This window comes from Sphaerodactylus townsendi, linkage group LG10, assembly GCF_021028975.2.
Source record: "Sphaerodactylus townsendi isolate TG3544 linkage group LG10, MPM_Stown_v2.3, whole genome shotgun sequence".
Taxonomy (NCBI): domain Eukaryota; kingdom Metazoa; phylum Chordata; class Lepidosauria; order Squamata; family Sphaerodactylidae; genus Sphaerodactylus; species Sphaerodactylus townsendi.
Genome location: NC_059434.1, coordinates 81,563,360 through 81,632,241, shown reverse-complemented (window position 1 = coordinate 81,632,241; position 68,882 = coordinate 81,563,360).

Genomic DNA, 68,882 nt, shown 5'->3' with positions numbered 1-68,882 from the left:
GGGAACTTCAATTATCCCGAATGTAATTTCATAAAGACAGTATTGGCTTGGGTGCTGTGTGGCTTCCGGGCTGTATGGCAGTGTTCTAGCTGTAAAGGATTCAATGGTGTTGATGGTGAAGTAACCTTGAGCGCATTCCACAGCCCGGGCGATGGGCCAGATGCATCGGCGGAGACTTTATCTTTCTTGTGAGATGAAGACTCGTTCCCATGGGAAACAGGAAGGGGATGGGGTGAATGGTGTTATAACCTGTGCTTCTGGCGGGAAGTGCCATTCCTGCCACTGCGTGTACTTGAGCTTTCTAAGATGTCTTAATAAATGGACTTTACTCCCAAAGCCTTTTATTTCTGCTTCTATGTTCCTTACATTGTGGCAGAATCCTAATTCATCTATATTCCTGTGCAGTGGACCTCTTGTCTTACGTGGAGAGGTTGAATGTTACTCACGGAAGGTGCGGTAGCCCCCAGGGCTCCGACGCCACGCCTTCTGGATCTGGAGGAACCGGCGGGAGAATGACTCGCTGAGCTCTTTCCCGTCCTGGAAATATCCTTGCGAGTCTTCCTTTACTCCGTTGGAGCGAGGGGCGTGGCGGCTGACCATGGGAGACTTCCATGAGTCGTTTGGGAAGCTGTCATGGATGGCGCCTGTGGATCCCGGATCTCTACCGGTTTCGTGTGGATTACAAACCTCAGATGCAACCTGTCATGGAGGGCAGGCTTGACCACCTTTCATCTGACAACCCAGGAATCCCATTGAACGATTCCTGGACTCGTATTTTGGTGATGCTCCCAAGGAACCACCGTGGCACAGCACTGGGGCCCGTCCAAAAGGACACCGGGACTCAACCTGGGTGGAGGGGTATCCGTGCAGCTTCCCAATCGGACCCTAATCCCGAGATTGTGACGCACCTGGGGAGTGCCTGAGGGGAGCCACCCGGTGGCCTACGGCATTTCTGATTGTCTCCGATCGCTTCCAGGCGGCGAAGAGTCGAAGAAAGCCTGCATTCCCAGCGGACGGTTTCCTCTCCCCATCGAGAGGACTGGGATGAGAAGTGCAAGGCGACGAGATGCCCAAGCGGCATGGAACGTGAGCGCCAGCTATGGGAGGAGGAGCGGGCACAGTTGCAGCAAGGCGAAACCTGCAGGGACCCGGGAACAGCAGCAAAGAAGTCCAGCTCGAGTTGGACCGTGCCAAACGGCGCTCCAGCGACAATATGCCCCGATCTGTCAGTCCACCTTGATAAGTCCTGGAACATTCCAGACTGGATTTACAAGCGGCAACATGGCGTTCGGAGCTCTCGCGCAAAGCGAGCTCACTGAAGCCCTTAGCCGGAACCCGAACTGGCCTAAGTGGAGCGAGAAAAAAGCTGCTTTGCATGCGCACCAGGATGCATTGACTGCGCCAGGAGAGGGAGCTGGCTGCGTTGGAGAGGGAACTAAGGAAGGCAGCAGACCAGGAAGCCCAAGTTGGAGTCTATGCTGTTACTGATCAGGCCGGTGCCAGGGGCCGCATTACCTGGGTCCTGCCACCCAGCATCAGCGGTAAGCGCCCCGATTACGGCCCCCGTTACAACAGCTGCCTGTCAGCACTGCTCAACCCGGCGCAACCACCTCCCAGCGAGCGCCAGAGCTGTCGAGCGGGGCTACTATGACCCCGATACCAGCCCACGTTTTGATGGGACGCTTGCAAACTTCCTACTTCATCTTGCAACTCAATGCCCACTTGAAGACTATGATGATTTATACCCGGTCGAGATGTGAAAAATACGGGACATCGGCTCAGTCCTGGATGGGGCAGCAGCCATTTGGTTAAGTGACTCTTTAGTTGCAGGATGAGGACTCTGGCACAGTGCCGCATTCCTCAAACCTTAAGAGCGCTTTCAAGATCCAGGCGCCGAGAATGCGACTATCGCACCATCAAAACCATCCAGCAAGGCAACCGCCCGTTTGCAGAATTTGCCCGTGAATTGCGATGGCGGCTGACCTTTCGACTTCACTCCTGAGTGGCCTGAGCATGAAATCACGAATACTTCTTTCGGTCTGTGAATGGCAAGCTACGTGAAGCGGTGTTTTTTAATTGGTTCCCTCATTACTGTGGGTGGATCCGGTTGGGGTCCCAAGTGGCGTCTCGTTTGGGCTCATTTCGTCAAAGGAAGCAGCCCGGCCAAAACCGCCTGTGTCCACCAAGTCAAGCCCAGCGCCTACCGGAAAAACCACCTCTGAGCGCCCGTCGCCGACTGGGATTGTGTCTTTACTGCGGAGAACCCAGGTCATCTAGCCGCCAACTGTCCCAAGAAACAAAGGCAACGCTCCAGCTCCGGCACTCCGTCTGCCAAACCACTGCGTGGAGTCAGGGCCTTATCCCCACAGCAGGCTCGTCTAAGGTTACCCGAAGGCGACCAGAGGGAGGGGAAGCAGCTGTTGCCTTTCTTCAGCCCCCCCATGGACATGGAGCCCACGACTCTAATGGCGGTGAGTGAAACTGGCCGCTCCATTACCTGTTCAAGCATTTCTGGCCAACCAGCTAAACCTTTCGCGTATAGCCCTGCGGCCCTTGGATCGGCTGCTCCTGCTTAATCATTGGGTGGCAGAGGAGCTAGGTCTGGACGAATTCCCCTGGCTAAGCCCATACCATTCACCCAAATGGACGGCGGCCCCTCCCAGGAACGAAGGACCGGCCCAGTACAAGCAGCAGTTCTTCTCGTTCGCCCGACCATTGGGAGAATTAGTTTTATTTTGAAGCCGGTGGCTAGGCACTCCATAGTTTTGGGCATGCCTTGGTTGTTGTTGTTACATGAACCAAGTTCATTTGGAAAACGGATCCTAGAATTCACTGACCCTCCTCGCGGTGAACACATGAATTGGGGAAAACCCAGCGTCTCGACACACCCCCTCCTGGCTTCCTCGGTGGTGATTGCTCGATTCTATTGGCATCCCTGCATATCATACAGTCTGGCCAAGAGTTTTTTTCAGGAGCAGGAATGCGATCAGTTGCGCCCACCACAGAGACACTGACTGTAGGTGTCATGTACAACCAGGGGCACAACTTACCCAAAGGTAGAATCCTACGCATGAGTCCCAATGAGGGAGAAGGAACCGTGCCTTCTTGGACAAGAACCTTCGGCGGGTTCATCACGGTAGACTGCAAACACACACACCTGCGCTGCTCCGTTTTGTTTGTCAAAAAGAAGATGGGTCTTCTGTTTTGCACAGATTATCGAGGTCTCAATCACGGTCTCCTGTCCAATAAATATCCTTTTACCTTTGATCAAAGGACCTTTTAGATACCTTTCGGCAAAGGGCGCATTTTACTAAATTGGACTTGAGAAGCTTACTACAGAGTCAAGAATTGCTGAAGGCTATGAACACTGACTCGTTTAACACAAAGTTTGGACGGACTTTGAATGTTTAATAGTACCATTCCGGGTTAAGTGAAATTTGGGCTTTTTATAGCCCTTATCAGAAGTTCTCCATGATTTGTACAAAGGGAGTTATTTGTAGCATACTTAGATGGCGTTTTTAATTTACTCACAAACCATAGAAGAGCGAAATATTGGTTGAGAGGTATTGGAAGCGGCTTAGCCGGCTAACTCTCTCTTTGCCAAACTCAAATGCTGTTTTTCATCAGACCTCCATTGACTATTTGGGTTACGGTTCCGCCCGAGGGGCTTAAAATGGATCCTGCTAAAATTGGCGCCCAGTCCTCAATGGCCTGCCCCACCAACCGCCGGAACAGTCGTTTCTTGGTTTTGCTAATTTCTATGATGACTTTATACCCCAATTAAGCTGAACTGACTCTCCTCTCACAGACCTCTTGCTAAAGGGTAAAGGTCACTGTCAAGCCAAACCGGGGCCCCCCCCTTTCCTGGTCTGAGGAATGTCAAACAGCCTTTCAACTGGCCAAAATCTGCGTTTACCGAACCTATCCTAAAGCACCCACATTTAGATCTCCGTTTGTGGTTCCGTGGATGCCTCGGACAAAAGCACTTGGGGCAGCCCTGTTGCAGAAAAATAAAGATGGTAGAGCTGGTTCCGTGTGCTTATTTGTCTAAAAATTCTGCAAGTGCGAACTCAACTGGACTGTGGGAGACAAAGAGACTGCGGCCATCAAAGTAGCACTCTCATAAACCACTGGCTGGAGGGTAAGCACCCTTTCAAAGTTTGGTCGATCATAAAAACCTGGCAGCTCTTTCCACCCCCCCTCCGGCGTCATAAAACAACTACCGTTGGGCGATTTCTTTTCTCGTTTCTCTTTTTTGCGATCATTTTTCCCTGGGAAAACCAACAAACTGGCTGGCGCTCGCTACCGAGGGGGGGTGGGGCGCACGGGGACATTCCACGCTGTTCTTTCCCCTCCCCGTTTGGGGTTGGCTGTCACCGATCTCGAAGCGTCCGCTTCTCCTCCACCCCGTACTGATCTGTCTCTCGCTTTCCTGCGGGAGCTGGAGGGCACCACGAGCCTCAGCGGCGGTGACTCCCAATTGCGTTTTGGAGAATGGGTTGCGGCGGAGAATGTTGAGTACGATGCCTCCCCTCGCGGCAGGTTCTTGAAACTTGCCACGATGCCGTTCGACGGACATTTGGCTTTTGAAAACTGCATTTATTGCCCGGCAGTTCTGGTGGCAGCGCCAATGCGCAGGCGATCAGGCATACATTAAAAAAGGCTGCTGGGTTTGTGCAGAAGCCAAAACCATCGGGGAAAGCCCCATGGGGCTATTAGAGCCTCGGTGGCCTCCCGCCCTTGGGAAGTCATCTCATGGATTTTATCACAGATTTGCTGAGTGGCAACCGGTTTTATGGGTGGTGGTAGACTTATTCTCTAAGCAAGCCCATTTTATTCCATGTGCTTCCATCCCCTCCGCTCTAAGTTAGCCGCGGCTGTTTATTCAACATGTTTACGTCTCCATTCGCCCCGTTAAGGTGGTCTCCGACCCGCTGACCCCAATTCATCTCAAAGTTCTGGAAAGCGTTTTTTGGGGTTGTTGGGGGCCGCCCGACTCTCGCCGCCCTACCACGCGTTCAAAGTGGCCGGCGGAAACGAACAGAACCCTAGAGCAGTATTTCACGTTGTTACGCAACTACCACCAAGACAATTAGTGCGAGCTTGTCGTTTGCGAATGCGCCTACAACTGTCGGTTCATAGTGAACAAAAGCTGCTGAAATTGTGTCTGAAAGATGGCTCCTTCCCGTACGTTGCCACAACTACCAGCGGCAGCTTTGGACCCCCCAGAATTTCAGCAATGGATTTCATCTAGCCGAGGATGGAAATTGATCGGACTTAGCGCCTTACAACAAGCAAAGGACTTAAAACTGCGGATAAACACGCTTCGGATTTTCACCTCTGAGTGTAGGCTCTTGGGTGTATTCCATCTACAAAATCTCAGGGACGTGCATAAATATTCAAACTTGGCAAGAGATTTGTGGGACCTTTGAATTACTAAAGTGATTAATGATGTCACTGCCCTAAGGAAGGAAGGAAGGAAGGAAGGAAGGAAGGAAGGAAGGAAGGAAGACAGACAGACAGACAGACAGACAGACAGACAGACAGACAAACAAACAAGCAAACAAGTCCTAATTAGAGAAGAAGAAGAGTTTGGATTTGTACCCCACTTTTCTCAGCCGTAAGGAGTCTCGCAGCATTTACAAACTCCTTTCCCTTTATCTCCCCACAACAGACACCTTGTGAGGTTGGTGGGACTGAGAGTGTTTGGAGAGAACTGTGACTAGTCCAAGGTCACCCAGCAGGCGTCAGGCAGAGGCGTGGTGAATAAAATCTTCAGATTAGAGTCTGCTGTGAATGATTGGTCCATGTCTCTGTGACCTTTAAGGCTAACACTGCTGAATCGTTCTTCCTTTCCTCCTTCCTTTCTGCTCTTGGTGTTTTCCAGATTATGTTCCATCCTCCTCCTTTCTAGTCGGATCTTCAGCAAAGGAAACAAAATCAACAGCAGCAGTGTCCTCTCTGTGCACTTCCCGAAAGGGGAACTTCAATTATCCCGAATGTAATTTCATAAAGACAGTATTGGCTTGGGTGCTGTGTGGCTTCCGGGCTGTATGGCAGTGTTCTAGCAGCATTCTCTCCTGACATTTCGCCTGCATCTGTGGCTGGCATCTTCAGAGGATCTGATGGTAGAAAAGCAAGTGGAGTATATATACCTGTTGGAGTGTCCAGGGTGGGTGAAAAAACATTGTCTGTGAGTAACAAAGAAGGCAACCAGGTCAATAGTTGAGGGTATCTGAATAGAAGTATGAGTAACAATGAAGTCTATAGCATGGGAGTAACAATGGAGACAACAAGGTCACTGGTGGGAGCATCTGAATCGAAGTATCCTGGCCTTTGTTTCCTTTGTCTATGGTAGAATTCCAAAGTTTCAGATGTTCAGAATTGTACTCTCATCAGCCCTCACCAGCACATGGGCCAATTGGCCATGCTGACAGAGGCTGATGGGAATTGTAGTTCCTGAACATCTGAGAGCCAAGAGTTCCTGCAATTCCGGCCCGCAGTCATCCTGTGTTTGTGTGGAGCTGGTTAGACACTGTCTTGACTCTAGTATTTTTCAACACTGGCAGCCAAGTTCTGTTCATTTTCATAGTTTCTTCCTTTCTGTTAAAATTGTCCATCTGCTTATGGATTTCAATGGCTTCTCTGTGTGTAGTCTGACGTAGTGGCTTTCAGAGTGGTCCAGAATTTCTGTTTTTTCAAATAATATTCTATGTCCAGGTTGGTTTATTGGAGTATTGGCTTGGCTTAATTTTCTTAATCCTTTGTAATACATTATTGATACTGGGGGATGTGTAGGGTTGGTGTTCACCTCCCCATTTCTGGAGGTTTTATTATTTTGGAGAAATAATTACTTAATTACTTCAGCGGGTGTGAAGAGCTGAAGGGATGTGCTTCTCCATCTGGTTTTTGCGAATTCCTTGAAACCACGCCATGTGGGGAAGAAGCAAAGGCTGAGAAGAAGATAAAACTGCATACAGTCTGAAGTATATTTAAGGAATATATATATTTAAGGAATATTGTGTACACTTCTGGGCACCGCAATTCAAGAAGGATATTGACAAGCTGGAATGGGTCCAGAGGAAAGCAACCAAAATGGTCAAAGGTCTGGAACCCATGCCCTATGAGAAGAGACTTAGGGAGCTGGGTATGTTTGGTTTGATGAAAAGAAGATTAAGAGGTGACATGATAGCCATGTTTACATATTTGAAAGGATGTTTTGTTGGTGAGGGAGCAAACTTGTTTTCTGCTGCTCCAGAGACTAGGACCAGGAGTAATGGCTTCAAGATGAAGGAAAAAAGATTCCACCTAAACATCAGGAAAAAAACTTCCTGGCCGTATTGGCTGTTCGACAGTGGAATGGACTTCCTCAGAGTGTGGTGGAGTCTCCTTTTTTGGAGGTTTTTACCAGAGGCGTTCCTTCCATTGGGCAAAGTGGGCAGTTGCCCAGGGCGCCACCTTGTGGGGGGCGCCAAAAATGCAGGTGGGATTTTTTGAATTTTCAGTGTTTTTCTGTTTTTGGCCTGCAGGGGGCGCAATTTTTAGGCTAGCAGCACCAAAATTTCAGGGATTTTTCGGGAGACTATCCTAATGATATTACCCAGGTTTGGTGAGGTTTGGTTTAGGGAGTCCAAAATTATGGATTCCCATAGTGAGTGTCCCCATCCCCCATTGTTTCCAATGGGAGCTAATAGGAAATGGGGGCTACACCTTTGAGGGTCCATAACTTTGGACCCCCTGAACCAAACTTCACCAAACCTGGGTGGTATCATCAGTAGGGGCTCATGAAGATACTCTGACATTTTGGTGCTGCTATCTTAATAATTGCACCCCTGACAGCAGGCACACCCTAAATTTCCCCAGATTCTCCTTTTAAATCCACCCCCTTCCTGCCAATGCTTGTTTTCTTTCTTTCTTTTATTCTTTCAATGCCTAAAAAAGGTTATTGTTGTTGTTGGGGGGGGGCATCAAACTCAGGTTTTGCCCAGGACTCCAGTTTGCCTAGGTACGCCACTGGTTTTTACAGAGAGGCTGGATGGCTATCTGACAATAGTGTTTTGATTGTGTGTTCCTGCATGGCAGGGGGTTGGACCTGATGACCTTTTGGGTATCTTTCAACTCTATGATTCTATGATTCCAAGGCATTAAAAGATAAAACACATTGATATCATTCAGTACTATACATATCTTTTATGCATTTCTGAGTTTCTGAACATTTCCTGTGTCATCTGCTGGCTTTAAAATGTTGTCTGTCACTTCCACAAAACTCCAAAAAAAATATCTCACTTAATCTGGTCTGCTGACCCGCAGTTGTGATTGGGAAAGTCACAATATGGAAGGGATAACTGTAGTTCTGTCAAAATGAAGACATAAGACAATCCTTATCTTTTCTGTGACTTATATTTCCATGGCGCTCATGTGGATTTTAATTGTATACAATTATCACACTGCCTGATTATGCATTGTGGTGTCAACCACATTGTCAACTGGGACTGATTGTGCCCAAGATTGCTCCTTTTATTTGTGATATACAAGTACAGCGAATTTTTTTTTATTTCCTTGACATTTGCACGCACCGTTGGACCTCTGACTACTAGCGCCCCAACAGCCGGTGGCTGCGACATTGACTGTGCTTGCTGACCATATACTGAGTTTGTGAACTGAAATTTACAAGCTGCCATTCTGGTGGGGGCAGAGCTGCCCTCTGTGACCCGAACCACACACGTCTGCCACAATGCCTAAAATCAATGCCCCAGCACATTTTTATCCCTGCCTTCCTCCAGGCAGCTCAAGGCTTTCCCACTTCAACTGCATCTTCGTATCGACAGCCAGCTTTATGAAAAGGCTGCAGGTGGCTTGCTGAGATGTATCCACCCCTTCTAGTGAAAACAGGAGGGTGCGGGCTTCCTGATTGTTTAGCATGTAGTCATTCCACCACTGCTGATTGTTTAGCATGGAGCAGTGGTGGGATTCAAATAATTTAACACCTGGTTCCGGTGGTGGGATTCAAACAATTTAATTTAATTTAAGGATGGGTCAACAGGACCATGGATAGCTTCCCAGTAGTACACACTTTGCTCTAAAGCAGGGGTCTCCAACCTAGGCCCCTCCAGATGTTCATGGCCATGCTGGCAGGGGCTGATTGGAATTGTAGTCCATGAAGACCTGAAGGGTCATTGATTGGAGAACCTCACCTCTAAAACAAGGATCCTCAATGTGATGTTCATGGGCAGTGTGATGCCGGCCAGTGGGTGGGTCCGGATGGGGCTTTTGCCCAGCTGATGGGCCACGAGAGAGTTGATAAGCTGTGCACATTTTGAAAGGCATTGTTTGGGCAGCAGCTGCCACCACGGCACAGAAGAGCCGGGGTGTAGTGGTTAAGAGCTGGTGGATTCTAAACTGGTGAACCAGGTTTGTTTCCCTGCTCCTCCACATGAAGTCAGCTGGTTGATCTTGGGCTAGTCACAGTTCTCTCATAACTCTCCCACTTGTCTCACACGGTGTCTGTTGTGGGAAGAGGAAGGGAAAAGAGGTTGTAAGCCGCTTTGAGACTCCTTACAGTTGAGAAAAACAGAATGTAAACCCAAACTTTTCTCCTCTTTTAAGGTTCTATTTAGCCAATCCAGCTGTCCTGGGTACCTTGCTGCCACTGCCCATCAAAAGCCATCAGTGATCATTCAAGCAAGCTTCTTCTAATTATCAGTGCCTGTTAAAGAAATGTAAACATTTCTTGAGCATATGCAATACAACAGGAGTCCTCATTTGATCCCCATAACTATATTTAGAATGGGATTCGCCATGAACATGTCAAAATGGGGAAGGGAAGCTTTTGACAGCAGGGAGGGAAAAGAACATCAATTGATGAACAACATCTCCTTCATTCTCTGTTAGTGGGCACAGAGATGGGAGGAAAGGCAGGAAACTGTAGCCTGGTCTTGTTAGATCTCAGAAGTTAACAGGGTTGGTACTCGGAAAGGAAACCATGGGGCTTTCCCCACTTACCTTCTGCTGTGCGCTACTCCGGGAAAGTAGCGCGGGGTCCAGCGGCGCTCCCCACTTGCAAGGGCGGCAACCACGCAGCCGCCCCAACGCTGCCGCTCTTGCACCACCTCAGCGCGTGTCATTCCTGGTGCTGAAGAAACGGCACCTTTTGATGACCCCGTGCAGAGCGTGGGGTCGTGGGGAACCCCGAGAGCGCGCCAGGAATGACGTGCGCTGAGGGGGCACGAGAGCGGCACACAGCAGAAGGTGAGTGGGGAAAGCCCCCATGGAAGATACTGTAGTGGAAGGCAATGACACACCATTAGCATGGACTTCAACCTGGCGAACCAGGTTTGATTCCCTACTCCTCCACATGAGTGGCGGACTCTTATCTGGTGAACTGGATTTGTTTCTCTGCTCCTACACATGCAGCCTCAGCACTGTCTCAGCCCCACTTGCCTCACAAGATGCCTGTTGTGGGGAGAGGAAGGGAAAGGAGCTTGTAAGCAGCTTTGAAACACTCTTCTTCATCATCACTGCGACTGAAGGCAAGCTGCGGTAGCCATTTTGTGGCTGGCTCCAGCACCTGCGGCTGCCATTTTGTGGCCACGCCCACCATGCTGTGTCAGCATTCCAAAATTGCCCAGAGACTCTAAAAGAGAGGGGACCTCTGCTCTGAAGCCAGGCTGAGTGCAGGTTTGTCCATATGAATCCAAAAGCCACTCTAATGCATTTTTGTAACACGATGGTAACATGTGGGCAGTTACTAAAGGGATTCATTTTTGGAAATTCAGTCAGTGTTTTCTTGGGATTTTTGCTCCTAGCTGAGTAATGGCAGAAAGTGTTTCTTCAAGATGCACGTCCACATCTATCTTCTCTATGATCTGAGTTTGCATGGGAATGTCAACTCAATGCATGGCAGCTGTGAAAAAGGCAAACTCTATGCTGGGGATCATTAGGAAAGGAATTGATAATAAAACTGCAAGGATTGTCATGCCCTTATATAAAGCAGTGGTGCGACCGCACTTGGAGTACTGTGTCCAGTTCTGGTCGCCGCATCTCAAAAAGGATATTGAGGAGATAGAAAAAGTGCAGAGAAGGGCAACAAGGATGATTGAGGGACTGGAGCACCTTCCCTATGAGGAGAGGCTGCAGCGTTTGGGACTCTTTAGTTTGGAGAGGAGGCGTCTGGGGGGGGGGGGGGGGGGGGGGGGGGGGGGGGGCCGTGGGGTAGGTCGCGGGGGGGGGGGGGGGTGGGCGGGGGGGGGGGGGGGGGGGGGGGGGGGGGGGGGGGGGGGGGGGTGGGGGGGGGGGGGGGTGGGGGGGGGGGGGGGTGGGGGGGGGGGGGGGTGGGGGGGGGGGGGGGTGGGGGGGGGGGGGGGTGGGGGGGGGGGGGGGTGGGGGGGGGGGGGGGTGGGGGGGGGGGGGGGTGGGGGGGGGGGGGGGTGGGGGGGGGGGGGGGTGGGGGGGGGGGGGGGTGGGGGGGGGGGGGGGTGGGGGGGGGGGGGGGTGGGGGGGGGGGGGGGTGGGGGGGGGGGGGGGTGGGGGGGGGGGGGGGTGGGGGGGGGGGGGGGTGGGGGGGGGGGGGGGTGGGGGGGGGGGGGGGTGGGGGGGGGGGGGGGTGGGGGGGGGGGGGGGTGGGGGGGGGGGGGGGTGGGGGGGGGGGGGGGTGGGGGGGGGGGGGGGTGGGGGGGGGGGGGGGTGGGGGGGGGGGGGGGTGGGGGGGGGGGGGGGTGGGGGGGGGGGGGGGTGGGGGGGGGGGGGGGTGGGGGGGGGGGGGGGTGGGGGGGGGGGGGGGTGGGGGGGGGGGGGGGTGGGGGGGGGGGGGGGTGGGGGGGGGGGGGGGTGGGGGGGGGGGGGGGTGGGGGGGGGGGGGGGTGGGGGGGGGGGGGGGTGGGGGGGGGGGGGGGTGGGGGGGGGGGGGGGTGGGGGGGGGGGGGGGTGGGGGGGGGGGGGGGTGGGGGGGGGGGGGGGTGGGGGGGGGGGGGGGTGGGGGGGGGGGGGGGTGGGGGGGGGGGGGGGTGGGGGGGGGGGGGGGTGGGGGGGGGGGGGGGTGGGGGGGGGGGGGGGTGGGGGGGGGGGGGGGTGGGGGGGGGGGGGGGTGGGGGGGGGGGGGGGTGGGGGGGGGGGGGGGTGGGGGGGGGGGGGGGTGGGGGGGGGGGGGGGTGGGGGGGGGGGGGGGTGGGGGGGGGGGGGGGTGGGGGGGGGGGGGGGTGGGGGGGGGGGGGGGTGGGGGGGGGGGGGGGTGGGGGGGGGGGGGGGTGGGGGGGGGGGGGGGTGGGGGGGGGGGGGGGTGGGGGGGGGGGGGGGTGGGGGGGGGGGGGGGTGGGGGGGGGGGGGGGTGGGGGGGGGGGGGGGTGGGGGGGGGGGGGGGTGGGGGGGGGGGGGGGTGGGGGGGGGGGGGGGTGGGGGGGGGGGGGGGTGGGGGGGGGGGGGGGTGGGGGGGGGGGGGGGTGGGGGGGGGGGGGGGTGGGGGGGGGGGGGGGTGGGGGGGGGGGGGGGTGGGGGGGGGGGGGGGTGGGGGGGGGGGGGGGTGGGGGGGGGGGGGGGTGGGGGGGGGGGGGGGTGGGGGGGGGGGGGGGTGGGGGGGGGGGGGGGTGGGGGGGGGGGGGGGTGGGGGGGGGGGGGGGTGGGGGGGGGGGGGGGTGGGGGGGGGGGGGGGTGGGGGGGGGGGGGGGTGGGGGGGGGGGGGGGTGGGGGGGGGGGGGGGTGGGGGGGGGGGGGGGTGGGGGGGGGGGGGGGTGGGGGGGGGGGGGGGTGGGGGGGGGGGGGGGTGGGGGGGGGGGGGGGTGGGGGGGGGGGGGGGTGGGGGGGGGGGGGGGTGGGGGGGGGGGGGGGTGGGGGGGGGGGGGGGTGGGGGGGGGGGGGGGTGGGGGGGGGGGGGGGTGGGGGGGGGGGGGGGTGGGGGGGGGGGGGGGTGGGGGGGGGGGGGGGTGGGGGGGGGGGGGGGTGGGGGGGGGGGGGGGTGGGGGGGGGGGGGGGTGGGGGGGGGGGGGGGTGGGGGGGGGGGGGGGTGGGGGGGGGGGGGGGTGGGGGGGGGGGGGGGTGGGGGGGGGGGGGGGTGGGGGGGGGGGGGGGTGGGGGGGGGGGGGGGTGGGGGGGGGGGGGGGTGGGGGGGGGGGGGGGTGGGGGGGGGGGGGGGTGGGGGGGGGGGGGGGTGGGGGGGGGGGGGGGTGGGGGGGGGGGGGGGTGGGGGGGGGGGGGGGTGGGGGGGGGGGGGGGTGGGGGGGGGGGGGGGTGGGGGGGGGGGGGGGTGGGGGGGGGGGGGGGTGGGGGGGGGGGGGGGTGGGGGGGGGGGGGGGTGGGGGGGGGGGGGGGTGGGGGGGGGGGGGGGTGGGGGGGGGGGGGGGTGGGGGGGGGGGGGGGTGGGGGGGGGGGGGGGTGGGGGGGGGGGGGGGTGGGGGGGGGGGGGGGTGGGGGGGGGGGGGGGTGGGGGGGGGGGGGGGTGGGGGGGGGGGGGGGTGGGGGGGGGGGGGGGTGGGGGGGGGGGGGGGTGGGGGGGGGGGGGGGTGGGGGGGGGGGGGGGTGGGGGGGGGGGGGGGTGGGGGGGGGGGGGGGTGGGGGGGGGGGGGGGTGGGGGGGGGGGGGGGTGGGGGGGGGGGGGGGTGGGGGGGGGGGGGGGTGGGGGGGGGGGGGGGTGGGGGGGGGGGGGGGTGGGGGGGGGGGGGGGTGGGGGGGGGGGGGGGTGGGGGGGGGGGGGGGTGGGGGGGGGGGGGGGTGGGGGGGGGGGGGGGTGGGGGGGGGGGGGGGTGGGGGGGGGGGGGGGTGGGGGGGGGGGGGGGTGGGGGGGGGGGGGGGTGGGGGGGGGGGGGGGTGGGGGGGGGGGGGGGTGGGGGGGGGGGGGGGTGGGGGGGGGGGGGGGTGGGGGGGGGGGGGGGTGGGGGGGGGGGGGGGTGGGGGGGGGGGGGGGTGGGGGGGGGGGGGGGTGGGGGGGGGGGGGGGTGGGGGGGGGGGGGGGTGGGGGGGGGGGGGGGTGGGGGGGGGGGGGGGTGGGGGGGGGGGGGGGTGGGGGGGGGGGGGGGTGGGGGGGGGGGGGGGTGGGGGGGGGGGGGGGTGGGGGGGGGGGGGGGTGGGGGGGGGGGGGGGTGGGGGGGGGGGGGGGTGGGGGGGGGGGGGGGTGGGGGGGGGGGGGGGTGGGGGGGGGGGGGGGTGGGGGGGGGGGGGGGTGGGGGGGGGGGGGGGTGGGGGGGGGGGGGGGTGGGGGGGGGGGGGGGTGGGGGGGGGGGGGGGTGGGGGGGGGGGGGGGTGGGGGGGGGGGGGGGTGGGGGGGGGGGGGGGTGGGGGGGGGGGGGGGTGGGGGGGGGGGGGGGTGGGGGGGGGGGGGGGTGGGGGGGGGGGGGGGTGGGGGGGGGGGGGGGTGGGGGGGGGGGGGGGTGGGGGGGGGGGGGGGTGGGGGGGGGGGGGGGTGGGGGGGGGGGGGGGTGGGGGGGGGGGGGGGTGGGGGGGGGGGGGGGTGGGGGGGGGGGGGGGTGGGGGGGGGGGGGGGTGGGGGGGGGGGGGGGTGGGGGGGGGGGGGGGTGGGGGGGGGGGGGGGTGGGGGGGGGGGGGGGTGGGGGGGGGGGGGGGTGGGGGGGGGGGGGGGTGGGGGGGGGGGGGGGTGGGGGGGGGGGGGGGTGGGGGGGGGGGGGGGTGGGGGGGGGGGGGGGTGGGGGGGGGGGGGGGTGGGGGGGGGGGGGGGTGGGGGGGGGGGGGGGTGGGGGGGGGGGGGGGTGGGGGGGGGGGGGGGTGGGGGGGGGGGGGGGTGGGGGGGGGGGGGGGTGGGGGGGGGGGGGGGTGGGGGGGGGGGGGGGTGGGGGGGGGGGGGGGTGGGGGGGGGGGGGGGTGGGGGGGGGGGGGGGTGGGGGGGGGGGGGGGTGGGGGGGGGGGGGGGTGGGGGGGGGGGGGGGTGGGGGGGGGGGGGGGTGGGGGGGGGGGGGGGTGGGGGGGGGGGGGGGTGGGGGGGGGGGGGGGTGGGGGGGGGGGGGGGTGGGGGGGGGGGGGGGTGGGGGGGGGGGGGGGTGGGGGGGGGGGGGGGTGGGGGGGGGGGGGGGTGGGGGGGGGGGGGGGTGGGGGGGGGGGGGGGTGGGGGGGGGGGGGGGTGGGGGGGGGGGGGGGTGGGGGGGGGGGGGGGTGGGGGGGGGGGGGGGTGGGGGGGGGGGGGGGTGGGGGGGGGGGGGGGTGGGGGGGGGGGGGGGTGGGGGGGGGGGGGGGTGGGGGGGGGGGGGGGTGGGGGGGGGGGGGGGTGGGGGGGGGGGGGGGTGGGGGGGGGGGGGGGTGGGGGGGGGGGGGGGTGGGGGGGGGGGGGGGTGGGGGGGGGGGGGGGTGGGGGGGGGGGGGGGTGGGGGGGGGGGGGGGTGGGGGGGGGGGGGGGTGGGGGGGGGGGGGGGTGGGGGGGGGGGGGGGTGGGGGGGGGGGGGGGTGGGGGGGGGGGGGGGTGGGGGGGGGGGGGGGTGGGGGGGGGGGGGGGTGGGGGGGGGGGGGGGTGGGGGGGGGGGGGGGTGGGGGGGGGGGGGGGTGGGGGGGGGGGGGGGTGGGGGGGGGGGGGGGTGGGGGGGGGGGGGGGTGGGGGGGGGGGGGGGTGGGGGGGGGGGGGGGTGGGGGGGGGGGGGGGTGGGGGGGGGGGGGGGTGGGGGGGGGGGGGGGTGGGGGGGGGGGGGGGTGGGGGGGGGGGGGGGTGGGGGGGGGGGGGGGTGGGGGGGGGGGGGGGTGGGGGGGGGGGGGGGTGGGGGGGGGGGGGGGTGGGGGGGGGGGGGGGTGGGGGGGGGGGGGGGTGGGGGGGGGGGGGGGTGGGGGGGGGGGGGGGTGGGGGGGGGGGGGGGTGGGGGGGGGGGGGGGTGGGGGGGGGGGGGGGTGGGGGGGGGGGGGGGTGGGGGGGGGGGGGGGTGGGGGGGGGGGGGGGTGGGGGGGGGGGGGGGTGGGGGGGGGGGGGGGTGGGGGGGGGGGGGGGTGGGGGGGGGGGGGGGTGGGGGGGGGGGGGGGTGGGGGGGGGGGGGGGTGGGGGGGGGGGGGGGTGGGGGGGGGGGGGGGTGGGGGGGGGGGGGGGTGGGGGGGGGGGGGGGTGGGGGGGGGGGGGGGTGGGGGGGGGGGGGGGTGGGGGGGGGGGGGGGTGGGGGGGGGGGGGGGTGGGGGGGGGGGGGGGTGGGGGGGGGGGGGGGTGGGGGGGGGGGGGGGTGGGGGGGGGGGGGGGTGGGGGGGGGGGGGGGTGGGGGGGGGGGGGGGTGGGGGGGGGGGGGGGTGGGGGGGGGGGGGGGTGGGGGGGGGGGGGGGTGGGGGGGGGGGGGGGTGGGGGGGGGGGGGGGTGGGGGGGGGGGGGGGTGGGGGGGGGGGGGGGTGGGGGGGGGGGGGGGTGGGGGGGGGGGGGGGTGGGGGGGGGGGGGGGTGGGGGGGGGGGGGGGTGGGGGGGGGGGGGGGTGGGGGGGGGGGGGGGTGGGGGGGGGGGGGGGTGGGGGGGGGGGGGGGTGGGGGGGGGGGGGGGTGGGGGGGGGGGGGGGTGGGGGGGGGGGGGGGTGGGGGGGGGGGGGGGTGGGGGGGGGGGGGGGTGGGGGGGGGGGGGGGTGGGGGGGGGGGGGGGTGGGGGGGGGGGGGGGTGGGGGGGGGGGGGGGTGGGGGGGGGGGGGGGTGGGGGGGGGGGGGGGTGGGGGGGGGGGGGGGTGGGGGGGGGGGGGGGTGGGGGGGGGGGGGGGTGGGGGGGGGGGGGGGTGGGGGGGGGGGGGGGTGGGGGGGGGGGGGGGTGGGGGGGGGGGGGGGTGGGGGGGGGGGGGGGTGGGGGGGGGGGGGGGTGGGGGGGGGGGGGGGTGGGGGGGGGGGGGGGTGGGGGGGGGGGGGGGTGGGGGGGGGGGGGGGTGGGGGGGGGGGGGGGTGGGGGGGGGGGGGGGTGGGGGGGGGGGGGGGTGGGGGGGGGGGGGGGTGGGGGGGGGGGGGGGTGGGGGGGGGGGGGGGTGGGGGGGGGGGGGGGTGGGGGGGGGGGGGGGTGGGGGGGGGGGGGGGTGGGGGGGGGGGGGGGTGGGGGGGGGGGGGGGTGGGGGGGGGGGGGGGTGGGGGGGGGGGGGGGTGGGGGGGGGGGGGGGTGGGGGGGGGGGGGGGTGGGGGGGGGGGGGGGTGGGGGGGGGGGGGGGTGGGGGGGGGGGGGGGTGGGGGGGGGGGGGGGTGGGGGGGGGGGGGGGTGGGGGGGGGGGGGGGTGGGGGGGGGGGGGGGTGGGGGGGGGGGGGGGTGGGGGGGGGGGGGGGTGGGGGGGGGGGGGGGTGGGGGGGGGGGGGGGTGGGGGGGGGGGGGGGTGGGGGGGGGGGGGGGTGGGGGGGGGGGGGGGTGGGGGGGGGGGGGGGTGGGGGGGGGGGGGGGTGGGGGGGGGGGGGGGTGGGGGGGGGGGGGGGTGGGGGGGGGGGGGGGTGGGGGGGGGGGGGGGTGGGGGGGGGGGGGGGTGGGGGGGGGGGGGGGTGGGGGGGGGGGGGGGTGGGGGGGGGGGGGGGTGGGGGGGGGGGGGGGTGGGGGGGGGGGGGGGTGGGGGGGGGGGGGGGTGGGGGGGGGGGGGGGTGGGGGGGGGGGGGGGTGGGGGGGGGGGGGGGTGGGGGGGGGGGGGGGTGGGGGGGGGGGGGGGTGGGGGGGGGGGGGGGTGGGGGGGGGGGGGGGTGGGGGGGGGGGGGGGTGGGGGGGGGGGGGGGTGGGGGGGGGGGGGGGTGGGGGGGGGGGGGGGTGGGGGGGGGGGGGGGTGGGGGGGGGGGGGGGTGGGGGGGGGGGGGGGTGGGGGGGGGGGGGGGTGGGGGGGGGGGGGGGTGGGGGGGGGGGGGGGTGGGGGGGGGGGGGGGTGGGGGGGGGGGGGGGTGGGGGGGGGGGGGGGTGGGGGGGGGGGGGGGTGGGGGGGGGGGGGGGTGGGGGGGGGGGGGGGTGGGGGGGGGGGGGGGTGGGGGGGGGGGGGGGTGGGGGGGGGGGGGGGTGGGGGGGGGGGGGGGTGGGGGGGGGGGGGGGTGGGGGGGGGGGGGGGTGGGGGGGGGGGGGGGTGGGGGGGGGGGGGGGTGGGGGGGGGGGGGGGTGGGGGGGGGGGGGGGTGGGGGGGGGGGGGGGTGGGGGGGGGGGGGGGTGGGGGGGGGGGGGGGTGGGGGGGGGGGGGGGTGGGGGGGGGGGGGGGTGGGGGGGGGGGGGGGTGGGGGGGGGGGGGGGTGGGGGGGGGGGGGGGTGGGGGGGGGGGGGGGTGGGGGGGGGGGGGGGTGGGGGGGGGGGGGGGTGGGGGGGGGGGGGGGTGGGGGGGGGGGGGGGTGGGGGGGGGGGGGGGTGGGGGGGGGGGGGGGTGGGGGGGGGGGGGGGTGGGGGGGGGGGGGGGTGGGGGGGGGGGGGGGTGGGGGGGGGGGGGGGTGGGGGGGGGGGGGGGTGGGGGGGGGGGGGGGTGGGGGGGGGGGGGGGTGGGGGGGGGGGGGGGTGGGGGGGGGGGGGGGTGGGGGGGGGGGGGGGTGGGGGGGGGGGGGGGTGGGGGGGGGGGGGGGTGGGGGGGGGGGGGGGTGGGGGGGGGGGGGGGTGGGGGGGGGGGGGGGTGGGGGGGGGGGGGGGTGGGGGGGGGGGGGGGTGGGGGGGGGGGGGGGTGGGGGGGGGGGGGGGTGGGGGGGGGGGGGGGTGGGGGGGGGGGGGGGTGGGGGGGGGGGGGGGTGGGGGGGGGGGGGGGTGGGGGGGGGGGGGGGTGGGGGGGGGGGGGGGTGGGGGGGGGGGGGGGTGGGGGGGGGGGGGGGTGGGGGGGGGGGGGGGTGGGGGGGGGGGGGGGTGGGGGGGGGGGGGGGTGGGGGGGGGGGGGGGTGGGGGGGGGGGGGGGTGGGGGGGGGGGGGGGTGGGGGGGGGGGGGGGTGGGGGGGGGGGGGGGTGGGGGGGGGGGGGGGTGGGGGGGGGGGGGGGTGGGGGGGGGGGGGGGTGGGGGGGGGGGGGGGTGGGGGGGGGGGGGGGTGGGGGGGGGGGGGGGTGGGGGGGGGGGGGGGTGGGGGGGGGGGGGGGTGGGGGGGGGGGGGGGTGGGGGGGGGGGGGGGTGGGGGGGGGGGGGGGTGGGGGGGGGGGGGGGTGGGGGGGGGGGGGGGTGGGGGGGGGGGGGGGTGGGGGGGGGGGGGGGTGGGGGGGGGGGGGGGTGGGGGGGGGGGGGGGTGGGGGGGGGGGGGGGTGGGGGGGGGGGGGGGTGGGGGGGGGGGGGGGTGGGGGGGGGGGGGGGTGGGGGGGGGGGGGGGTGGGGGGGGGGGGGGGTGGGGGGGGGGGGGGGTGGGGGGGGGGGGGGGTGGGGGGGGGGGGGGGTGGGGGGGGGGGGGGGTGGGGGGGGGGGGGGGTGGGGGGGGGGGGGGGTGGGGGGGGGGGGGGGTGGGGGGGGGGGGGGGTGGGGGGGGGGGGGGGTGGGGGGGGGGGGGGGTGGGGGGGGGGGGGGGTGGGGGGGGGGGGGGGTGGGGGGGGGGGGGGGTGGGGGGGGGGGGGGGTGGGGGGGGGGGGGGGTGGGGGGGGGGGGGGGTGGGGGGGGGGGGGGGTGGGGGGGGGGGGGGGTGGGGGGGGGGGGGGGTGGGGGGGGGGGGGGGTGGGGGGGGGGGGGGGTGGGGGGGGGGGGGGGTGGGGGGGGGGGGGGGTGGGGGGGGGGGGGGGTGGGGGGGGGGGGGGGTGGGGGGGGGGGGGGGTGGGGGGGGGGGGGGGTGGGGGGGGGGGGGGGTGGGGGGGGGGGGGGGTGGGGGGGGGGGGGGGTGGGGGGGGGGGGGGGTGGGGGGGGGGGGGGGTGGGGGGGGGGGGGGGTGGGGGGGGGGGGGGGTGGGGGGGGGGGGGGGTGGGGGGGGGGGGGGGTGGGGGGGGGGGGGGGTGGGGGGGGGGGGGGGTGGGGGGGGGGGGGGGTGGGGGGGGGGGGGGGTGGGGGGGGGGGGGGGTGGGGGGGGGGGGGGGTGGGGGGGGGGGGGGGTGGGGGGGGGGGGGGGTGGGGGGGGGGGGGGGTGGGGGGGGGGGGGGGTGGGGGGGGGGGGGGGTGGGGGGGGGGGGGGGTGGGGGGGGGGGGGGGTGGGGGGGGGGGGGGGTGGGGGGGGGGGGGGGTGGGGGGGGGGGGGGGTGGGGGGGGGGGGGGGTGGGGGGGGGGGGGGGTGGGGGGGGGGGGGGGTGGGGGGGGGGGGGGGTGGGGGGGGGGGGGGGTGGGGGGGGGGGGGGGTGGGGGGGGGGGGGGGTGGGGGGGGGGGGGGGTGGGGGGGGGGGGGGGTGGGGGGGGGGGGGGGTGGGGGGGGGGGGGGGTGGGGGGGGGGGGGGGTGGGGGGGGGGGGGGGTGGGGGGGGGGGGGGGTGGGGGGGGGGGGGGGTGGGGGGGGGGGGGGGTGGGGGGGGGGGGGGGTGGGGGGGGGGGGGGGTGGGGGGGGGGGGGGGTGGGGGGGGGGGGGGGTGGGGGGGGGGGGGGGTGGGGGGGGGGGGGGGTGGGGGGGGGGGGGGGTGGGGGGGGGGGGGGGTGGGGGGGGGGGGGGGTGGGGGGGGGGGGGGGTGGGGGGGGGGGGGGGTGGGGGGGGGGGGGGGTGGGGGGGGGGGGGGGTGGGGGGGGGGGGGGGTGGGGGGGGGGGGGGGTGGGGGGGGGGGGGGGTGGGGGGGGGGGGGGGTGGGGGGGGGGGGGGGTGGGGGGGGGGGGGGGTGGGGGGGGGGGGGGGTGGGGGGGGGGGGGGGTGGGGGGGGGGGGGGGTGGGGGGGGGGGGGGGTGGGGGGGGGGGGGGGTGGGGGGGGGGGGGGGTGGGGGGGGGGGGGGGTGGGGGGGGGGGGGGGTGGGGGGGGGGGGGGGTGGGGGGGGGGGGGGGTGGGGGGGGGGGGGGGTGGGGGGGGGGGGGGGTGGGGGGGGGGGGGGGTGGGGGGGGGGGGGGGTGGGGGGGGGGGGGGGTGGGGGGGGGGGGGGGTGGGGGGGGGGGGGGGTGGGGGGGGGGGGGGGTGGGGGGGGGGGGGGGTGGGGGGGGGGGGGGGTGGGGGGGGGGGGGGGTGGGGGGGGGGGGGGGTGGGGGGGGGGGGGGGTGGGGGGGGGGGGGGGTGGGGGGGGGGGGGGGTGGGGGGGGGGGGGGGTGGGGGGGGGGGGGGGTGGGGGGGGGGGGGGGTGGGGGGGGGGGGGGGTGGGGGGGGGGGGGGGTGGGGGGGGGGGGGGGTGGGGGGGGGGGGGGGTGGGGGGGGGGGGGGGTGGGGGGGGGGGGGGGTGGGGGGGGGGGGGGGTGGGGGGGGGGGGGGGTGGGGGGGGGGGGGGGTGGGGGGGGGGGGGGGTGGGGGGGGGGGGGGGTGGGGGGGGGGGGGGGTGGGGGGGGGGGGGGGTGGGGGGGGGGGGGGGTGGGGGGGGGGGGGGGTGGGGGGGGGGGGGGGTGGGGGGGGGGGGGGGTGGGGGGGGGGGGGGGTGGGGGGGGGGGGGGGTGGGGGGGGGGGGGGGTGGGGGGGGGGGGGGGTGGGGGGGGGGGGGGGTGGGGGGGGGGGGGGGTGGGGGGGGGGGGGGGTGGGGGGGGGGGGGGGTGGGGGGGGGGGGGGGTGGGGGGGGGGGGGGGTGGGGGGGGGGGGGGGTGGGGGGGGGGGGGGGTGGGGGGGGGGGGGGGTGGGGGGGGGGGGGGGTGGGGGGGGGGGGGGGTGGGGGGGGGGGGGGGTGGGGGGGGGGGGGGGTGGGGGGGGGGGGGGGTGGGGGGGGGGGGGGGTGGGGGGGGGGGGGGGTGGGGGGGGGGGGGGGTGGGGGGGGGGGGGGGTGGGGGGGGGGGGGGGTGGGGGGGGGGGGGGGTGGGGGGGGGGGGGGGTGGGGGGGGGGGGGGGTGGGGGGGGGGGGGGGTGGGGGGGGGGGGGGGTGGGGGGGGGGGGGGGTGGGGGGGGGGGGGGGTGGGGGGGGGGGGGGGTGGGGGGGGGGGGGGGTGGGGGGGGGGGGGGGTGGGGGGGGGGGGGGGTGGGGGGGGGGGGGGGTGGGGGGGGGGGGGGGTGGGGGGGGGGGGGGGTGGGGGGGGGGGGGGGTGGGGGGGGGGGGGGGTGGGGGGGGGGGGGGGTGGGGGGGGGGGGGGGTGGGGGGGGGGGGGGGTGGGGGGGGGGGGGGGTGGGGGGGGGGGGGGGTGGGGGGGGGGGGGGGTGGGGGGGGGGGGGGGTGGGGGGGGGGGGGGGTGGGGGGGGGGGGGGGTGGGGGGGGGGGGGGGTGGGGGGGGGGGGGGGTGGGGGGGGGGGGGGGTGGGGGGGGGGGGGGGTGGGGGGGGGGGGGGGTGGGGGGGGGGGGGGGTGGGGGGGGGGGGGGGTGGGGGGGGGGGGGGGTGGGGGGGGGGGGGGGTGGGGGGGGGGGGGGGTGGGGGGGGGGGGGGGTGGGGGGGGGGGGGGGTGGGGGGGGGGGGGGGTGGGGGGGGGGGGGGGTGGGGGGGGGGGGGGGTGGGGGGGGGGGGGGGTGGGGGGGGGGGGGGGTGGGGGGGGGGGGGGGTGGGGGGGGGGGGGGGTGGGGGGGGGGGGGGGTGGGGGGGGGGGGGGGTGGGGGGGGGGGGGGGTGGGGGGGGGGGGGGGTGGGGGGGGGGGGGGGTGGGGGGGGGGGGGGGTGGGGGGGGGGGGGGGTGGGGGGGGGGGGGGGTGGGGGGGGGGGGGGGTGGGGGGGGGGGGGGGTGGGGGGGGGGGGGGGTGGGGGGGGGGGGGGGTGGGGGGGGGGGGGGGTGGGGGGGGGGGGGGGTGGGGGGGGGGGGGGGTGGGGGGGGGGGGGGGTGGGGGGGGGGGGGGGTGGGGGGGGGGGGGGGTGGGGGGGGGGGGGGGTGGGGGGGGGGGGGGGTGGGGGGGGGGGGGGGTGGGGGGGGGGGGGGGTGGGGGGGGGGGGGGGTGGGGGGGGGGGGGGGTGGGGGGGGGGGGGGGTGGGGGGGGGGGGGGGTGGGGGGGGGGGGGGGTGGGGGGGGGGGGGGGTGGGGGGGGGGGGGGGTGGGGGGGGGGGGGGGTGGGGGGGGGGGGGGGTGGGGGGGGGGGGGGGTGGGGGGGGGGGGGGGTGGGGGGGGGGGGGGGTGGGGGGGGGGGGGGGTGGGGGGGGGGGGGGGTGGGGGGGGGGGGGGGTGGGGGGGGGGGGGGGTGGGGGGGGGGGGGGGTGGGGGGGGGGGGGGGTGGGGGGGGGGGGGGGTGGGGGGGGGGGGGGGTGGGGGGGGGGGGGGGTGGGGGGGGGGGGGGGTGGGGGGGGGGGGGGGTGGGGGGGGGGGGGGGTGGGGGGGGGGGGGGGTGGGGGGGGGGGGGGGTGGGGGGGGGGGGGGGTGGGGGGGGGGGGGGGTGGGGGGGGGGGGGGGTGGGGGGGGGGGGGGGTGGGGGGGGGGGGGGGTGGGGGGGGGGGGGGGTGGGGGGGGGGGGGGGTGGGGGGGGGGGGGGGTGGGGGGGGGGGGGGGTGGGGGGGGGGGGGGGTGGGGGGGGGGGGGGGTGGGGGGGGGGGGGGGTGGGGGGGGGGGGGGGTGGGGGGGGGGGGGGGTGGGGGGGGGGGGGGGTGGGGGGGGGGGGGGGTGGGGGGGGGGGGGGGTGGGGGGGGGGGGGGGTGGGGGGGGGGGGGGGTGGGGGGGGGGGGGGGTGGGGGGGGGGGGGGGTGGGGGGGGGGGGGGGTGGGGGGGGGGGGGGGTGGGGGGGGGGGGGGGTGGGGGGGGGGGGGGGTGGGGGGGGGGGGGGGTGGGGGGGGGGGGGGGTGGGGGGGGGGGGGGGTGGGGGGGGGGGGGGGTGGGGGGGGGGGGGGGTGGGGGGGGGGGGGGGTGGGGGGGGGGGGGGGTGGGGGGGGGGGGGGGTGGGGGGGGGGGGGGGTGGGGGGGGGGGGGGGTGGGGGGGGGGGGGGGTGGGGGGGGGGGGGGGTGGGGGGGGGGGGGGGTGGGGGGGGGGGGGGGTGGGGGGGGGGGGGGGTGGGGGGGGGGGGGGGTGGGGGGGGGGGGGGGTGGGGGGGGGGGGGGGTGGGGGGGGGGGGGGGTGGGGGGGGGGGGGGGTGGGGGGGGGGGGGGGTGGGGGGGGGGGGGGGTGGGGGGGGGGGGGGGTGGGGGGGGGGGGGGGTGGGGGGGGGGGGGGGTGGGGGGGGGGGGGGGTGGGGGGGGGGGGGGGTGGGGGGGGGGGGGGGTGGGGGGGGGGGGGGGTGGGGGGGGGGGGGGGTGGGGGGGGGGGGGGGTGGGGGGGGGGGGGGGTGGGGGGGGGGGGGGGTGGGGGGGGGGGGGGGTGGGGGGGGGGGGGGGTGGGGGGGGGGGGGGGTGGGGGGGGGGGGGGGTGGGGGGGGGGGGGGGTGGGGGGGGGGGGGGGTGGGGGGGGGGGGGGGTGGGGGGGGGGGGGGGTGGGGGGGGGGGGGGGTGGGGGGGGGGGGGGGTGGGGGGGGGGGGGGGTGGGGGGGGGGGGGGGTGGGGGGGGGGGGGGGTGGGGGGGGGGGGGGGTGGGGGGGGGGGGGGGTGGGGGGGGGGGGGGGTGGGGGGGGGGGGGGGTGGGGGGGGGGGGGGGTGGGGGGGGGGGGGGGTGGGGGGGGGGGGGGGTGGGGGGGGGGGGGGGTGGGGGGGGGGGGGGGTGGGGGGGGGGGGGGGTGGGGGGGGGGGGGGGTGGGGGGGGGGGGGGGTGGGGGGGGGGGGGGGTGGGGGGGGGGGGGGGTGGGGGGGGGGGGGGGTGGGGGGGGGGGGGGGTGGGGGGGGGGGGGGGTGGGGGGGGGGGGGGGTGGGGGGGGGGGGGGGTGGGGGGGGGGGGGGGTGGGGGGGGGGGGGGGTGGGGGGGGGGGGGGGTGGGGGGGGGGGGGGGTGGGGGGGGGGGGGGGTGGGGGGGGGGGGGGGTGGGGGGGGGGGGGGGTGGGGGGGGGGGGGGGTGGGGGGGGGGGGGGGTGGGGGGGGGGGGGGGTGGGGGGGGGGGGGGGTGGGGGGGGGGGGGGGTGGGGGGGGGGGGGGGTGGGGGGGGGGGGGGGTGGGGGGGGGGGGGGGTGGGGGGGGGGGGGGGTGGGGGGGGGGGGGGGTGGGGGGGGGGGGGGGTGGGGGGGGGGGGGGGTGGGGGGGGGGGGGGGTGGGGGGGGGGGGGGGTGGGGGGGGGGGGGGGTGGGGGGGGGGGGGGGTGGGGGGGGGGGGGGGTGGGGGGGGGGGGGGGTGGGGGGGGGGGGGGGTGGGGGGGGGGGGGGGTGGGGGGGGGGGGGGGTGGGGGGGGGGGGGGGTGGGGGGGGGGGGGGGTGGGGGGGGGGGGGGGTGGGGGGGGGGGGGGGTGGGGGGGGGGGGGGGTGGGGGGGGGGGGGGGTGGGGGGGGGGGGGGGTGGGGGGGGGGGGGGGTGGGGGGGGGGGGGGGTGGGGGGGGGGGGGGGTGGGGGGGGGGGGGGGTGGGGGGGGGGGGGGGTGGGGGGGGGGGGGGGTGGGGGGGGGGGGGGGTGGGGGGGGGGGGGGGTGGGGGGGGGGGGGGGTGGGGGGGGGGGGGGGTGGGGGGGGGGGGGGGTGGGGGGGGGGGGGGGTGGGGGGGGGGGGGGGTGGGGGGGGGGGGGGGTGGGGGGGGGGGGGGGTGGGGGGGGGGGGGGGTGGGGGGGGGGGGGGGTGGGGGGGGGGGGGGGTGGGGGGGGGGGGGGGTGGGGGGGGGGGGGGGTGGGGGGGGGGGGGGGTGGGGGGGGGGGGGGGTGGGGGGGGGGGGGGGTGGGGGGGGGGGGGGGTGGGGGGGGGGGGGGGTGGGGGGGGGGGGGGGTGGGGGGGGGGGGGGGTGGGGGGGGGGGGGGGTGGGGGGGGGGGGGGGTGGGGGGGGGGGGGGGTGGGGGGGGGGGGGGGTGGGGGGGGGGGGGGGTGGGGGGGGGGGGGGGTGGGGGGGGGGGGGGGTGGGGGGGGGGGGGGGTGGGGGGGGGGGGGGGTGGGGGGGGGGGGGGGTGGGGGGGGGGGGGGGTGGGGGGGGGGGGGGGTGGGGGGGGGGGGGGGTGGGGGGGGGGGGGGGTGGGGGGGGGGGGGGGTGGGGGGGGGGGGGGGTGGGGGGGGGGGGGGGTGGGGGGGGGGGGGGGTGGGGGGGGGGGGGGGTGGGGGGGGGGGGGGGTGGGGGGGGGGGGGGGTGGGGGGGGGGGGGGGTGGGGGGGGGGGGGGGTGGGGGGGGGGGGGGGTGGGGGGGGGGGGGGGTGGGGGGGGGGGGGGGTGGGGGGGGGGGGGGGTGGGGGGGGGGGGGGGTGGGGGGGGGGGGGGGTGGGGGGGGGGGGGGGTGGGGGGGGGGGGGGGTGGGGGGGGGGGGGGGTGGGGGGGGGGGGGGGTGGGGGGGGGGGGGGGTGGGGGGGGGGGGGGGTGGGGGGGGGGGGGGGTGGGGGGGGGGGGGGGTGGGGGGGGGGGGGGGTGGGGGGGGGGGGGGGTGGGGGGGGGGGGGGGTGGGGGGGGGGGGGGGTGGGGGGGGGGGGGGGTGGGGGGGGGGGGGGGTGGGGGGGGGGGGGGGTGGGGGGGGGGGGGGGTGGGGGGGGGGGGGGGTGGGGGGGGGGGGGGGTGGGGGGGGGGGGGGGTGGGGGGGGGGGGGGGTGGGGGGGGGGGGGGGTGGGGGGGGGGGGGGGTGGGGGGGGGGGGGGGTGGGGGGGGGGGGGGGTGGGGGGGGGGGGGGGTGGGGGGGGGGGGGGGTGGGGGGGGGGGGGGGTGGGGGGGGGGGGGGGTGGGGGGGGGGGGGGGTGGGGGGGGGGGGGGGTGGGGGGGGGGGGGGGTGGGGGGGGGGGGGGGTGGGGGGGGGGGGGGGTGGGGGGGGGGGGGGGTGGGGGGGGGGGGGGGTGGGGGGGGGGGGGGGTGGGGGGGGGGGGGGGTGGGGGGGGGGGGGGGTGGGGGGGGGGGGGGGTGGGGGGGGGGGGGGGTGGGGGGGGGGGGGGGTGGGGGGGGGGGGGGGTGGGGGGGGGGGGGGGTGGGGGGGGGGGGGGGTGGGGGGGGGGGGGGGTGGGGGGGGGGGGGGGTGGGGGGGGGGGGGGGTGGGGGGGGGGGGGGGTGGGGGGGGGGGGGGGTGGGGGGGGGGGGGGGTGGGGGGGGGGGGGGGTGGGGGGGGGGGGGGGTGGGGGGGGGGGGGGGTGGGGGGGGGGGGGGGTGGGGGGGGGGGGGGGTGGGGGGGGGGGGGGGTGGGGGGGGGGGGGGGTGGGGGGGGGGGGGGGTGGGGGGGGGGGGGGGTGGGGGGGGGGGGGGGTGGGGGGGGGGGGGGGTGGGGGGGGGGGGGGGTGGGGGGGGGGGGGGGTGGGGGGGGGGGGGGGTGGGGGGGGGGGGGGGTGGGGGGGGGGGGGGGTGGGGGGGGGGGGGGGTGGGGGGGGGGGGGGGTGGGGGGGGGGGGGGGTGGGGGGGGGGGGGGGTGGGGGGGGGGGGGGGTGGGGGGGGGGGGGGGTGGGGGGGGGGGGGGGTGGGGGGGGGGGGGGGTGGGGGGGGGGGGGGGTGGGGGGGGGGGGGGGTGGGGGGGGGGGGGGGTGGGGGGGGGGGGGGGTGGGGGGGGGGGGGGGTGGGGGGGGGGGGGGGTGGGGGGGGGGGGGGGTGGGGGGGGGGGGGGGTGGGGGGGGGGGGGGGTGGGGGGGGGGGGGGGTGGGGGGGGGGGGGGGTGGGGGGGGGGGGGGGTGGGGGGGGGGGGGGGTGGGGGGGGGGGGGGGTGGGGGGGGGGGGGGGTGGGGGGGGGGGGGGGTGGGGGGGGGGGGGGGTGGGGGGGGGGGGGGGTGGGGGGGGGGGGGGGTGGGGGGGGGGGGGGGTGGGGGGGGGGGGGGGTGGGGGGGGGGGGGGGTGGGGGGGGGGGGGGGTGGGGGGGGGGGGGGGTGGGGGGGGGGGGGGGTGGGGGGGGGGGGGGGTGGGGGGGGGGGGGGGTGGGGGGGGGGGGGGGTGGGGGGGGGGGGGGGTGGGGGGGGGGGGGGGTGGGGGGGGGGGGGGGTGGGGGGGGGGGGGGGTGGGGGGGGGGGGGGGTGGGGGGGGGGGGGGGTGGGGGGGGGGGGGGGTGGGGGGGGGGGGGGGTGGGGGGGGGGGGGGGTGGGGGGGGGGGGGGGTGGGGGGGGGGGGGGGTGGGGGGGGGGGGGGGTGGGGGGGGGGGGGGGTGGGGGGGGGGGGGGGTGGGGGGGGGGGGGGGTGGGGGGGGGGGGGGGTGGGGGGGGGGGGGGGTGGGGGGGGGGGGGGGTGGGGGGGGGGGGGGGTGGGGGGGGGGGGGGGTGGGGGGGGGGGGGGGTGGGGGGGGGGGGGGGTGGGGGGGGGGGGGGGTGGGGGGGGGGGGGGGTGGGGGGGGGGGGGGGTGGGGGGGGGGGGGGGTGGGGGGGGGGGGGGGTGGGGGGGGGGGGGGGTGGGGGGGGGGGGGGGTGGGGGGGGGGGGGGGTGGGGGGGGGGGGGGGTGGGGGGGGGGGGGGGTGGGGGGGGGGGGGGGTGGGGGGGGGGGGGGGTGGGGGGGGGGGGGGGTGGGGGGGGGGGGGGGTGGGGGGGGGGGGGGGTGGGGGGGGGGGGGGGTGGGGGGGGGGGGGGGTGGGGGGGGGGGGGGGTGGGGGGGGGGGGGGGTGGGGGGGGGGGGGGGTGGGGGGGGGGGGGGGTGGGGGGGGGGGGGGGTGGGGGGGGGGGGGGGTGGGGGGGGGGGGGGGTGGGGGGGGGGGGGGGTGGGGGGGGGGGGGGGTGGGGGGGGGGGGGGGTGGGGGGGGGGGGGGGTGGGGGGGGGGGGGGGTGGGGGGGGGGGGGGGTGGGGGGGGGGGGGGGTGGGGGGGGGGGGGGGTGGGGGGGGGGGGGGGTGGGGGGGGGGGGGGGTGGGGGGGGGGGGGGGTGGGGGGGGGGGGGGGTGGGGGGGGGGGGGGGTGGGGGGGGGGGGGGGTGGGGGGGGGGGGGGGTGGGGGGGGGGGGGGGTGGGGGGGGGGGGGGGTGGGGGGGGGGGGGGGTGGGGGGGGGGGGGGGTGGGGGGGGGGGGGGGTGGGGGGGGGGGGGGGTGGGGGGGGGGGGGGGTGGGGGGGGGGGGGGGTGGGGGGGGGGGGGGGTGGGGGGGGGGGGGGGTGGGGGGGGGGGGGGGTGGGGGGGGGGGGGGGTGGGGGGGGGGGGGGGTGGGGGGGGGGGGGGGTGGGGGGGGGGGGGGGTGGGGGGGGGGGGGGGTGGGGGGGGGGGGGGGTGGGGGGGGGGGGGGGTGGGGGGGGGGGGGGGTGGGGGGGGGGGGGGGTGGGGGGGGGGGGGGGTGGGGGGGGGGGGGGGTGGGGGGGGGGGGGGGTGGGGGGGGGGGGGGGTGGGGGGGGGGGGGGGTGGGGGGGGGGGGGGGTGGGGGGGGGGGGGGGTGGGGGGGGGGGGGGGTGGGGGGGGGGGGGGGTGGGGGGGGGGGGGGGTGGGGGGGGGGGGGGGTGGGGGGGGGGGGGGGTGGGGGGGGGGGGGGGTGGGGGGGGGGGGGGGTGGGGGGGGGGGGGGGTGGGGGGGGGGGGGGGTGGGGGGGGGGGGGGGTGGGGGGGGGGGGGGGTGGGGGGGGGGGGGGGTGGGGGGGGGGGGGGGTGGGGGGGGGGGGGGGTGGGGGGGGGGGGGGGTGGGGGGGGGGGGGGGTGGGGGGGGGGGGGGGTGGGGGGGGGGGGGGGTGGGGGGGGGGGGGGGTGGGGGGGGGGGGGGGTGGGGGGGGGGGGGGGTGGGGGGGGGGGGGGGTGGGGGGGGGGGGGGGTGGGGGGGGGGGGGGGTGGGGGGGGGGGGGGGTGGGGGGGGGGGGGGGTGGGGGGGGGGGGGGGTGGGGGGGGGGGGGGGTGGGGGGGGGGGGGGGTGGGGGGGGGGGGGGGTGGGGGGGGGGGGGGGTGGGGGGGGGGGGGGGTGGGGGGGGGGGGGGGTGGGGGGGGGGGGGGGTGGGGGGGGGGGGGGGTGGGGGGGGGGGGGGGTGGGGGGGGGGGGGGGTGGGGGGGGGGGGGGGTGGGGGGGGGGGGGGGTGGGGGGGGGGGGGGGTGGGGGGGGGGGGGGGTGGGGGGGGGGGGGGGTGGGGGGGGGGGGGGGTGGGGGGGGGGGGGGGTGGGGGGGGGGGGGGGTGGGGGGGGGGGGGGGTGGGGGGGGGGGGGGGTGGGGGGGGGGGGGGGTGGGGGGGGGGGGGGGTGGGGGGGGGGGGGGGTGGGGGGGGGGGGGGGTGGGGGGGGGGGGGGGTGGGGGGGGGGGGGGGTGGGGGGGGGGGGGGGTGGGGGGGGGGGGGGGTGGGGGGGGGGGGGGGTGGGGGGGGGGGGGGGTGGGGGGGGGGGGGGGTGGGGGGGGGGGGGGGTGGGGGGGGGGGGGGGTGGGGGGGGGGGGGGGTGGGGGGGGGGGGGGGTGGGGGGGGGGGGGGGTGGGGGGGGGGGGGGGTGGGGGGGGGGGGGGGTGGGGGGGGGGGGGGGTGGGGGGGGGGGGGGGTGGGGGGGGGGGGGGGTGGGGGGGGGGGGGGGTGGGGGGGGGGGGGGGTGGGGGGGGGGGGGGGTGGGGGGGGGGGGGGGTGGGGGGGGGGGGGGGTGGGGGGGGGGGGGGGTGGGGGGGGGGGGGGGTGGGGGGGGGGGGGGGTGGGGGGGGGGGGGGGTGGGGGGGGGGGGGGGTGGGGGGGGGGGGGGGTGGGGGGGGGGGGGGGTGGGGGGGGGGGGGGGTGGGGGGGGGGGGGGGTGGGGGGGGGGGGGGGTGGGGGGGGGGGGGGGTGGGGGGGGGGGGGGGTGGGGGGGGGGGGGGGTGGGGGGGGGGGGGGGTGGGGGGGGGGGGGGGTGGGGGGGGGGGGGGGTGGGGGGGGGGGGGGGTGGGGGGGGGGGGGGGTGGGGGGGGGGGGGGGTGGGGGGGGGGGGGGGTGGGGGGGGGGGGGGGTGGGGGGGGGGGGGGGTGGGGGGGGGGGGGGGTGGGGGGGGGGGGGGGTGGGGGGGGGGGGGGGTGGGGGGGGGGGGGGGTGGGGGGGGGGGGGGGTGGGGGGGGGGGGGGGTGGGGGGGGGGGGGGGTGGGGGGGGGGGGGGGTGGGGGGGGGGGGGGGTGGGGGGGGGGGGGGGTGGGGGGGGGGGGGGGTGGGGGGGGGGGGGGGTGGGGGGGGGGGGGGGTGGGGGGGGGGGGGGGTGGGGGGGGGGGGGGGTGGGGGGGGGGGGGGGTGGGGGGGGGGGGGGGTGGGGGGGGGGGGGGGTGGGGGGGGGGGGGGGTGGGGGGGGGGGGGGGTGGGGGGGGGGGGGGGTGGGGGGGGGGGGGGGTGGGGGGGGGGGGGGGTGGGGGGGGGGGGGGGTGGGGGGGGGGGGGGGTGGGGGGGGGGGGGGGTGGGGGGGGGGGGGGGTGGGGGGGGGGGGGGGTGGGGGGGGGGGGGGGTGGGGGGGGGGGGGGGTGGGGGGGGGGGGGGGTGGGGGGGGGGGGGGGTGGGGGGGGGGGGGGGTGGGGGGGGGGGGGGGTGGGGGGGGGGGGGGGTGGGGGGGGGGGGGGGTGGGGGGGGGGGGGGGTGGGGGGGGGGGGGGGTGGGGGGGGGGGGGGGTGGGGGGGGGGGGGGGTGGGGGGGGGGGGGGGTGGGGGGGGGGGGGGGTGGGGGGGGGGGGGGGTGGGGGGGGGGGGGGGTGGGGGGGGGGGGGGGTGGGGGGGGGGGGGGGTGGGGGGGGGGGGGGGTGGGGGGGGGGGGGGGTGGGGGGGGGGGGGGGTGGGGGGGGGGGGGGGTGGGGGGGGGGGGGGGTGGGGGGGGGGGGGGGTGGGGGGGGGGGGGGGTGGGGGGGGGGGGGGGTGGGGGGGGGGGGGGGTGGGGGGGGGGGGGGGTGGGGGGGGGGGGGGGTGGGGGGGGGGGGGGGTGGGGGGGGGGGGGGGTGGGGGGGGGGGGGGGTGGGGGGGGGGGGGGGTGGGGGGGGGGGGGGGTGGGGGGGGGGGGGGGTGGGGGGGGGGGGGGGTGGGGGGGGGGGGGGGTGGGGGGGGGGGGGGGTGGGGGGGGGGGGGGGTGGGGGGGGGGGGGGGTGGGGGGGGGGGGGGGTGGGGGGGGGGGGGGGTGGGGGGGGGGGGGGGTGGGGGGGGGGGGGGGTGGGGGGGGGGGGGGGTGGGGGGGGGGGGGGGTGGGGGGGGGGGGGGGTGGGGGGGGGGGGGGGTGGGGGGGGGGGGGGGTGGGGGGGGGGGGGGGTGGGGGGGGGGGGGGGTGGGGGGGGGGGGGGGTGGGGGGGGGGGGGGGTGGGGGGGGGGGGGGGTGGGGGGGGGGGGGGGTGGGGGGGGGGGGGGGTGGGGGGGGGGGGGGGTGGGGGGGGGGGGGGGTGGGGGGGGGGGGGGGTGGGGGGGGGGGGGGGTGGGGGGGGGGGGGGGTGGGGGGGGGGGGGGGTGGGGGGGGGGGGGGGTGGGGGGGGGGGGGGGTGGGGGGGGGGGGGGGTGGGGGGGGGGGGGGGTGGGGGGGGGGGGGGGTGGGGGGGGGGGGGGGTGGGGGGGGGGGGGGGTGGGGGGGGGGGGGGGTGGGGGGGGGGGGGGGTGGGGGGGGGGGGGGGTGGGGGGGGGGGGGGGTGGGGGGGGGGGGGGGTGGGGGGGGGGGGGGGTGGGGGGGGGGGGGGGTGGGGGGGGGGGGGGGTGGGGGGGGGGGGGGGTGGGGGGGGGGGGGGGTGGGGGGGGGGGGGGGTGGGGGGGGGGGGGGGTGGGGGGGGGGGGGGGTGGGGGGGGGGGGGGGTGGGGGGGGGGGGGGGTGGGGGGGGGGGGGGGTGGGGGGGGGGGGGGGTGGGGGGGGGGGGGGGTGGGGGGGGGGGGGGGTGGGGGGGGGGGGGGGTGGGGGGGGGGGGGGGTGGGGGGGGGGGGGGGTGGGGGGGGGGGGGGGTGGGGGGGGGGGGGGGTGGGGGGGGGGGGGGGTGGGGGGGGGGGGGGGTGGGGGGGGGGGGGGGTGGGGGGGGGGGGGGGTGGGGGGGGGGGGGGGTGGGGGGGGGGGGGGGTGGGGGGGGGGGGGGGTGGGGGGGGGGGGGGGTGGGGGGGGGGGGGGGTGGGGGGGGGGGGGGGTGGGGGGGGGGGGGGGTGGGGGGGGGGGGGGGTGGGGGGGGGGGGGGGTGGGGGGGGGGGGGGGTGGGGGGGGGGGGGGGTGGGGGGGGGGGGGGGTGGGGGGGGGGGGGGGTGGGGGGGGGGGGGGGTGGGGGGGGGGGGGGGTGGGGGGGGGGGGGGGTGGGGGGGGGGGGGGGTGGGGGGGGGGGGGGGTGGGGGGGGGGGGGGGTGGGGGGGGGGGGGGGTGGGGGGGGGGGGGGGTGGGGGGGGGGGGGGGTGGGGGGGGGGGGGGGTGGGGGGGGGGGGGGGTGGGGGGGGGGGGGGGTGGGGGGGGGGGGGGGTGGGGGGGGGGGGGGGTGGGGGGGGGGGGGGGTGGGGGGGGGGGGGGGTGGGGGGGGGGGGGGGTGGGGGGGGGGGGGGGTGGGGGGGGGGGGGGGTGGGGGGGGGGGGGGGTGGGGGGGGGGGGGGGTGGGGGGGGGGGGGGGTGGGGGGGGGGGGGGGTGGGGGGGGGGGGGGGTGGGGGGGGGGGGGGGTGGGGGGGGGGGGGGGTGGGGGGGGGGGGGGGTGGGGGGGGGGGGGGGTGGGGGGGGGGGGGGGTGGGGGGGGGGGGGGGTGGGGGGGGGGGGGGGTGGGGGGGGGGGGGGGTGGGGGGGGGGGGGGGTGGGGGGGGGGGGGGGTGGGGGGGGGGGGGGGTGGGGGGGGGGGGGGGTGGGGGGGGGGGGGGGTGGGGGGGGGGGGGGGTGGGGGGGGGGGGGGGTGGGGGGGGGGGGGGGTGGGGGGGGGGGGGGGTGGGGGGGGGGGGGGGTGGGGGGGGGGGGGGGTGGGGGGGGGGGGGGGTGGGGGGGGGGGGGGGTGGGGGGGGGGGGGGGTGGGGGGGGGGGGGGGTGGGGGGGGGGGGGGGTGGGGGGGGGGGGGGGTGGGGGGGGGGGGGGGTGGGGGGGGGGGGGGGTGGGGGGGGGGGGGGGTGGGGGGGGGGGGGGGTGGGGGGGGGGGGGGGTGGGGGGGGGGGGGGGTGGGGGGGGGGGGGGGTGGGGGGGGGGGGGGGTGGGGGGGGGGGGGGGTGGGGGGGGGGGGGGGTGGGGGGGGGGGGGGGTGGGGGGGGGGGGGGGTGGGGGGGGGGGGGGGTGGGGGGGGGGGGGGGTGGGGGGGGGGGGGGGTGGGGGGGGGGGGGGGTGGGGGGGGGGGGGGGTGGGGGGGGGGGGGGGTGGGGGGGGGGGGGGGTGGGGGGGGGGGGGGGTGGGGGGGGGGGGGGGTGGGGGGGGGGGGGGGTGGGGGGGGGGGGGGGTGGGGGGGGGGGGGGGTGGGGGGGGGGGGGGGTGGGGGGGGGGGGGGGTGGGGGGGGGGGGGGGTGGGGGGGGGGGGGGGTGGGGGGGGGGGGGGGTGGGGGGGGGGGGGGGTGGGGGGGGGGGGGGGTGGGGGGGGGGGGGGGTGGGGGGGGGGGGGGGTGGGGGGGGGGGGGGGTGGGGGGGGGGGGGGGTGGGGGGGGGGGGGGGTGGGGGGGGGGGGGGGTGGGGGGGGGGGGGGGTGGGGGGGGGGGGGGGTGGGGGGGGGGGGGGGTGGGGGGGGGGGGGGGTGGGGGGGGGGGGGGGTGGGGGGGGGGGGGGGTGGGGGGGGGGGGGGGTGGGGGGGGGGGGGGGTGGGGGGGGGGGGGGGTGGGGGGGGGGGGGGGTGGGGGGGGGGGGGGGTGGGGGGGGGGGGGGGTGGGGGGGGGGGGGGGTGGGGGGGGGGGGGGGTGGGGGGGGGGGGGGGTGGGGGGGGGGGGGGGTGGGGGGGGGGGGGGGTGGGGGGGGGGGGGGGTGGGGGGGGGGGGGGGTGGGGGGGGGGGGGGGTGGGGGGGGGGGGGGGTGGGGGGGGGGGGGGGTGGGGGGGGGGGGGGGTGGGGGGGGGGGGGGGTGGGGGGGGGGGGGGGTGGGGGGGGGGGGGGGTGGGGGGGGGGGGGGGTGGGGGGGGGGGGGGGTGGGGGGGGGGGGGGGTGGGGGGGGGGGGGGGTGGGGGGGGGGGGGGGTGGGGGGGGGGGGGGGTGGGGGGGGGGGGGGGTGGGGGGGGGGGGGGGTGGGGGGGGGGGGGGGTGGGGGGGGGGGGGGGTGGGGGGGGGGGGGGGTGGGGGGGGGGGGGGGTGGGGGGGGGGGGGGGTGGGGGGGGGGGGGGGTGGGGGGGGGGGGGGGTGGGGGGGGGGGGGGGTGGGGGGGGGGGGGGGTGGGGGGGGGGGGGGGTGGGGGGGGGGGGGGGTGGGGGGGGGGGGGGGTGGGGGGGGGGGGGGGTGGGGGGGGGGGGGGGTGGGGGGGGGGGGGGGTGGGGGGGGGGGGGGGTGGGGGGGGGGGGGGGTGGGGGGGGGGGGGGGTGGGGGGGGGGGGGGGTGGGGGGGGGGGGGGGTGGGGGGGGGGGGGGGTGGGGGGGGGGGGGGGTGGGGGGGGGGGGGGGTGGGGGGGGGGGGGGGTGGGGGGGGGGGGGGGTGGGGGGGGGGGGGGGTGGGGGGGGGGGGGGGTGGGGGGGGGGGGGGGTGGGGGGGGGGGGGGGTGGGGGGGGGGGGGGGTGGGGGGGGGGGGGGGTGGGGGGGGGGGGGGGTGGGGGGGGGGGGGGGTGGGGGGGGGGGGGGGTGGGGGGGGGGGGGGGTGGGGGGGGGGGGGGGTGGGGGGGGGGGGGGGTGGGGGGGGGGGGGGGTGGGGGGGGGGGGGGGTGGGGGGGGGGGGGGGTGGGGGGGGGGGGGGGTGGGGGGGGGGGGGGGTGGGGGGGGGGGGGGGTGGGGGGGGGGGGGGGTGGGGGGGGGGGGGGGTGGGGGGGGGGGGGGGTGGGGGGGGGGGGGGGTGGGGGGGGGGGGGGGTGGGGGGGGGGGGGGGTGGGGGGGGGGGGGGGTGGGGGGGGGGGGGGGTGGGGGGGGGGGGGGGTGGGGGGGGGGGGGGGTGGGGGGGGGGGGGGGTGGGGGGGGGGGGGGGTGGGGGGGGGGGGGGGTGGGGGGGGGGGGGGGTGGGGGGGGGGGGGGGTGGGGGGGGGGGGGGGTGGGGGGGGGGGGGGGTGGGGGGGGGGGGGGGTGGGGGGGGGGGGGGGTGGGGGGGGGGGGGGGTGGGGGGGGGGGGGGGTGGGGGGGGGGGGGGGTGGGGGGGGGGGGGGGTGGGGGGGGGGGGGGGTGGGGGGGGGGGGGGGTGGGGGGGGGGGGGGGTGGGGGGGGGGGGGGGTGGGGGGGGGGGGGGGTGGGGGGGGGGGGGGGTGGGGGGGGGGGGGGGTGGGGGGGGGGGGGGGTGGGGGGGGGGGGGGGTGGGGGGGGGGGGGGGTGGGGGGGGGGGGGGGTGGGGGGGGGGGGGGGTGGGGGGGGGGGGGGGTGGGGGGGGGGGGGGGTGGGGGGGGGGGGGGGTGGGGGGGGGGGGGGGTGGGGGGGGGGGGGGGTGGGGGGGGGGGGGGGTGGGGGGGGGGGGGGGTGGGGGGGGGGGGGGGTGGGGGGGGGGGGGGGTGGGGGGGGGGGGGGGTGGGGGGGGGGGGGGGTGGGGGGGGGGGGGGGTGGGGGGGGGGGGGGGTGGGGGGGGGGGGGGGTGGGGGGGGGGGGGGGTGGGGGGGGGGGGGGGTGGGGGGGGGGGGGGGTGGGGGGGGGGGGGGGTGGGGGGGGGGGGGGGTGGGGGGGGGGGGGGGTGGGGGGGGGGGGGGGTGGGGGGGGGGGGGGGTGGGGGGGGGGGGGGGTGGGGGGGGGGGGGGGTGGGGGGGGGGGGGGGTGGGGGGGGGGGGGGGTGGGGGGGGGGGGGGGTGGGGGGGGGGGGGGGTGGGGGGGGGGGGGGGTGGGGGGGGGGGGGGGTGGGGGGGGGGGGGGGTGGGGGGGGGGGGGGGTGGGGGGGGGGGGGGGTGGGGGGGGGGGGGGGTGGGGGGGGGGGGGGGTGGGGGGGGGGGGGGGTGGGGGGGGGGGGGGGTGGGGGGGGGGGGGGGTGGGGGGGGGGGGGGGTGGGGGGGGGGGGGGGTGGGGGGGGGGGGGGGTGGGGGGGGGGGGGGGTGGGGGGGGGGGGGGGTGGGGGGGGGGGGGGGTGGGGGGGGGGGGGGGTGGGGGGGGGGGGGGGTGGGGGGGGGGGGGGGTGGGGGGGGGGGGGGGTGGGGGGGGGGGGGGGTGGGGGGGGGGGGGGGTGGGGGGGGGGGGGGGTGGGGGGGGGGGGGGGTGGGGGGGGGGGGGGGTGGGGGGGGGGGGGGGTGGGGGGGGGGGGGGGTGGGGGGGGGGGGGGGTGGGGGGGGGGGGGGGTGGGGGGGGGGGGGGGTGGGGGGGGGGGGGGGTGGGGGGGGGGGGGGGTGGGGGGGGGGGGGGGTGGGGGGGGGGGGGGGTGGGGGGGGGGGGGGGTGGGGGGGGGGGGGGGTGGGGGGGGGGGGGGGTGGGGGGGGGGGGGGGTGGGGGGGGGGGGGGGTGGGGGGGGGGGGGGGTGGGGGGGGGGGGGGGTGGGGGGGGGGGGGGGTGGGGGGGGGGGGGGGTGGGGGGGGGGGGGGGTGGGGGGGGGGGGGGGTGGGGGGGGGGGGGGGTGGGGGGGGGGGGGGGTGGGGGGGGGGGGGGGTGGGGGGGGGGGGGGGTGGGGGGGGGGGGGGGTGGGGGGGGGGGGGGGTGGGGGGGGGGGGGGGTGGGGGGGGGGGGGGGTGGGGGGGGGGGGGGGTGGGGGGGGGGGGGGGTGGGGGGGGGGGGGGGTGGGGGGGGGGGGGGGTGGGGGGGGGGGGGGGTGGGGGGGGGGGGGGGTGGGGGGGGGGGGGGGTGGGGGGGGGGGGGGGTGGGGGGGGGGGGGGGTGGGGGGGGGGGGGGGTGGGGGGGGGGGGGGGTGGGGGGGGGGGGGGGTGGGGGGGGGGGGGGGTGGGGGGGGGGGGGGGTGGGGGGGGGGGGGGGTGGGGGGGGGGGGGGGTGGGGGGGGGGGGGGGTGGGGGGGGGGGGGGGTGGGGGGGGGGGGGGGTGGGGGGGGGGGGGGGTGGGGGGGGGGGGGGGTGGGGGGGGGGGGGGGTGGGGGGGGGGGGGGGTGGGGGGGGGGGGGGGTGGGGGGGGGGGGGGGTGGGGGGGGGGGGGGGTGGGGGGGGGGGGGGGTGGGGGGGGGGGGGGGTGGGGGGGGGGGGGGGTGGGGGGGGGGGGGGGTGGGGGGGGGGGGGGGTGGGGGGGGGGGGGGGTGGGGGGGGGGGGGGGTGGGGGGGGGGGGGGGTGGGGGGGGGGGGGGGTGGGGGGGGGGGGGGGTGGGGGGGGGGGGGGGTGGGGGGGGGGGGGGGTGGGGGGGGGGGGGGGTGGGGGGGGGGGGGGGTGGGGGGGGGGGGGGGTGGGGGGGGGGGGGGGTGGGGGGGGGGGGGGGTGGGGGGGGGGGGGGGTGGGGGGGGGGGGGGGTGGGGGGGGGGGGGGGTGGGGGGGGGGGGGGGTGGGGGGGGGGGGGGGTGGGGGGGGGGGGGGGTGGGGGGGGGGGGGGGTGGGGGGGGGGGGGGGTGGGGGGGGGGGGGGGTGGGGGGGGGGGGGGGTGGGGGGGGGGGGGGGTGGGGGGGGGGGGGGGTGGGGGGGGGGGGGGGTGGGGGGGGGGGGGGGTGGGGGGGGGGGGGGGTGGGGGGGGGGGGGGGTGGGGGGGGGGGGGGGTGGGGGGGGGGGGGGGTGGGGGGGGGGGGGGGTGGGGGGGGGGGGGGGTGGGGGGGGGGGGGGGTGGGGGGGGGGGGGGGTGGGGGGGGGGGGGGGTGGGGGGGGGGGGGGGTGGGGGGGGGGGGGGGTGGGGGGGGGGGGGGGTGGGGGGGGGGGGGGGTGGGGGGGGGGGGGGGTGGGGGGGGGGGGGGGTGGGGGGGGGGGGGGGTGGGGGGGGGGGGGGGTGGGGGGGGGGGGGGGTGGGGGGGGGGGGGGGTGGGGGGGGGGGGGGGTGGGGGGGGGGGGGGGTGGGGGGGGGGGGGGGTGGGGGGGGGGGGGGGTGGGGGGGGGGGGGGGTGGGGGGGGGGGGGGGTGGGGGGGGGGGGGGGTGGGGGGGGGGGGGGGTGGGGGGGGGGGGGGGTGGGGGGGGGGGGGGGTGGGGGGGGGGGGGGGTGGGGGGGGGGGGGGGTGGGGGGGGGGGGGGGTGGGGGGGGGGGGGGGTGGGGGGGGGGGGGGGTGGGGGGGGGGGGGGGTGGGGGGGGGGGGGGGTGGGGGGGGGGGGGGGTGGGGGGGGGGGGGGGTGGGGGGGGGGGGGGGTGGGGGGGGGGGGGGGTGGGGGGGGGGGGGGGTGGGGGGGGGGGGGGGTGGGGGGGGGGGGGGGTGGGGGGGGGGGGGGGTGGGGGGGGGGGGGGGTGGGGGGGGGGGGGGGTGGGGGGGGGGGGGGGTGGGGGGGGGGGGGGGTGGGGGGGGGGGGGGGTGGGGGGGGGGGGGGGTGGGGGGGGGGGGGGGTGGGGGGGGGGGGGGGTGGGGGGGGGGGGGGGTGGGGGGGGGGGGGGGTGGGGGGGGGGGGGGGTGGGGGGGGGGGGGGGTGGGGGGGGGGGGGGGTGGGGGGGGGGGGGGGTGGGGGGGGGGGGGGGTGGGGGGGGGGGGGGGTGGGGGGGGGGGGGGGTGGGGGGGGGGGGGGGTGGGGGGGGGGGGGGGTGGGGGGGGGGGGGGGTGGGGGGGGGGGGGGGTGGGGGGGGGGGGGGGTGGGGGGGGGGGGGGGTGGGGGGGGGGGGGGGTGGGGGGGGGGGGGGGTGGGGGGGGGGGGGGGTGGGGGGGGGGGGGGGTGGGGGGGGGGGGGGGTGGGGGGGGGGGGGGGTGGGGGGGGGGGGGGGTGGGGGGGGGGGGGGGTGGGGGGGGGGGGGGGTGGGGGGGGGGGGGGGTGGGGGGGGGGGGGGGTGGGGGGGGGGGGGGGTGGGGGGGGGGGGGGGTGGGGGGGGGGGGGGGTGGGGGGGGGGGGGGGTGGGGGGGGGGGGGGGTGGGGGGGGGGGGGGGTGGGGGGGGGGGGGGGTGGGGGGGGGGGGGGGTGGGGGGGGGGGGGGGTGGGGGGGGGGGGGGGTGGGGGGGGGGGGGGGTGGGGGGGGGGGGGGGTGGGGGGGGGGGGGGGTGGGGGGGGGGGGGGGTGGGGGGGGGGGGGGGTGGGGGGGGGGGGGGGTGGGGGGGGGGGGGGGTGGGGGGGGGGGGGGGTGGGGGGGGGGGGGGGTGGGGGGGGGGGGGGGTGGGGGGGGGGGGGGGTGGGGGGGGGGGGGGGTGGGGGGGGGGGGGGGTGGGGGGGGGGGGGGGTGGGGGGGGGGGGGGGTGGGGGGGGGGGGGGGTGGGGGGGGGGGGGGGTGGGGGGGGGGGGGGGTGGGGGGGGGGGGGGGTGGGGGGGGGGGGGGGTGGGGGGGGGGGGGGGTGGGGGGGGGGGGGGGTGGGGGGGGGGGGGGGTGGGGGGGGGGGGGGGTGGGGGGGGGGGGGGGTGGGGGGGGGGGGGGGTGGGGGGGGGGGGGGGTGGGGGGGGGGGGGGGTGGGGGGGGGGGGGGGTGGGGGGGGGGGGGGGTGGGGGGGGGGGGGGGTGGGGGGGGGGGGGGGTGGGGGGGGGGGGGGGTGGGGGGGGGGGGGGGTGGGGGGGGGGGGGGGTGGGGGGGGGGGGGGGTGGGGGGGGGGGGGGGTGGGGGGGGGGGGGGGTGGGGGGGGGGGGGGGTGGGGGGGGGGGGGGGTGGGGGGGGGGGGGGGTGGGGGGGGGGGGGGGTGGGGGGGGGGGGGGGTGGGGGGGGGGGGGGGTGGGGGGGGGGGGGGGTGGGGGGGGGGGGGGGTGGGGGGGGGGGGGGGTGGGGGGGGGGGGGGGTGGGGGGGGGGGGGGGTGGGGGGGGGGGGGGGTGGGGGGGGGGGGGGGTGGGGGGGGGGGGGGGTGGGGGGGGGGGGGGGTGGGGGGGGGGGGGGGTGGGGGGGGGGGGGGGTGGGGGGGGGGGGGGGTGGGGGGGGGGGGGGGTGGGGGGGGGGGGGGGTGGGGGGGGGGGGGGGTGGGGGGGGGGGGGGGTGGGGGGGGGGGGGGGTGGGGGGGGGGGGGGGTGGGGGGGGGGGGGGGTGGGGGGGGGGGGGGGTGGGGGGGGGGGGGGGTGGGGGGGGGGGGGGGTGGGGGGGGGGGGGGGTGGGGGGGGGGGGGGGTGGGGGGGGGGGGGGGTGGGGGGGGGGGGGGGTGGGGGGGGGGGGGGGTGGGGGGGGGGGGGGGTGGGGGGGGGGGGGGGTGGGGGGGGGGGGGGGTGGGGGGGGGGGGGGGTGGGGGGGGGGGGGGGTGGGGGGGGGGGGGGGTGGGGGGGGGGGGGGGTGGGGGGGGGGGGGGGTGGGGGGGGGGGGGGGTGGGGGGGGGGGGGGGTGGGGGGGGGGGGGGGTGGGGGGGGGGGGGGGTGGGGGGGGGGGGGGGTGGGGGGGGGGGGGGGTGGGGGGGGGGGGGGGTGGGGGGGGGGGGGGGTGGGGGGGGGGGGGGGTGGGGGGGGGGGGGGGTGGGGGGGGGGGGGGGTGGGGGGGGGGGGGGGTGGGGGGGGGGGGGGGTGGGGGGGGGGGGGGGTGGGGGGGGGGGGGGGTGGGGGGGGGGGGGGGTGGGGGGGGGGGGGGGTGGGGGGGGGGGGGGGTGGGGGGGGGGGGGGGTGGGGGGGGGGGGGGGTGGGGGGGGGGGGGGGTGGGGGGGGCTAAACAGAATTGAAAAGAGATTAGAAATGAAATCCTAAACAGAGTTAAACATTCCGTAGTCCACTGAAGTTCACATTCTTAGGAGGAGGCAACTCCACTTAGGATTGCAACTCCTTGGACAAGTAACACATCTCGTCATTTGGAACGTTACAGGCCGGAAATGGGGAATGACTAAAGCAGGCCTTTTCCCATTAAGACCACAGAAGAGGAGCTGTACTGTTAAACTCCCGCACTGAAGGTTAATGAAAATTTTGAAGTTTATAGCTTTTAAAAAAAGAAAGGAAAACTACCCAGATGGTAAAGTACGAGCTCAGGTGGGGGGAAAAATGCTCACTCTGCACTGTGTAACAAGCCATCGCATTTAAAAGGCCCCGTAAATGGCTTCCCAATAGCAGCACGCTCATAATTCTGCATAATTGAAGAGCTGATAAGGTACAAAAGCTATTAATTGTCACTCCGAAAGTCCTTGAGGAGTCATTGGTCTCCCTGCGATATTTGACAATATCCGTGGCATGTTTTTGTGTGGGTTGCGGGAATTTTGGGCCAACATTAGAATCCCCCCTCTTTGTTATTGGTGTTTTCATTAGCAATTTTCTCCTTCTAATGGCCGTATAATTAAACCTTAATGGACTGTTTAGGCTTATATATATTCATAGACAAGTAGTTAATAACAAAACAAACTATAATTAACTACAAACCCACCCACCTACCCTTTTTTTTTTGCATTTTGAAGAAAGACTCTCATTCCCACGCACACCTGATGAATGAAAAAGAATCTGGCTAGCAACCTTCATCTTCTGGGGCAGCCACACTTGGAATGCCAGGGACCCGGAAGTGCCAACGTACATGTGGGCAAAATCCACAACTGCCTGCACACTGCCTGTTGTGACCCTGAGCTTGTGGAAAGACCTGACTTGTGTAGGTACTTGTTTGTGATCCCTGGCTCAAAAAATGGCTCGTTCTGCACAGGAAAATGTTTGGCAAATGTTTTCAATCCCCCTCTTTACCACGGTGTTAGGTCTCGATCCTTAAGCCATTAAACGGACTCTGTATTGTTGATTAGTAGCCTTTATTGATAAGTATCAGAGCACCAAAGCTTGGCAAAGCCAGTTCTGACGATCCTGGCATTTGCCGTCCACTTTATCCCTGTTGTCAGTCCCCCCTCCCATTTCCCCCAGAAGTATTGGAAGAAAGAGTCTGCAGAGCAGAGGCACCCCATGGTAAGCAACAGATAGTGACAGAGAGCCACCTAACTCCCTGCCCTCACAAGACAGTGGAAACAATCCTGTATCTCATGGGACCAAGGCTTCAGGGGAAACCCTAGTTATCTACAAAGCATGTGAAGCCATAAAGCAAAGATCAAGGAAAGAATGCCCCAGATGGCAATGGTAACATATAGCAGGCTGGTTGCATATATCTTGTAGCAGCACTGAATAATTGTTGAAAGCAGTTACATTGAGTTTACATCCATTACCTCACAGGGTGTTTGTTGTGAGGGGGGAAGGGCAAGGAGTTTGTAAGCCCCTTTAAGTCTCCTACAGGAGAGAAAGGGGAGATATAAATCCAAACTTTTCTTCTTCTTCATGCCCCCATGCCTGACTCCCTCCTTTCCAGCTTAATTTCCTGCCTCAAAACATTTTTTTAAAAGGGCTGAATGAGTGTATGGCAGCGGACACACATTTTGGATGGCAGCTAAGAATGCAGCAAACATTGGGAGCAAAAACTACCAGACCACAGTCATGGATCCCAGAAAACCCACAACAGCTGACAGCTGAGAACATTATGGGACACTGCTTTACAGTCTGTCTATTTTTTTCCCCTTCAACCTTCCTGCTTAAACCGAACTCTAAATAACAGAGCGTCCATCGGCATACGAGAGCATCTCTTTATGCCAGAAGAACACCCACTGTCCATGGGGAAAAAACACACTAAATCAAATCTTATCTTCCTTGTTATTACAGCTTGTTCTATACTGTTTAGGACAAATTAATACCCTCCAGCAAGATTCTGCTATAAAAAGCAACAGCGGCTGACCACAGTCAGAGAAAGCAAACCCTCCTTGTGCTTTTCTGATTGCTCCGGAAATCTACTGGTTGTGAAACAAAAATTTGGATGAGTTCACCAGAGGCAACAGAGGCGGTTTAAATGGGGACCACAATCAGTATGGACTATGAATTTTAGGATGATGATGATGCTGATGATGATGATGATGGTGATGATGATGATGATGATGATGATGATGATGGTGGTGGTGGTGGTGGTGGTGGTGGTGGTGATGATGATGATGATGATTCAATTTGATAAACCGCCCTACCCCCGAAGGGCTCAGTTCTTTTGAGCTCTCTCAGCCCCCCCCCCACCTCACAGGGTGTTTGTTGTGAGAGGGGAAGGACTCAGTTCTTCTGAGCTCTCTCAGCCCCCCCCCCCACCTCACAGGGTGTTTGTTGTGAGGGGGGATGTATTAAGCATATACTTAATATGGATGTATTAAGCATATACTTATGGATGTATTAAGCATATACTTAATTAATCATCCCTGTCACTGACCTATTGATCACTCAGCTAGGAAAGCATCTTCAAAAATGAATATCACTCAAACTTCTGAATGGTGCTGCATGACACCTAACTTGACAACACTATATGTGAAAGGAATCTGGGAGTCCTAGTAGATCACAAAGTGAACAGGAGTCAGCAATGTGATGTGTCAGCCAAGAAAGCCAATGCGATTCTGGGGTGCATCAATAAGAGTATAGTGTCTAGACTGAGGGGAAGAAGTAGGAGGACGAGGACGAGGATGAGGAGTTTGGATTCATGCCCCACTTTTCTCAATCACAAGGAGTCTGAAAGCTCCTTGGAATCAGGTAACTTTTTATGCTTCTCCAGCCAAGACTGACAGTCCATTCATCCAACAAATGTAGAACTTTGGAGTGAAATGAAGATAACCAGCAAGCCATCTTAAAAATGCTTTCCCTTCCTCTCACCGTAACAGTGAGGTATGTGGGGCTGAGAGAGTTCTGAGAAAACTGTGACAGGCCCAAGGTCACCCAGTTGGGTTCATGTGGAGGAGAAACAAATCTAGTTCACCAGATTAGAGTTCACCGCACATGTGGAAAAGTGGGGAATCAAACCTGGTTCTTCCCAACACCACCCTGGGTCTCTCATATGGGCCCATATGATAAGGGCATCTCGTAAATCAAAATGAATGAATGAATAATAAAGGCCATTGTCCTTTGGAAAAGAACACGTGGGCTTACATGTACCAACGGTTGGAGTCAGTAATAGGCACGAGGCTGAAGTCTGGAGAACCACTCCCATTTCGGGAAGATCATTTCTGGGCAAGGTAGACCAATGACCTAACTCAGAATCAGGTAACTTTTTATGCTTCTCCAGCCAAGACTGGGAGTCCATTCATCCAACAAACGAAGAACTTTGGAATGAAATAAAGATAACCAGCAAGCCATCTATCAAAAAGTGGGTATTTATAGACTGAGATGTCTGGATGCTGTTTTAATTTCTCCCCTAGGACGCTGTCTGTAGGCATATACATGCACACACTTAGAACCCATAAAATATATCCTGTCCAAGTGGTCATTTATCATTGCACTTGTCAACGGCGCCGTTGCCAGTTAAAGAGTAATTATGGCACATTTCGTGCCTTGATTTATTTGACTGGCGTCGTCAAAGGCAGCGTAAACAATTCCATTCTGGGACATATTCAAAACTTTCCAGCCGTATTTTAATATTCATGACGACTTTGATTTCACCAGGGGGAGTCATTTTTTGGGGGGGTTGTTTGTGATTCGAGCCGCGGCGAGATCAAAGGCAAAGCCCAGCGCGTTCTATGACGCAGTTCATTTTCATCTATAATAAGGAGCTTATCTCAAAGATCTCCCCTCCACCCCCCGCTGCCCAGCGGAAAGCACTCGATTATATTTATTTACAAGCGGCATTAGCAGACATAACGTTTACTCAGAATTACAAAAGTCTCCGAAGAGAAAGGGAAAGAAAAAGGGCTCACTGGGGAGCTGTCGATGAATTGGCGGCTTAAATAGTGGGGGATTAGGTGGGTCGGACCGGTAGTTCCACATTGATGTGGTGTCATGGGGGGGGGGACGCCATCAAGTCGCAGTTGGCTTGTAGTGACCCTGTGTCAGGAGCGCCACCTGCCTCCTCTTGGCATCAAACAAAAGGTATTGGGAATGACACCTGGGCAATCACTTCCACTGGGATGGGGGTTCGGGCATTGACCTCCATGTAACCACACCTGACATATGTGAATGGGCCTTTTCTTTCCTGATCTGTTTCTATGCACTTAGACATGTAGATCACTAGGCTGACCCTGCCTGGCATGCCAGATGGGAGGAGGGCGTAGCGGAGGCTGCCTATCCAGCCCAGCAGGAGATTATCACTGCACTGGCCTTGGGATGCTTCTCTTTGACAACAAAGTCTTTCACATCTCGTTTTCTCACAATCTCTGGGAAGTTGGGAGGGGGGAGTTCAAGAGTAGCCAAGGGGAACAAATATGATTGTAAAAGCCAAGGTAGCCAGAACTGGCTTTCTAAAGCTTAGTCCTTTCTGCCAACTCAATAAAGACTTCTGATCCTGCATTTAGACTCCGCTGACTGTTTGTTGGTCCAAGACCTAACACCCTGTAGGGTTTTCAAGGCAAAAGACTTTCAGAGGTGGTTTGCCATTGTCATGACCCTGGTATTCCTTTGAGGTCTCCCATCCAAAGACTAGCCATGGCTGACCCTGGCACAATCAGGCTAGCATGAAGAAGAAGAAGAAGAAGAAGAAGAAGAAGAAGAAGAAGAAGAAGAAGAAGAAGAAGAAGAAGAAGAAGAAGAAGAAGAAGAAGAAGAAGAAGAAGAAGAAGAAGAAGAAGAGCAGGAGCAGGAGCAACAACAACTGTGTGGAATTCCACCCCAAAATGACCTGGTCCTTTAACAGTACTCTAAAATAGTTCAATCATTGCCCCATCTTGGGAATGCCAGGTATTTCCCTGCTAATCCCCTGACTCCAGATTTTGATTGTCCAGTCAAATTCAAATGTCATATCTTGGATGAATCCTGACCCTTGGAAATTAGGGTCCCTGGCCCCAAACACTTCCTAAAAACACTTGTTGGGTACTGGAGAAGGTATTGGCAGGTGCCATGACCACCATAGACACCATGCTGGAGACCCCTGTTTTAATCCCTTGGTCTCTGTCCCCCTCTTGGGGTGCAGTTTGGGTGACAAACAACTCCTCTCAGGCTGATTCCACCCATCCCCACCCTTTGCCCCATAAATGGGCTTGTGTTTTATTCAGGACACCCCGCATTTGTCAGACATACTGTTATATTGGCTGTGGGCAGAGATTTGAACAAACAGAAAGCCCTAGAAGAATGGGTGAAGGTTAGCCACCGATCCAACAGGCACGATCCAAACCTTTCCCACACTTTTATGTGTTCATTCTACAAAATGTGTTAGGAACGATGTCTGGCATGTGTAACCTGATGGCAACTTTCATGTACTTTGTTTGATGTATATATTGATTGATATGTAAAGGGCCTTTCTCTCTTCTTGCTTTCCTTTCCTTGTTTATTGCTTTGACACCGATTGTCGACAACTAGGCTGAATGACCCTGAAAAGTCTCTCTGGAATGGAGAAATAGGATGTGTCTGTTGAGTGAAGGGGGGAGGCAAAGCAGGTAGCTGAAACTATCCCTATCACAACCTTGGAGGAGCCTGAATCTCAATCAACCATTTTTCACGCTTTCTCTGAGAAACTGGGAGGGGGACTCAGTGAGGATGAAGGAGGCTAGAGAAGCCGGGACGAGCAGAACTGGCTTCCTCAAGCTAGAGCAGGTGTACTCTAATCTGGAGGAACCGGGTTTGATTCCCAGCTCTGCCACTTGAGCTGTGGAGGCTTATCTGGGGAATTCAGATTAGCCTGTGCACTCCCACACACGCCAGCTGGGTGACCTTGGGCTAGTCACAGCTTTTCGGAGCTCTCTAAGCCCCACCCACCTCACAGGGTGTTTGTTGTGAGGGGGGAAGGGCAAAGAGATTGTAAGCCCCTTTGAGTCTCCTTACAGGAGAGAAAGGGGGAATATAACTCCAAACTCCTCCTCCTCCTCCTCCTCCTCCTCCTCCTCCTCCTCCTCTTCTTCTTCTTCTTCTTCTTCTTCTTCTTCTTCTTCTTCTTCTTCTAGGTACTTGCTGGCTTCCAATAAACGCTTCTGATCAAGAATCTAGAGTCTGTTGATTGGTTCAAGGTCTGAGACAGAACAAAATGTCTGCTTGCGGCTACAACAAGACATGTAAAAAGGGATGGAGAATGCTAGAAAAGTAAATTAGATCAGACCCCCCTTCCCCCAGTTAACTGTGTCTGTCTCTGAACGAGGGAAATGATTATGTGTTGCTTTCTGAGCTCATTATCATTCAGATCTTCCTGTGTCTTTCTCAGAAGTAGAAAGCATCAAAACTGAAAAGCGGATGGTTGTTTATTAATTGAAATGAAGTTTAGACATTGCCTATCTAGTTTTGGAGGGAGACGGAAGATCAAAATGAAAGATAAATGGAAGGTTTGATATACCACTTGGTATCCCATTCAGAGGCATAGCTAGGGAAAATGGAGCCTGGGGCAAAATCTGAGTCCCCCCTCCCCTATATGGGTGGTCGCCCTCCCCCACCTCGACCAAACAAGGTTTCTTTTGCACCCAGTCATCTCAAAGTCACCATCACATTGTAGAACACGTCCCAACTCACAAATCTGGGTAAAAGCCAGATCCAGATGATTTTAAACAGATCCTCATTAATTCCTATGATTTTTGCATTGGAATGAAATGAAATCACTATGAAACTGTAGAACATGTCTTAGTCTACAGGCAGCACCAACCCTGCTTAGCTTCAAAGATCTGCTGAGACTGGACATCCAGGTGGGGGTATGGGCAGGGCTGCCAACGTATAAATGAAAGTTGGTTATTTCCTGGTGATAGACACTGGTTCACCTGTAGAAAATGGGGGCTCTGGAAAGTGGACTCTTTGACATTATATTCTGTTGAAGCACCTCCAAATACTCTCTTCAGGCTCTACCCCAATTTTTTCCAGGTATTTCCCAACCCAGAGCTGGCAACATTAGTATGAGGGTATTTCGCAGAATCATAGAGTTGGAAGAGACCACAAGGGCCATCAAGACCAACCCCCCTCAATACAGGAACACACAATCAAAGCACTCCCAAGAGATGTTCATCCAGCCTCTGTTTATAAACCTCCAAAGAAGGAGACTCCACAACTCTCCGAGGTAGTGCATTCCACTGTTGCATAGCCCTGATGGTCAGGAAGTTCTTCCTAATGTTTAGGTAGAATCTCTTTTCCAGAACCTTGAATCCATTACTCTGTGACCTAGCCTCCATGCATTTACTCCATTTTCTGCCTCTTTTCTAAAATGTTTGTGTGTGATAGTGTATACACACATGCATATATCTATCTTCCCTCCAAGCTGTCCACACGAGATCTCCAACCAGGACTTAGTTCCACCAACATCGCTGCCCAAAATGCCTTCCGGCTACATCCTGAGAACGTTGCATAACTTTCACTTTTGGGTGTTGTCCAAGAGCTGCAGCAGGTCCTACTCTAGAGTAGATTGTCCTAGTAAATTGTAGATGTTTTGTAGCATTTCGAGATCTTAACAATCTGTCCACGAGGCATTTGTGGGCAAAAAGAAGGTTGAGAAATGCGAACAAAGGAATGCTTGGCTCAGCTCTCATGGGGGACTCACTGTCCCCAGTTTGGAATTTATACTTGGTTGCAAGTCCTCCTGAGTGACTTAAAATCACTGTATCAGCTTGACATTTTATTCAGCGGAAGTAAATAAGATAAATGGTGACAATGAGGAGCTCTTGGGTTGCGTGCAGATGTTAATATTAATGTCCCCGACTCTCAGGAGAGCAGTTGGGCGGGAGATGGGCTTCAAGATCCAAACATTCATCAGCAATGTCCTTTGGAGGATTTTCGCACTGGCAGCAGACAAAAAGTGTAGCAAAGCTCTGCCATGTTTATTAACCAGGGGAAAACTGAAATAAGAATGCATTTTTTCTTATTATACTGCTAGAAAGTCAGGCTGAGAGATGGAAGAATTGCATCTTCCATAACATGCAGGGGCAAAGCAAAGGGGAAACTGCGCCCGGGGCGTGTGCACGCCCCCTGCCCTGGAATGCCACACCACGCCATGCCCCCTCCATGCCTGGGGGCGTTGTGCCCCCCCCACCCTGGGCATGGAGTTTTCCCTCTGGTACTGGTAACAGGCCTCTGAAGATGCCAACCATAGATGTGGGTGAAATGTTAGGAGTGGAAAAGTACCAGACTATGGCCACACAACCCAGAAAACCCACATCAGCCAACTGCTGATTCCTTTGATAATCTATAATGTAAATAACAGGCATGTTGGTTGGATGGAATGCAAATTTATTTAGACTTCCTAGGAACCTATGGTGCTGACTTGGCTGACCCTAGGTACCCAATCTTGTCAGATTTTGGAAGCTACTATAGAAGTAAGCATCCTGGAATATGTATCTTCTGTTGCCACTCTAGGACTTATTTTGCTATTGTATGTTTTATGCTGATGGTCTATGACCATAATAAACAATAACTGCTACTCTAGGACTCCCATTTGTCCTAAACTTTATGGTATGTCATCGTTCAGCTCTGCTTAGTACTTGGATGGGAGACCACCAAGGAAAGCCACTGATGCTCTGCAGAAGCAAGCACTGGCAAATTATCTTTGAAAGCACCAGAAGTCAGCTATCATTTGATGACACTTTCCCCCATCATCAGGAACCTATGGTTCTTCATTTCTTCAAAATAGACTACGATGGTTTAGGGGGGAAATGGCCAACTGGAGCTGGCAGAGCAATTTCGAAAGCTCCTTGGTTTTAACCAGTAATGTGATGACTCTTGGAAGGGGCCATGGCTCAGTGTTAGATCATCTGGTTGGGATTCAAAAAGTCTCAGGTTCAATCCTCAGCATTTCCAGTTAGAGGGACCCAGCAATAGGTGGTGGGGAAGACCTCAGTGTGAAACTTCAGAGAGCTGCTCGCCAGTCTGATTAGACAGAGCTGACCTTGGTGGACTAAAGGTCTGAATCAGTACATTTATTTGCCTTTTAATGGTTTTTTAAAATCTTTGTACACCGCCCAGAGTCCTTCGGGGGAGGCGAGTATGTTAAATTCAATAAACAAATAAACAAACAAATAAACACATACATTTTTAAAAGGCAGCTTTACATTGGCCAATCTGGATTTATCCATTCATTCGTTCGTTTGTTTCATGTACACCTATTTGTTGCCCATCACCAAAGTCCCTGGGTGGGGTACAGTCATAAACCGACATAAAAATACAATCGTAGAAACCATCTTTAAAACTCCCTTGTAAAGCACCCGTGCCCCCGACAACCCCACCCTTCTTAAAATACATAGCCATCCACCTTGCAAAAAGCCCCCCCCCCAGCAATTTTTTTAAAAAAATTGGGCTGGGGTTGAAATTAGAAGAGAGCCAGGACAGGCGAAAGCAAGAACCAAAAAAAAAGGAATTATAGGGAAGTATATTTTGGGATAATTTTGCTGACAAAACTTAACTGAAATGTCCTTCAGCGTATCAAACAGGCTACTGTTGATTAGGGATGGGAGAAAATAACAGGGAAGGGGTATACATGTCTTTACTCAATAAGTAATAGCACTGGGAACTTCACTGCCAATGAGGCAGAGATGGCCATGAACACAGATAGTTAAGAACATAAGACCATAAGAACAAGCCAGCTGGATCAGACCAGAGTCCATCCAGTCCAGCTCTCTGCTACTCGCAGTGGCCCACCAGGTGCCTTTGGGAGCTCGCATGTAGGAGGTGAACGCAATGGCCTTCTGCGGCTGTTGCTCCCGAGCACCTGGACTGTTAAGGCATTTGCAATCTCAGATCAAAGAGGATCAAGATTGGTAGCCATAAGTCGACTTCTCCTCCATAAATCTGTCCAAGCCCCTTTTAAAGCTATCCAGATTAGTGGCCATCACCACCTCCTGTGGCAGTTTTAAAAAGGTGCATGATACATTAGTGAAGGAGGGCTCCATCTGTGGCTACTCACCATGGCAGTTGAAGAGAACGTCCATTTATGGAGGCATTCCGTGTAAGCCAATGAGATTACAGTCCCTTCAGTATCAACCAATGAGATTACAGCTCTTTGGAAATGAGGATTCATTGGCTTATCATGTTTCATGACCCTTGATAGTCCTCTCTTTCAAGAGAGACCGGTCTGTGTAGTGGTTAGAGTACTGCAGAAGGATCTAGAAGACTGATCCTTCCTCTGTTTGATTCTCATAACAGCCTTGCGGTGTAGGTTAGGCCGAAAGAGAGTGAGTGGCTCAACGACAACTAATGCATTTCACGACTGCGTGGGGTTTTGCACCCAGGGCTCTTTGGGTCTAGTAAAGATAGACATGACCTCTCAGTTGTGTTTTGCAAATGTCAGACTAAAGGTCTTCAAATCTAGTTTAAAAGGGGGCATAGGAATAAAATGAAGGCTAAATCCTCCATATCTGTCACCTCACATATGGATCTTACATCAGCAAGTTGTTTTGAAGGGTGAACACTCATCGAGCAATTTACATCAACAGCAAACAACTTCGATAGCTTTGTCAGATGCCAAATGTTTCTCGATGGGGAAAACATCTGTAAAGATTGCCTCCCTGATTGCTGAACTCCCTGCAAAGCAATTTTTATGTCCCCAGAGCTTTTTGAATTATTTGACTATAAAAGGAGATGGTTTCCATCTAGGGTTGGAGATTCGGACAGTCCAAATCCGAATTTTTACCGAATCTGCACTGATTCGGACAGATTCAGACGAGCAGGGTCCGAATCTGAGCTGTCCGAATCCTAACAGATCCGAATCCATGAGATTCGGATCACCAGCCGAATTGCGTTTTTATTTTTTGGTGTTTTTTTCACGTTTCGGCCTGCAGGGGGCGCATTTTTAAACATATCAAGACCAAATTTTCAATAGAGGTATCATCAGGAGACTGTCCTGATCGATACCCTCAAGTTTAGTGCAGTTTGGTTTAGGGGGGCCAAAGTTATGGACCCCCCCAAAGCTGCGTCCTATCTCCCATTCCTTTCCAATGGGAACTAAAGGAGATGAGGGCTACCCTTTTGAGGGTCCATAACTGTTGGCCCTCGAACCAAACCGCACCAAACTTGGGAGGGCGCAATCATCAGGACAGTCTCCTGATTATACACCCCAAAATCATTGATACTGATAAATTCTATAAATGGCACCCCCTGCAGGCTACCCCCAGAAAATTGCGGTAATAAGATTCTTTGTTCTGCAGTGACTTAGCTGCATGTACGCTGTCGGGAATTGGGAATTTCTGATAGAGATTAATGGAGTGCACATTTTCATGGTAAACCCACACACAACTTTCAGGAGTATCTTCAGGCCTCGAGTCTCTGGATGACGCCATCCAGGTTTCGTAAACTTTACTTCAGGGGGGCAGTGGGAGATGGACCCTGCACCCTTTTAGGGTCCCATAGCAGATTAAACCCCCTGAAGCAAAATTTCCCAAAGCCTGCATGCGGTAAGTCATACTAGAGTACTCTCCTGAAGATACCTACCTGAAAAGTTTTGTGACCATACCTTCAGAAATTATTGCACCTTCCCTGACCCTCTACTTCAGAAATTCCCCATTGACAAGAATAATATGCTGTCACTGCATAGATCAAAGAATCTTGGGCAAGATTTCCCTGGGGGTGCCTCGCATCAGGACGAATTTTGAGATCGTATCGGCACCAAAATTATCGTGGGTATCACTCAAGTGACTTTCGGTTCCGGATGTTGCGTCCACCAAGTTTGGTGCAGTTTGTTTCCAGAGTATGGACCCTCAAAAGGCGTGCCGGACTATAATTGTTTCCAATGGGAGCTGATAAGAGGGATGGGGGCTACACCTTTGAGGAGTCCATAACTTTAGCTCCCCTGAACCAGAAACTGCACCAAACTTTTTGGGGGGGGGGTGGCATCATCAGCCCAGTCTCCCCGTGATGATACTTCCCTGAGGTTTCAGTGTCACTAGCTTTAAAAATGCTGGTTTGCGTGTTTCACTGCTCACTCACTCCAGCAGGCTTCATGTGCCGGAGCGGTGAAACATGAAAACCTCGGCAGATTTCAAGCTAGTGGGCTTTCCAAATTTCGTGGTATCATCAGGAGACGGTCCTGACGACACCCAAAAGTTTGGTGCAGTTTGGTTCAGGGGCCAAAATTCATAGACCCTCAAAGGGGAGCCTCTATCCCATTGTTTCCAATGAGAGCTAAAGAAGGAGATGGTGGCTGCACCATTTTGAGGGTCCATGCAACTTTGGCCCCCCTAAAACCAAACTGGCACGAAGCCAGAATACATCATCAAGACATGTCTCCCATTTTATGATAGTCTGTCAATATTTTGGTGCTGATATGTCTAAAATGCGCCCCTGCAGGCACCCCCAAGTTCGTGGTTCCGTCTAAGATTCTTTTTTCTCGCAGTGACTTTTGCATTGCTTTTATCCCAGTAGGGGAATTTCTGGTGGAGGGGCTGTGGGGGTGCACATTTATCAAGGTACAGATCACAAAATGTTCAAGGGTATCTTCTAGGAGAGTCTTTTGGATGACACCATCCAGGTTTGAGGAACTTTGCTTATGGGGGCAGTGGGAGATGGATCCTACTAATAACATTGAACCCCTTGAAGCTTAACGGTCACCAAAACCTGGATGGTGTCATGAAGAACTCTCCTGCTGAGAGACACCCTGAAAGTTTTTTGTGGGTTTACCACATGAGAGAATGTGCACTCCACAGCTCCCCTCCCACAGAAATTTCCCATTGGCTGCAATGGAGCCAGCTCCAGCCACTACAAGGAGCATACAGAATCTGGGGGGGAAATTTCTTTTGGAGTGACTATGAGGGAGTGCAGTTTTTAGAGCTACTGTCACCAAAATTCTCCAGGGTATCGATACAAGTACTGTTCCTATGATACTTCCCCAAGTTTCCAGTGAGAAGATTTGGTTCAGGGGTCCAAAGTTATGGACCGTCAAAAGTGTAAGCCCCCACCACATTTCCTGGTTAGCTTCCATTGCGAAAACAATGGGGGGATGGAGTCACCCCATTTGAGGGTCCAATAACTTCGCCCCCCCTGAACCAAACTGCACCAACAACTTGGGGAGAATCATCAGAGACAGATCTCCAGATGATATCCTGAAGAAGTTTAGTGCCGTTGCTAGCTTTAAAATTCGCACCCCCTGCAGGCGTCAGAAACGTGTAAAAACACCAAAATTCAAAAAAATAATAAAACGGACCCGAATTTTGTCGGATTTACTCCGAATTTTTCGGGCATATCCCGGAATCGGTGTTATGATTCCAGGATTCGGGTTCATACTGTCCTAAAATCATTTTATGCCCCAAAATACCCAAATCCGAATTTTACCGAATTTTTTTAGTATTGACCAACCCTATATCCATCTTTTCAGCAAGTTTCTCGCTTGCCCGCCAAAGAAATGCACTGTCATTGAGTATAGGTTTAGAGTCAGGCTAAAGTTCAAGAATCAGAAGGTGCTTTACAGGTTATCTAGTTCAGGGGTCTGCAACCTGCGGCTCTTCAGATGTTCATGGACTACAATTCCCACCAGCCTCTGCCAGCTTGGCCAAGTGGCAGGGCTGATGGGAATTGTAGTCCAAGAACATCTGGAGTGCCGCAGGTTGCAGACCCCTGATCTAGTTCAACTCAGGAAATGGAAAGCTAAAGCATTCCTGGCAGTGGCTTTGGGGGGCGGAAATGGTGCCCAGGGAAAACTGGTGCCCCCCGTCCCCCCAAACATACACACACAAACATTCTCACACATATATATTCATATATACATATATATACACACACATAAATATTCATACACACTCACACACACGCATATGCACGCACGCACGCACTCACACACATACACACATATTGTAAGGAATTCCATAGAAGCAGAAATAAAAGGCTTTTGGGAGTAAAAGTCCATTTATTAAGACATCTTAGAAAGCTCAAGTACACGCAGTGGCAGGAATGACACTTCCCGCCAGAAGCACAGGTTATAACTCTATTCACCCCATCCCCCATCCTGCTTCCCTGATGTAGGAACGGTGTCCCTCATCTCCTTAGGCGCCAAAAGATAAAGTTCTACCGCCGATGAAGCTGGGCTCCATCGCCCAGGGCTGTGGGAATGCACTCAAGAGTTACTTCACCATCAACACCATAGGAATCCTTTACACTCCTGCCTCCCTTAAAGAAGACCCCTCCCCAGGTTTATGCGGAAGCAGTCACGGTGGGGAAAGCAGAAATAAGGGTGGGGGGCGCTCAATATTTTCGTAAATAAAACCCATTGATTATACCCAGAGGAATATATCCCACCCAACGTAAGACTATACAAATATTGCAAGCGTTTGCGGTTAAAGTTTCGAAGAGTCCAGGGATAAGCGTCAATTTAAAGTAGGTGCTTGCTTGGCCTTATCAATAATAGTCGATTAGGGGCCTCTCCAGCGAATTAAAATCGTGCCAGGTGCATCGGAAGCGAGGAGCCTCCTTGAGCAAGCTTTCAGAGATGGAAGACAGGATTTAAATGTTTACTAAGAGAGTTATAGGCAAATCAATCGGGCAGTGACATCATTATTAATCACTTTGATAATCTAGAAAAGGTCCCATTTAGATCTTTTGCCCAGTTTGGGAAAATTTATGCACGTCTCTGAGATTTCTGGTGAACAAATGCACCCCAAGCGCCCTGCACTTGCAGAGGGAAATCCGAAGCGGTGTTTATCCGCTTTTCAGCAGCTTTTGGGAGTCCTTAGCTCTCGGTTGTAAGGCGCTCTGGATCCGATTTCCACCCCTCGGCTAGGGACCGAAATCCATTGTTAGAAATTCTGGAGGGTCCAAAGCTGTCGCGGGTAGTTAGCCTTGGCAACCGCGCAAAGGAGCTGACCAGACACAAATTTCAAAGGGAGGTTTTAGTACTGCTATGAACCGCAGATTGTTATAGGCGCACCTCCATAAACGGAATAAGCTTCGCACTCAATTGTCTTGGTGGTAGTTGGTGTAACAACGTAAATACTGCTCTTAGTGGTTCTGTTACCGTTCTTCTCCTGTCTCAATCGTCACTTTGAATGCGTGGTAGGGGGCGGCGACTCGCCGTAAGCGGCAAAATCTCAATAACCCCAAAAACGCCTTTCCAGAACTTTGGGAAATGAATTGGGGGCAAAGGGTCGGAGACCACCTTTTATCGGGTGCTGAATGGTAGACGGTAAACATGTTGAAATTGAACAGCCGTGCCAACTTAGGGAGCAGAGGGGATGGAAGCTTAATATGGAATAAAATGGGCTTGTTTAGAAAATAAAGTCCACTACCACCCACAAAACCCGTGTTGCCATGACTTCCGGGCAATCATCTGTAATATCTAAAATCCATGGAGATGACTTCCTCAAGGGCGGGAGGCCACCGGGAGAGGATTTCAACATGCCCATGGGGCTTCTTTTCCGGAGATGGTTTTGAAAGCTTCTGCACAAACCGAAAGCAGCCCTTAATATATGCCTCAATGTCCTTCAGCATTTTGCGCGCCACCAGGAACTGTCAGGCGGGCCAAATGCAGGTGAGTTTTCAGAAAGCCAAAGATGTCCAGTTGAGCGGGCATGCGTGACAAGCAGGCTTCAAGAACCTGCTTTGCGGAGTGAGGCATCGTACCAACATTCCCCCTTCGCCAAACTCCCATTCTCCAACACGCAATTGGGAGTCACTTTCTTCCGCTGGAGGCTCAGTGCAGCCCCGCCTCCTCGAAGTTCCCGCAGGAAAGGAGTAGATATTTAGACTAGGAATGGGGGGTGGAGGAGGAGAATTGAGCCCCGCGCTTGAAGAATCCAGGAGTGACAGCCAGCCCCAACTGGGAGGGGAGAGAACAGTGCGTGGAATGTCTTTCGTAAAGGCAGCTCCACCCCCTCGGAGTAGGCGTACTGACGAGCCGCCGTCAGCCAGTTTATTGGTTTTCCCGGGGAAAAAATGGACGATTGAAAGAAGAAACGCAGAAAGAAAATCTCCGCCCAACTTGGAGTTGTTTCTGTTGGACATCTTGAGGGGGGGTGGAAAGAGCTGCTAAGTTTTTGTGATCCGACCAAAGCCTCGAAAGGGGTTGTTTAGCGAAATTCCCTCCAGCCAGTGCGGCGCCAAGTGGAGAGTGCTACTTCTGATGGCGCAGTCTCTTTATCTCCTGCCAGTCCAGTTGAGGTTCAGCACTGCAGAAAATTTCTTAGACAAATAAGCAAGCAACGGAACTACAGCCTACCATCTTTATTTTTTTTCTGCAACAGGAGGCTGCCCCAAATTAGCTTTGTCCGAGGCATCCCAGCGATAGAACCACAAACGGGGAGATCTGGGTCCAGGGTTGCTTTTAGGATAGGTTCGGTGGTAAAAGTCGCACTTTAAGAGTTGAAAGGCTATTTTGACACTCTTCTGAAAGCCAGGAAAGGGGGGCCCCGGGCTTGGCGGACATTGGATCTTTACCTTTAGTGCGTAAGAGGTCTGTGAGAGGGAGAGTCAGTCTCAGCTTTAAGATTGGGGTATAAAGTCCGCCGATAGAAATTAGCAAAGCCAAGAAAAAGATTGGAGTTCTTTCTGCGGTTGGTGGGAACTGGCAGGCCATTGGAGGGACTCGTCAATTTTTAGCAGGATCCATTTTCAAGCCTGAGGCGAGATCCGGTAACCTGTAAATAGTCCAATGGAAATCTGGTGAAAACAGCATTTGGAGAGTTTGGCAAAGAGGGAGTTGTCGAAGCAAAGGCGCTTTAATACCTCCCGAATCATTAATGTTTCATGCTCTCTTTCTGGAAAGGTTTGTGAGTAAATTAAAAGCGTCATCTAAGTGATACCACAACTCCCTTGTACCAATAAATCCTTGGAGGACTTCCCCGTTGATAAGAGACCATAAAATGGGCCCCGGAGTGCCCAATTTAACCCGAAATTGGCATTATCCAAGTATTCAAATCTGTCCAAACTTTGTGTTAAACGCAGTCAAGTGTTCATAGCCTTCAGCAGATTGACTCTGTAGTAAAGCTTCTCTCGTAAGTCCAATTTAAGTGAAAATGCGCCCTTTGCGAAGGTGCATCTAAAAGGTCCTTGATCAAAGGCAAAGGATATATTATTGAGACAGGGAGACCGCATTTGAGACTCTCGATAATCTGTGCAAAGCCGTGCGGACCCATCTTTTCTTTTTTTTACAAACAAAACGGGAGCGAAGCGTGTGTGTGTTTGGTAGCCGCCCGTATGAACCCATGAGCGAGGTTCTTGTCCAGGAAGGCACGAAGTTCCTTCTCCTCATTGGGACTCATGCAGTAGACTCTACCTTTGTCGGCGTAGGCAGTTGCATCCTCTGGTTGGCTGAACGATTTTGCAGTCAGTGATGTCTCTGGCGGGGTGGCAACTGATCGCATTCTGCTATCCTGAAAAACTCTGGCTACAGATCGGCTGATACGTAGGTGGGATGCTTCGCCAATGGAATCGGGAGCAATGCGCTGAAGAAGCCAGGGAGGGGGGTGTGTCAGGAGAAGTTGGGTTTTCCCCCCAATTCATGTATGTTCACCGCAGGGTAGGGTCAGTGAATTCTAAGATCCCGTTCTTTCCAAATGAATCTTTGGTTCATGTAACCCAGTAACCATCCGGCGGTATGCTCAAGGCTATGGAGTGTTTATTTACTGGCGCCAGGAAATGTAAAACTAATTTTTTCCCAATGGACGGACGCGCGAACGATAGGAGAACCGGCTGAAACATGTTTTGAACTGGGCCGGTTCCTGCGATCTCGAGGTAGGTGCCCGATCCATTTGGGCGGAATGGTATATAGGCTTAGCCAGGAATTGATCAAGACCTTTAGCTCCTCTGCCACCTGGGGCCGCATTAAGCAGTGGGGAGTTAAGCTTTGTGAATCACACAAAGTGCCTGAGGCTATAATCAGCGAGAGTGTGTTTAAGCGGGGTTGGCCAGAAGCGCTATGGACAGTAATGTCGGAGCACTGCCTTCGCTCAACGCTGTCAGGAGTCGGGCCCTGATGTCCGATGGGGGCTGAAGAAAGGCAAACGGCTGCTTCCTCCTCCGGGTAAGCCTTCGATGACCGCTTTTAGACGGAAAGCCCGATCGGAGGCGTTCCATCTCGCGTGTGAGTGGCCGGGCAGATGGAGTCGCAGCGTAGCTGGAGCGGTTTTGCCGGTTTCTTTCGTTTCTTAGGACAGTTGGCGGCTAGATGACCTGGCCTCCGCAGTAAAGACCAGCGAATCCTGAAGTCGGCGACGGCGTTTCAGAGGTGTAAAGTTTCGGTAGTGGCGGCTGGAGGCCTGAAGCTTGGTGGGCGCAGTGATGGTGGGTTTTGGACGCATGGGCGGCCTCCGGCACGGAAGCGTATTCCAAACGAGGCGCTCACCTGGGACCCCAACTGGATCCCGGAATCTGCAATAGTACGCAGGAACTCCAGGTTAAAAGAAACACCGGGTTAATTTTCGTACGCAGCTTGCCGTCCACAGCATCCGAGAAGTATTAGCATTTCATGCGTTTCAGGCCAGCTCCAGGGGAGGAAAGTCGAAGCAGCCGCCGCGACGAAATTCCACGGGCAAATTCTGCAAAATTGTAAGGCCGGTTGCCTTGCTTCGGATAGTTTTGATGGATGCGGATAAGCCGATTCTTTCGGCGCCTGGATCTTCGGGAAGCGCGCTCTTAAGTGCTTCGGAGGAATCGCGTGGCATCGTGCGAGAGTCTTACATCTTGCAAATCCGTAAAAGAGTCCGCGAACCAGTCCGCTTTCCGCCGTTCATCCAGGACTGAGCCGATGTCCCGTATTTTTTCAAGGTCAGACCGGGTATAAATCGTATCAGTAGTCTTCCAAGTGGGCATTGAGTTGCAAAAAACAAAGTAGGGAAGTTTGGAAGCCGGTCCCATTCTGCACCGGCCGGTATCGGGGGCCTATAGTAGCCCCGTTCTCACGGCTCTTGGCGCCTGCTGGGGCGGCGGATTTAGCGCTGAGTTGAGTAGGTTTGGGGGCGAGGCAGCTGGTATGCGTACAGGGGCGGGCCGAATCGTGGGCGCTGGCGGTGCCGGGCTGGCATATTGGAGTGGCAGGACCCAGGTAAGTAGCCCCTGGCGCGCATGATCAGTAACAGCATAGACTCCAACTTGGGGCTTCCTGGTCTGCTGCCTCCTTAGCTCCCTCTCCAGCGCAGCCAGCTCCCTCTTCCTTAGCGGGTCAAGGCATGCCTTGGTGCGCATATGCAGAGCAACTTTTTCTCGTTCCAATTTAAGCTTCCAGTTCGTCCCGTTTAAGAGCTTCAGTAAGCTCACTCTGCGTGCGCCAAGGCCTGAACACTTTCAGCTAAGTTGCCGCTATAAATCCCAGTCTGGAGTGTTCCAGGACCTTATCATGGACTCGGACGGCAAGATTCTGGGCATATTGTCGCTGGAGTCGCGATCTTTGGCACGGTCCAACTCGAGGCCTGGACTTTCTTTGGCGTTGCTGTTCCCGGAAGTCCCTCTGCAGGTTTTCGCGCTCTTGCTGCAACTGTGCCGTTCGCTCACTCCCATAGCTGGCGTTCACAGTTCCATGCTGCTTGGGCATCTACGAAGTCGCTCTTCTACTTTCAATCATCCCAGTCCTCTCTCGATGGGAGAGTGTTCCAACCGATCCGGCTGAATGCAGGCTTTCTTAGGACTCTTCGTGCGTCTGGAAGCCGAGAGACATCGTGGAGACACCGTATACTGGTAGCTCCCCGAGGCACCTTCAGGAATATGCGATCAAGAACCCGGGATCAGGGTCCGATTGCAGGCAGTACCGGATACCTCCCAATTCCAGAGTTTAGTCCCGGTGTCCTTTGGACGGGCCCCTTCAAAGTGCTGTACGCCACGGTGGTTCCTTAGGAGCATCACCAAAATCTGAGTCCAGGAATACGTTCAATGGATTCTTAGGTTGCCGCATGAAAGGTGGTCAAGCTTCCGTCTCTCCTCCATGACAGGTTGCATCTGAGGCCTTTTGTAATCCACCCGGAACGCGGTAGAGAGATCCGATCCACAGGCTTCGATCCATGGACAGCGCCTCAAACGTAACTCATGGAAGTCCCCATGGTCGGAAATGCGTCACGTCCCTGCGTTCCAGCGGAGTAAAGGAAGACTCGTGCTGATCACGAGGGCGGGAAAGAGCCACCAGTCGAGGCCCGTTCTCCTGCCGGTTCCTCCAGATCCAGAAGGGAAAGGTCGGAGCCCTCTTTCAGAACTGCGCACCTTCGCGTGGCAACAGATCTTCAACCTCTCCATCGCTAGGCGACAAAGTAGGTCCACTGCACAGGAATATAGATGAATTAGTGATTCCTGCCACAATGTAAGAGAATTCCATAGAAGCAGAAATAAAAGTGCGTTTTGGGAGTAAAGTCTCATTTTATTGAGACTATCTTAGAAAGCTCAAGTACACGCAGTGGCAGGAATGACACTTCCCGCCAGAAGCACAGGTTATAACTCTATTCACCCCATCCCCCATCCTGCTTCCCATGGGAACGGTGTCCTCATCTCCCGCGCAAAGATAAAGTCTCCGCCGATGAAGCTGGCCCATCGCCCGGGCTGTGGAATGCACTCAAGGTTACTTCACCATCAACACCATGGAATCCTTTACACATATATGTTATGTATGCATATTATATATGTGTTTGTGTTAATCGCGGTGTATGAAGCAATTCTTTCCGGTTGCCCTCAAAAATCATCGTGCAGTTGTGCGTTATGCGTTACAAGCGTTATGCGTTGTGCGTCGTCGCTATCATTGTGCGTCGCATCGGCTTTAAGGGTTTAAAAGATATACCGCCCTCCCCCTTAGTTCAATAAGGAGGTATCTGCAAATTTTCCTGTCAACATTTGTCCTATACCATGTGGTAACTTAAGGCAATGTTTTTTTTTTCCTGTAATTTTTAATGAGAACAGTAAGACTCTAATTAACAATAGGTTTACCATTCGAGGCACCATTTCCACATGGCAATCATTATAAGGACTTAATTTAGCTAAAATGTTCTTCATTTTCTATTAATCCCCCCCAAAAAAAACCCACCCCCATTCAAAGCACAACCCAGTTAAAAGGAAATGACTACAGCTTCCTCTCCGTTCCAAACGTAAGGAAATTAGGCCTGTTGTGTTTCGAAGGGCTTGCCAAAGAATTCGGGGTGAGTGTGTGGGGTGAGGGGGAGACAAATTGGCCAAGAAGCTGAAATCCCTGGATAGGAGATCTCCCCGAACATTATATGATGATGGACTTTTCTTAAACATCAAGGGCTTGCTTTAATTACACTGTAATGTTCAGGGAGTATTTCAAGCCAGGAAAAAAAAAGCATTAAAGCCAAATCATCGACTGGGTCTGCTCTTTTACATTCATGAGAATTTGCAGTTGAGACCTTTTAGCCCTCATTTTCAGATTATTATTATCATTACTGGGCTTGGGAATACTGTGAGATTTAAATTAATTGAATTAATTTATTATACTGCTGCTGGAAAGGGAGAGGAGGCCCCTAATCACAGATAAGCCCTTTGAAAAAGAACACCATTTTGAACATGCTGGAGGATTTGGTTCCTCTTTGTTGCGGCAACATGGCTCCCATATCCATCTTGAAAGGGAGGCTGGCTGTCTTAGAGCAGTCTTTTGTATTTAAGTTGGCTAAAAAACTGTTTTGATCCACAATGCTTCATACACTCCCATCTTCTTCTGATATGATAAACTTTGCTGTATTGAGGCTCAAGACCTGGTCTACACATGGAGCAGAATGAGGAGGCAGAATCTTTCCAAACATGACAAAGGGTAGCTCTAGGAATTCCTGGAAACTCTATGGCTGTTTCTGCACAGCCAAGGGAGAGAGCCTCCATCGGCATTAATCATGCCGATGCAGGCTCTGGGACTGTTCGCACAAATGGCCCCATGGGATGTGCAGCTGTTGAAGCAAGCTCCGCACAGCCATGTATTCCCCTCCCTGGCCCCAAATGCCTCCTTACCTTCTGCTGGCAGCCATCACTCTGTCGTCACTCTGAGGAGGGAAGGGGACACTCCCTCATGGCCAGAGCTACGGCTGAAGCACTGGAGGCCAGGGGGCATGTCCCCTTCCCTCCTCAGAGTGATGACAGAACGATGAAGGTAAGGAGGTGTTTGGGGCTGGGGAGGGGAGGGGAAAACGCCAGCTTCCACTCACTGCCATTCGCATGGCAGCAGATGGAAGCCGGCATTTGCAGGAAAACTTGCTCCCCAAGCGAGTTTCGAAAACACCGTTTGGGCGGGCACAGAGCGCTGCTGCATTGATTTGGCAGTGGCGCCTGTGCGAAGGGTCCCCGCCAAAACGGCATTTTACCGGGCTGAAGCCATTGCTTTCAGCCTGTGCAGAAACTGCCTATGTTTTTATGATAGAATGATTCTGGTAAGAATCTGGTAAGAATTTCTGGTCTGTACATAAGGCTGCATTTTTTAAAAAGGCCTTCAATGTTGTATCTGTTGGATTTGACAGCCTTGCATGCAGAAGGCACAGAATTCTGGGATAGCTCAGTGAACATTCTAAAAGTGACAGTTGAAAACAGTTGCTTTCTGTCTCTGCTGAGGAAAGATGTTGTTTAGTGTTCTGTTAACCAAAGCCATGTAAAAGCTTCTAACTGAATGTCAAATATTGTAAACGATACTTGTTATGGTAACCAAACTGTAACAAAACGATGAACTGTGAATGTATCTATATGTGATACATTGTTTATGTATATAGTCTCTTTCTCAGTAATAAGTAAAGTTATTTTTGTTTATGATTTCTGAGGTAAAAAGGCTGGTCTTTACCAAGTTAACTGCTCTTATCATAAAGTGGCACATAAAGCTACATTCTACTCATGACACTGCTTACAGGATAAATATACCTGCTGTCCTTCTTCCCCAAATTTTTCTGCCGAGCAACCCCACCATTGAAGAGTTTCTCAAAAATGCAGATAATTTAAACTCTTGCTCTTCTTATGCAGCATTAATTTTCTGCCTCTTTTTCAGCCCAGCACCTACTGAGATGCTCGTGACAGGAAGAGGCCGAAGCCAGAACCAAAAGCAGCTGACCAAAAACAGCTGGAGGCAGGAAACACAAGCCAAGCACCAGATGTAACACACTGCAGTGAAAACAAGCCTAGGGTCAACTCATGGAGGAATCTTCTCCACCAATGAATGATGTCACCTTGCTTTCCACATGACTGGTCCTTCTAGAAGGTAATTCTGTAGGGTTTGCAGACTACCAGATGATTCCAAGTCATGACGGCGTGAAGACCACGGATATCAGGGAACTTTAAAAGATGTTAATTTCTTCTCCTCCAGTCTAATGTTCATCCTACATTTCAGTTCTCTGTCGCTTTGTTACTGGCCCTTTCTGCCCAAACCTTTCACGATGTTTTGAAACAGGGAATAAAATGTTTCCTCCGTGGAGTTTCCAAACGTTTTCCTCGCAGCCTCAAAATATTTTTGAATATTGAAGAATATATAATATGAACTGGTTTACAAAATTATATTGCAAAAAGTTAATCTGCAAAAAAGTTGTATCACAAAATAAATTGTATACGTTTATTAAGGGAAAAATAAACATGGATTCAGTTACTTAACTGGGGAAGTCCAAAGCAATAAGTATTGGGCAGTTACATCACAATAAAAGGGATAAAATCATGATTATGGGATATTGAAAGGGCCTAGATAAGAAAAGAAATTTATTTAAATTAAAATATGAAGGACATATAGCAGTATGAAATACAAGGTATATTTGTCGGTTAAATATTAAAAATATGGAGATAGAAAAGAAAATAAAAAGGTGAGTTATAGTATAGATATTTAAGTTTATTAAAGCTAAAGAATAAATTACCAAAGAATAGTGAAGTAACTGATTTGATTTAGATGTATTGAATTATACGTTATTGTTATGGGTAGTTGGGGTAGGATAGATTATGTTTGGGTAACTGTAAATGTGGGTCATTTGTTACATGTTAATATTTGTTGATGTCTCATGTGTTTCAATGGTTTCATGTATGTTTTATGTTCAATGTGTTTTTTAAAGAAGGAAATTAATAAAAAGTATTTTAAAAATATTTTAAATAAATGTCATTTTAAAATGATTACTTGGCTGAAATGTTTTGAAAACATCTCGAGTTGCCTTTAGTTGTTTGGTTTGGAGAAACAAAACATGAGTTGTAACAAGAGCCATTAAGCAGTGCAAAACTTCACAGTGGGATTATCTGGTGATGTAATATTGCATTCTTTTGAAGATTTCTGCCATCAACCAAACCCTACCATATGTTACTGAAAAGTATCTCTTTAATTGCATTTCATTTTTTGAGAAGTGTTATCATTCGGAAGTCAGTGGACGGCGATCGCATTGCTCATTAAGGCCTAGATATAAAAGTCAGGCTGACATGGCCAATTAGTAGTGCATCCTCTATTTATGACTTTCTAAAAAGGTTTGAGTCACCTTTGAGTTAACAATGTTGAAGAATTTGCGTTTAATTGGCTGCCGTCTTGTTTCTCATTGTGCTTTGTACAAATTGGCAATTCCCACTTCAGACGTCCCAGCATCGTTCTGGGTAATGAGGGCGAACGTTTACGGAGCCAGAGGTTGATTTCGATGAACTCCGTTTGGAGGTTTTCGTGAATCTGAATGGCTTTTGCATGCTCCAAAGGCCAGTGTCTAGCTAAACATTTAACTACTTTATCTCCTCTACCCTCAGAGCACAATCACTCTATCACCTTCTTACTCTTATATGAAAGCTTGCTACACTGTTGACCCAGGTGGTCTGATTTCAGCAGAAATCGAGAAGTGTAGGAAGTGTGGCTCAGTGATAAAGAATCTGTTTGGTACGCAGAAGGTCCCAGGTTCAATTCTCCGCATCTCCAGTTAAAAGGATCAAGGTTAGAAAATACTGACCTTGATAAACCACTATTCTGATTTGGTATAAGACAGCCTTTGATATTTTGTTTGGCTGCTCTGTTAGCCATAAGTGAGTGTTTTTAGGCCCCAGAATTTTCTAAGCATGGTTACTTCACCTCCATATTCATTAAACTCAGGGTTTCATAGCCCAGGGGTGAAAAAGCAATAATTCTTGCACAAGGACATTTTGCAAAAAAAAATATTACATCATTACATTTGTATTTTTTTGTTTTTCAATTTTATTACACTTATAAAAAGCAAAGAAAAAAATCAAAAACTATAACAAGTACACTGATCATAAGGATTCCCAATTTCATCTGCATCGAGTGTGAACGGTAAAAATTAACACCGCTGGCTCTTTAACCAGATACATAAAATTTCGCCTTAATAACCACTATTGAGAATTCAAAGACTTTTCTCTGTTAATGCTTATAATAACAATCTAGTAATCTTCAAAAATCACTATTCATCTTTTTACCTTTTTTTCTATTGTACCAAGTAATACATCAATGGTTTCCAAATATTCCATTTTTTTTCTACACTCCTTTCTTTAAGTACCCAAGTGAGTTTGGCCGTCTCCGCCAACTCCAAAACCTTCATCCACAGTTCTTCCATTGATAGATCATAACCTTTGTAGACCGGAAGCAGGACACATTAAAAACATTTCTTAGACAAACAATTGCTGTATCCAATACAAGCACTGTGGTAGATGTGTTCTACATACAGGAACACAGTTCCATATGAGACGAATCACGTGCCCAGTTTTCAGTTGAGACTAAATTTCTCATTACCTCTAATGGAATTTTGCCATCATCACAGACAGATGACTGTTGAGGAAATGATAAGGCCTGGGGAACTGGATTATTTGTCCTTTTCCCAGCCTCCCCTTATTTATTGGTGGTAGAAAGGGCCATCAAGTTGCAGCTGAATTATAGCAACCCTGTAGGGTTTTCAAGGCAAGAGATGAACAGAGGTAAGAACATAAGAACATAAAAACTAGCCTGCTGGATCAGACCAGAGTCCATCTAGTCCAGCTCTCTGCTACTCGCAGTGGCCCACCAGGTGCCTTTGGGAGCTCACATGCAGGATGTGAAAGCAAGGGCCTTCTGCTGCTGCTGCTGCTCCTGAGCACCTGGTCTGCTAGGGCATTTGCAATCTGAGATCAAGGAGGATCAAGATTGGTAGCCATAGATTGACTTCTCCTCCATAAATCTGTCCAAGCCCTTTTTAAAGCGATCCAGGTTAGTGGCCATCACCACCTCCTGTAGCAGCATATTCCAAACACCACCTCCTGTGGCAGCATATTCCAAACAATGGTTTGTCATTGCGTGCCTCGGGATAGCGATTTTGGATTTCTTTGGTTGTCTCTCATGTAAATACTGATGAGGGCTGACCCTGCTTAGTTTCTGAGAGATGATGAGATTGGGCTATCTTGGGCCATGCAGGTCATGGAATTCACTGGTTATGTGTGTGTGTGGGGGGGGAATCAACATGTAGAAGATGGAATCAGAACCTATGGATTTTGTCCCATCTCTTTGTGCTTGAGCTGGGTTTTTGGTGATTTCCATGGCACTTGAGTCTGAAGCAGACAACAAATGGGACATCTTTTCTCTATGTGCTTGCACAGATGTGACTAGAAAGACCAACAGTAACGAGGCCTCTTGTTCAAATCAGCCCAGCCTCTTTCGAACAGAACATACGCGAATAGCGAGTTAAGTATTCTACAAATATACTTCCCTATTTTAATTCGTTTACTCTTCCTATCAATATTTTAAAACTCATCATAAATATTTGAGTCTATCAGCTTTTCTTTAGCATTTAGAGACCAGAGGAAAGTGATGCATAATTGAAGAGGAGGAATGCAAACATCATACAGATGTTTATTAAAATAATAGTCTTCGAATTGCAGGCAATTCCGTGTGCATTTCCTTGCGGGATTTATGCCAGTGAAGTTGCTGAAGGCCAACAAGGAGGTGGATTGGACTGAGAACAATGTGTCGGCAGATCTGTTGGATTTTGAAAAAAAGATTATGAAGATCATAATATCAAACAATTGGTAACTATGTATTTAAAGGTCCACTTCTGACCTCAACGATATAGAAGAAGAGGGATTTGGATTTATACCCCATTTTTCCCAATCACAAGAAGTCTCAAAAGTGTCTTACAAACTCTTGCCCTTCCTCTTGCCACAACAGACACCTTGTGAGGTAGGCAGGGCTGAGAGAAGAAGAAGAGTTTGGATTTATATCCCACTTTTCTCAACCATAAGGAGTCTCAAAGCAGCTGAAAAACTCCTTCACTTCATCTCACCACAGCAGACACCTTGTGACGTAGGTGGGTCTCAGTGGTGGGATCCAAAAAATTTAGTAACAGGTTCCCATGGTGGTGGGATTCAAACTGTGGCTAGCGCCAATGGGGCAGGGCATTCCAGGAGCGTGGCATTCCTGGGCGAGGCTGTGGCAAGGACACAGCCGCTGCGCCGGTCCTTGGGCGGGAAACGAATGCACGCAGGCGCAGGCTGCCACGCACGCCGGTGCACCTCCTGCTAGACTGCTTCAAGTTCTGCGCGCTACTGCTGAGAGGAGGGGCATAACTAAGGCAAAAATCACGTGGCAAAGTCACCAATTAGTAACCCCCTCTCGGCACACACAAATAATTAGTAACCTACTCTTGGGAACCTGTGAGAACCTGCTGGATCCCACCTCTGGTGGGT